The sequence below is a fragment of the Lepus europaeus genome, chromosome 19 (genome assembly GCF_033115175.1).
Source record: "Lepus europaeus isolate LE1 chromosome 19, mLepTim1.pri, whole genome shotgun sequence".
NCBI classification, from domain to species: Eukaryota; Metazoa; Chordata; class Mammalia; order Lagomorpha; family Leporidae; genus Lepus; species Lepus europaeus.
This window is the reverse complement of record NC_084845.1, coordinates 3,912,338-3,981,592: the sequence shown is the minus strand read 5'-3', so window position 1 is coordinate 3,981,592 and position 69,255 is coordinate 3,912,338. Positions and strand designations below refer to the sequence as shown.

Here is a 69,255-nt window from a genome sequence, read left to right as displayed (position 1 = left end):
GCCATACCTGTGTGTCCACCGGCCAATCAGGCTAATTAGCCACTCCCCTCTGGAAGTGGATTAAAGGCCTGGGACATGGAGGGCCCAGCCCTTTTCTTTAGCCTTTTGCCAGTGTGGGCCCCTGCCCCATGCTTCCTGGCCTACATGCTCCTTCATGCAGCTGGCTTCTGGTATGGATCTAGATTTATCTCTCTTTAAATAGGGCCCTCACTCTCCTAAGCATTTCTCTCATGGAATAAAAAGCTTAAAACTTGAAAGAAAAAAAAGGAAGCTAGAATTGGAGACAGAGCTGGGATTCAAACCCAGGCACTCTGATACAGGCATCCCATGCTTTTTAATTTGTAGTAGATGTTGCCATTAGATGATATCACACCTCCCAACTTGGTCTTTTTGTTGTTCAGGATGTCTTTAGACATTTGGGACCTTTTGTAGTTCCTCACAACTTTTATAATTGCTTTTTATTTCTGTGAAAAGTGTTGGAGCTTTGATTAGTATTGCACTGAATCTGCAGATGGCTTTAAGGTCATATGGACGTTGTAACAATATTAATACTTCATTAACATCAGATAACTCTTCATCTATCTGTGTATGTTCAGTTTTTTAGCATGTTTTGTAGTTTTATGTGTCACACTTTGTATCTTGGAGCTTATTTCTTTTAAGATTTGCTTATTATTTGAAAGGCAGAAAACGATAGAGACTAAGATCTTCCATCCATTGCTGGCTCACTCCCTAAACAGCCAAACCTCAGGTCTGGGCCAGGCCAAAGTTGGGGACAAGGAACTCCATCGGGCTCCCACGTGTGGGCCACAGGGTCCCAAGCACTTGGACCACGAGTAGCAGCAGTGCCCTCTTAGACAAGCTGTACCTTGGGTTCCCTCATGGTTTCACCAACTCCTGCCTGCACCCCCGGACACCCACAAAGCACTGATGTCTGGGGACGGCTGGGAGTACTGCTGGACACGATGGTATTTTCTAGGATACTACTACTCGATAATAGTAGTCATAGAGAGTGATGTGCATGACAAACTTAAGTTTTCTAGACTGTCCATTTAATTCACTGTGTAAAGAAGTGGTATGCATTACAAAGTTATATTATCTGGAATGTCCTTTTAATCTGACAGCATATAGGTATACAGTGGTATGCACGACAAAGTTAAACTGTCTAGAACTTCCTTTTAATTCGATACTGCATAAGCAGCCTGCACGGCGGAACGCTGAAATCCTCCGCCCCTGACATGACGCAGAGGAGGGTGCAGGCCGCAGGTCTGAGCAGAGTCTGGTGGAGCACGCTCCTGCCCGCCGTGCCTGTGCTCCCTGCCTGGGGGGCTCCCTGCCTGCAGCGCGGCTGTGCCTCGGTCTGATGGGCCTGCTGAGACACAGTGAAGGTGTTGATCCAGGCGGTGACGTCCGTCTCGGTCACACTGTGCTTTCAGTATCAGAGCTTGTGTCACGTTGTAACCTGTGGCCACAGGAGCACGTGCAGCCACCAGAGACACAGCCCACTCTTGGAGGACAGCGGTCTGAAGCTGCTGTGCCACTTCTCGTCGACCGGGAGGCCGCCAGCGTGGCGTGGCTCCTGACTCCTGGCTCCCCCTGCAGCACAGCAAACACAGGTCTGACTCCCACAGAGAATTCCTGTGCATGCACTGGTGTGTGTGTGTGTCTGTGTCTGTACCCTTGCCCTCGCTCCTTGAAGCACCCAGGGATTACCCTGCTTACCTGCGCCTACGTGTGGAATCAGACACCACACTAGACCTGTGTGCCAGTGATATTTGTCTTGTTTTGAAAAACATCTGCCATAATTACACTTTATAGGATGAAAGGTACAGCACAAAGCTAATCCATCGGCAATAAATTAGTAAAAAAAAAAAACAGCCTTTCAGAATTAGATTTTCTATGATTGTCATACTAGTTTCACTGATACCAGTACCTTAAAATATGCATTCTGCAAGTAACAAATCCAAAACATATGAAAATTGAGATGGCAGTAATTGAAATGACTCCCATAAATGTCCCACATCACAAAGAATGCGCAGCTCAGCCTCTTGCTAATCTTCTCAATGTGGCAGCTCTCAGATTGGGTCTTTGAGCGTGAATTCTGATGCAGAATCATGTCCCTGTGCCCCCTGGGTGCTTGTGGGGAGAGCACATTGCCTGCTGGTGTGTCACAGACTCCTTCGTGCTAATATCGCCAAATCAGAGGCATTTCATTCTTAGCCTGGGGCTCTGCAAGTTGCTTTTACTCAGCACTCGTTATGGAGACAGCTGGCCTGCGATGCAAAAGAAGAGGATGGCAGACTGGAGTTTCTTTTACAAAAGTGAGTAAAGATTGCAATGTCGTAGCTCTCTGTTTCTCTCTCATATAAAGATTTATGTGTTTAATTATTTATTTATGTATGTATTTGAAAGTCAGAATTACAGAGAGACAAGAAGAGGTCTTCCATCTGCTGGGTCACTCCCCAAATGGCCACAATGGCCAGGGCTGGGCCAGGCCAAAGCCAGGAGCCAGGAGCTTTATCCAGGTCTTGGGTGCAGGGGCCCAGGTACTTGGGCCATATTTTGCTGCTTCCCCAGACTCATTAGCAGGGAGCTGGATGTGAAGTGAAGCAGCTGGGACTTGAACCGGCACCCATATGGGATGCCAGAGTTGTAGGCAGCAGCTTTACCTGCTGCCTACACAATGCTGGCCCTAGCCCATGTGTTCCTAATTCCACCAAACCATCTCTGCCCGAATGTATTTACCTTCTCAAACCCAGCTTCCTGGGGCTGGCATTGTAGTGTAGCGGGTAAAGTCACCACCTATGACACTGGCATCCTGTATGGGCACCAGGTCGTATCCCAGCTGCTCCACTTCCAATCCAGCTCTCTGTTAACAGCCTGGGAAAAGCAGAAGTACATGGCCCAAGTGTTTGGGCCCTGGCCCCCATGGGGGAGACCTGAATAAAACTCCTGGCTGTTGGCATTGTGGCCATCTTGGGAGTGAACCAGCAGATGGAAGATCTCCCTGTGTCTCTTCCCCTCTCTCTCTGACTTTCAAATAAATAGATAAATCTTAAAAAAAAAAAAAAAAAAAAAAAAAAAAAACCTTCCTTGGTAATTCATCAAAAATTCCTTCTCAATTAATATGAATAAGTGTCATTTTCAGAATGCATCCTATGCCTTTATACAGCAGAATATAACTGATCTATCCTTAGCTGTGAGATACTTATATTTTTTACTTTTAAATATTAGTCCTTTTTAAAGATTTTATTTAATTATTCATTTGAATGGTAAAGTTGCAGACAGAGAGGAGTGACAGAGAGTAAGGTCTTCCATGTGCTAGTTCACTTCTCTAATGGCCACAATGGCCAGAGCTGGGCCGATCAGGAGCTTCTTCCAGTCTCCCAAGTGGGTAGCAGGGGCCCCAGGACTTGGCCCATCTTCCACTGCTTTCCCAGGCCATAGCAGAGAGCTGAGCCAGAAGAGGGGCAGCCAGAACATGAACTGGTGCTCATATGAGATGCCAGCACTGCAGGTGGAGGCTTAGCCTACTTCTCCACAGCGCCAGCCCCAAGTCTTAATTTTTTTTTTTTAATTTATTTGAGAGTTACACAGAGGAGAAGAGACAGAGAGAGAGAGATCTTCCATCCACTGGTTCACTCCCCAATTGGCCGCAACAGCCAGAGCTGAGCCGATCCAAAGCCAGGAGCCAGGAGCTTCTTCCTGGTCTCCCATGTGGGTGCAGGGGCCCAAGCACTTGGGCCATCTTCCACTGCTTTCCCAGGCCACAGCAGAGAGCTGGACTGGAAGTGGAGCAGCTGGGTCTCAAACCAGTGCCCATATGGGATACTGGCACTGCAGGCAGCAGCTTTACCAGCTATGCCACAGCGCGTCCCCCAATTATATATTTAGTATAAAATTGGGCCTGGGAAAGCAGTAGAAGATGGCCCAAGTCCTTGGGCCCCTGCACCCTTGTGGGAGACCCAGAAGAAGCTCCTGGCTCCTGGCTTCAGATAGGCCCAGCTCCAGCCATTGTCGCCATTTGGGGAGTGAATCAGCGGATGGTAGACCTCTCTCTCTCTCTGCCTTTCCTTCTCTGTGTAACTCTGACTTTCAAATAAACAAAGAAATCTGTAATATATATATATATATTATATATATATATATAATATATATATAAATGGATCATATCAGTGTTAAGTCCTGGATGTGATACTTTACTGTAATACAGTCACCAGTTGGCATAACCTGGTGAACTTACACAGGGTCTCCCAGTGTTTCTTATAGCTACATATATGAACCTACAATTTTAAGACTTGTTCATTTATGCATTTGAAGGGCAGAGTGAGAGAGGTCTTCCACCCGCTGGTTCACTTCCAAATGTCTTCAATAGCCAGGGGTAGGCCAGGCTGAAGCCTAAAGCCAAGAACTCCATGCAGGTCTCTTGTGGGTAGCAGAGGCCCAAGTACTTGGAGCTTCTCCCAGTGCTCTCCGAAATCATTAGCAGGGAGCTGGATCCGAGTGGAGTAGCCAGGACTCCTGTCTAGGCACTCCAACGTGGGGTGCCAGTGCCAGCTCCTGTGATTCTCTTAATTCAAAAAGAAAAAATGTATTCTCTGGATGTGCGTACGCAAACATTTCTAAGCTACTGCAGTCCCTTCCTTGTGAATATTTTCTAGCGACGGACTCTTGAGCGGGAATCCGGCTTGGCAGGTGTGTGTGCGATCACCAGCGGCAGTGGGAGTGCCGGGCGGAGAGGGAGTGGGGGCAGGGCGCTGTGTCTCCGGGTGTCTGTGTTCCAGCAGGGAGATGAAGCTCCAGGCCACCCGGTCTGGGCCTGTGGCGGATTCCCAGTGAGGGCCCTGAGTGCTGGAAGGAGACCTCCTTCGGAGGACGTCAGATCCTGACCAAACCACTCCGGGTGCATGAGCTCTGTGTGTGGTAAACGGAACCGATTTTCTGAAGTTCTTTGATAGAAAGCGAAGACCAGTGGGGCAAGGTGACGGAGCACTCGTGTGGGGGGAAAGTGAAGTTCGCGCTCTGTCAGGACACAGAGGAAAGCTAAGACCGCTGTCGGAGTCGGAGCCATTTCGCTGGTCAGGGCTTCGGCAGCTGGGCCTCAGAGCTGGTTTAGGAATTGCTGAGTGTCAGGGAACGAAGGCAGCTAGTCCGTAAAATCATCCAAAATTAATCCACTTCAAAAAGTTTGTGCAAAGCAATTAAAACATCAGTTTACTTTGGTTCAAAAAACTTTGAAATCCACGCTTAACTGCCAACATAAATCGTCTGTGGAAAATGCACATTATGGAAAAAGTATGCGTGAATTTCAAAATATTTTGCCCGAAAATATACCTTTGGTTTTGTTTTGTTTTGTTTTTTTCCACGAAGTTTTTAAGCCTCCTTCTGTATCTGTCACTTTTTTCCTGCAAGTCTGAGTGGAATCTGGAAACAGGAACAGGAAGGGGCTCTGTCCACGGAGCGCGCACGCACAGGCCCAGCCGGCCCACGGGCGCGCGGGGCTCCGGCCCCTGGGCCGCCTTCACGGGTCGGGCAGCAGGGAGAACATTCTGGAGCCTCGGTCCAGACCCGTTCAGTTGGCTCTGGCGCACAGGGGCTGCTGTAACCTCGCAGATGGCTTTCTGTTCTGGTTTGCCTGTGTCTCAACATCGGCGTCTCTAGCTTCGTCCGGGCTGTCTCTCTGTGTTTCGTGTATTTTGGACACGGCTGTGCACATCTGCGCCCGCGCACACGGCCACGCACTCGAGGCCGAACCTCGGAGGGACTGCCTGGGACGCGCGCTAAACTACATTTCCCAGAGGCCTCTGGGCCGGCCCTGCGGCATGCTGGGACACGCGGGGCTGGCTGGCTCCGGTTTCCATGGACACTGGCCTGCGTGCTCCTCTGCCATGGCGGCCCTCCCCGGGGGAAGTTCATGGCTTCGCAGGAGAACCCGGCGTGGATGCGGCGGGCGTGGCGGTGGGGGTTCACCCAGGACGACCGCGCTGCCCGGCCCCGCGTGGCAGCTCCGGCGGAGTCCAGCACGCGTGTGCGCGCGCACGTGTCCGAGCGTGACCGCGCGCCGTGCTGCCGGATGGGGTCGGGCCCGGCCTCCGGAACTGAGCTCTGTGCGCATGCGCACGGTGGTGGCCCACGGCGTGCCCGCAGGCGTGTGCGGTGGCATGTATGCTCGCTCACATGTGTGTACACACGTGTGGCGCACCTGCGTGGGAGGGCGCGAGTGACGCGCGTGCGTGTGCGGGCGCCGCTGTTGCCAGGGCCGCGCAGAGGACGGCGCGTGTGCGGCCGTGACGCGGGAGAGGCGCCTGCCGGCCGGTGGGCACCCACTCCAGCAGGTGCACGCGCAGGCTCGCGTGGCCGTGGCCGTCTGCTGGGGGAGTAGCCGCGTGCGTGGCCGGAGCGGAGTGCGGTGGAACAAAGACGCGGTCTCGGGGTGACAGCGGCAGGTAGGCGGCGGGCCAGGTGTGCACCCCGCGTCCTGCATGCCCTGGGGACGGGCGGCGCGCGTGGCGGTTTCCGCGGGCTTCGGGCACGGAGCCGGAGCTGTGGTGAGGGTGGCGCCCGTGGACCCCGCACCGGGGGCCGTGCCTCCTGAGCGGGCCACGCCCCGGGCCCTCCCGTGCACCCCGGGTAGGATTTCCCGCGGGGGCGCCTGTCCACGCGTGCGGTTCCGTTCCTGAGGAGCTGCGCTGTGCCCCTCGGAGGTTGTGAACGCGGAGTGCCGTGGCGCGGCGTGCAGTGGCGCCGGCCGGCTTAGGAAGTGCAGTGGCTGCTCACGCCACGCCGATTCCTGGAAAGCCACGGCGCGCGTGTGGTTCGCCCCGGTGCGGTGCGCGTGCGGGAGCCTCCTGAGCAGGACGCGGGCGGGACCCCTCCTATCACCTGCGGCCGCCCGGCCTCGCTGACCTCTCCCCGGCCGTGCCGGGCTCGGCCGCCGCCTTGGCACGGGCTGGCCGACTGACCCTGGCCTCGGCTCTGGCTGCCCCAACAAGGTTTGTCCCGCAGACCCGGCCACCAGCACAGCGGCTCGGGGCGGCAGCACTGCCCCGAGTGTCCCCTTGCTTTGTCCTCACTAGGCGGGAGGAAGACAGAGCTCCCGGGGGTCTTTTTCATAAGGACGGTAATCTCGTTCCTGAAGCCCCTCACGACCCTGCTGGGGACAGGCATTGGGCCAGGACACCACGTTGCATCCCCTGGGAGTCTGCAGCCGGCCCGGCTCCTGTCACGCCCAGGCCTGCTGCTGAGACAGTGGGGGACGCCCCAGGGCAGGGAGGTGTGGTGGCTTCAGACCCAGAGCTCGTGTCACAGCCCCCCAGGTTTGTCAGCGTGCCACAGACTGGCTGGCACGAGGTGCCCCCGCATGGCTGTGTTCTGCCTTGCCCAGCTTCTAGAAGCTTCCAGCATCCACGGCTCCTGACTTCTTTCCGCCGTCTTCACATGGCAAAGTCGAGTCCTTGCCCTTCACGTCGCCCAGACCCTGCTTCCGTGGTCCCCGCTTCCTCTGTGTCCCCCTCCTCTGACTTGAAGGACCGTCACAGTTACACCAGGCCGCTGGGTAGCTGAGAATAACCTTCCCCGTCTCGACATCTCCGTGCCATCTGCAGGCTTGATTCCCCGTCACCAGGAAGCTCAGGGCCACGGTGCGGGGACTCCCCACGGACATCTCAGCGGGACAGGAGTGCTGCCTGCCACAGGGCCCAGGCATCGCCTGCGTGACGACCAGAGCCAGTCGGCTCCCGCACCGCTAAGGCCCTTTGTCCCCGGGAGTGGTGTTTCATTTGGTCCTCTCTTGTTGGGCTTCTAACACGCAGTCTCTGCGGGCCTCGTGAGGGAGAGGTCAGAGTTGCCCGCCCCTGGCTGTGCCACCCCGAGGCGGTCGCTGCCAGCACCGTGGCCTCCGCTCCCCCTCTCAGTGCCTGCAAAATTCAGAGCTGCTGAGACCCTGCAGCCACGGCCCGGTCACCCCCTGGAGCACAGGGGCGGGGGCGGCCGCGGACTCCTGTCCTCCTCTGACGCTGGCGGATTAGAGGGACAGCACTTGACACGGATCCATGGCAACGAACAGTTCCGGGAGGCAGCCTTGCAGAATGAGGTTTGCTAGTTGTGCGCACTGCCTTCCAGATGTGGAGTGCTGATCCCGGGTGCAGGGTGACAGGCGAGAAAGACGAACCACGCAGGTAACGTGTCATAACAGCGAGCAAGCTGGCGGTCGTTTGCCAGTGCACGCCAGCCCCCCTCACACAGAACACACGAAGCAGCCTCCGGGTAGTCCCCTCGGACTGTCTTCTCAGAGCAGGGTCTTTGAGCCACGTTTCCGTCCCCCTTAGTGTCTTAGAATCTGTTTTTGCAGGTGTCATTGAGTGGCAAGAATTCATCCTTAAGGTGTTAGGCTCTTGAGAGCTCTCACCTAGCAGTGATTGTATCCGGGAAGCGTCGGCTTTAGCATGAGAAGAAAGGGGAAAGGCAGGCTTGGGTTTCCTGTGTAGGAAGGGGCTGTGGAGCTGTGGAGCTGCAGTGACAGCGGCTCCTGTGCGCTAGGAGTCGTTACACGTCGCTGCCTGTTTGCACGGATCATCTTCATAGCTGGGACAGGTGCGGACCCAGCTCAGATCCAATCCTGACACAGCCTGTGCGTTGTTGTTGTGTTTGTTTTGAGATGACATTTCAATTGGCATTCTAGTCAAAGGCTTAATGTTCCATTGAACAAAGTTCAACAAGTGGAAAGCAGAGAGGCCACAGTTCAGCAGGAACCGAGAAAAGGAGAGACCATAAGCTAATCAGATGAGGAGGCGCTTTCACTCGTGTGTAGATTTTACAGTATTTACACATCTTTTTTTTTTTTTTTTCCTTTTTGACAGGCAGAGTGGACAATGAGAGAGAGAGACAGAGAGAAAGGTCTTCTTTTGCCGTTGGTTCACCCTCCAATGGCCACTGTGGCCGGCGCATCACGCTGATCGGAAGCCAGGAGCCAGGTGCTTCTCCTGGTCTCCCATGCGGGTGCAGGGCCCAAGGACTTGGACCATCCTCCACTGCCTTCCCGGGCCATAGCAGAGAGCTGGCCTGGAAGAGGGGCAACCGGGACAGAATCCGGCACCCCGACCGGGACTAGAACCCGGTGTGCCGGCACCGCAAGGCGGAGGATTAGCCTGTTAAGCCACGGCGCCAGCCTGTATTTACACATCATTAAAACTGTAGTGGCGTATCTTTCTTTAACATTTTATTGATTGACTGATTTGAAAGGCGGAGTTAAAGAGCGGTATTCCATCCACTGTTCACTCCCCAAATGGCCACATCTGCCAGAGCTGGGCTGATCCAAAGCCAAGAGCTGCTTCTGGGTCTCCCACGTGGGTGCAGGGGCCCAAACACTCGAGCCATCCTCCGGTTTTCCCAGGTGCATTAGCAGGGAGCTGGATAAGAGATAGAGCAGCCAGGACTCAAACCAGCACCCATTTAGGATGCTGGCATTGCAAGCAGCGGCTTAACCTGCTATGCCACAGCACCGGCCCCAGCATATCATTCTTAACGATTTGTTTGACAAACATTTAAAACAGCGTTTGAGAAAACACTGTATTTGCAGCAAAGACGACACCCACAGGCACATCTGTATTTTTGTGTTTTTATTAGAGATCTTTTTTCCTGTAGCTCCTACACATGAGGGAGAACAGGCAGGCTCTGTCTTTCTGTGCCCGTCTTATTTCACTCAGTATGATGTCCTCAGAGCTTGTGTTCTCAATTTCACCAAAACACCTCTGCCCAAATTACCTGTCATTCCATAGACCTACCTTCTTCACTTGGTAATTCACTTTTTAACGTCAACACTCTTTGCTACTTTTTTTTTTTTTTGAAGATTTATTTTATTTATTAGAAAGTCAGAGAAAAAGAGACAGAGAGAGAGGTCTTCCATCTACTGGTTCACTGCCCAAATGGCCAAAACGGCTGGAGCTGAGCTGATCCAAAGCCAGGAGCTTCCTCCAGGTCTCCCATGTGGGTGCAGGGGCCCAAGCACTTAGGCCATCTTCTGCTTTCCCAGGTGCATTAGCAGGGAGCTGGATCGGAAGTGGAGCAGCCGGGACTCAAACCAGTGCTCATGTGGGATGCCGGCGCCGCAGGCCGGGACTTTAACTTGCTGTGCCGCAGTGCCGGCCCCCGTTATCAGTGTCCGTGTCATGATTAGTGAATCTGTCTTACACCATTACATGACTGTCATATATCTGTACACCGAGAAATGTCTGTCCCGGATGTCCTCACTTCTGTCGAGGCACTGGGTGAGATCGGGGGTTGTGGCAATCGGCGTCCGGGCAGTGGCAGGTGCCCTGGCACACATTTCTAAGCTACTGCAGACGCTTCCTTCTGACTGTTTTTCCGGAAGTGGACGCTGAGTGGGTCTCGGGCTTAAGTGCCTGCGGTTCACCAGCCCCTGCGCGGTGGTGGGCTGGGAGGGAGAGAGTGAGCAGCACCACACTGTGTTCCAGCAGGGGGTCGCTCACAGCAGAAGCAGTTAGCACCCCAGGGGTGCCGGGAGGGGCATCCTTCTGGGACACCCGCTGATGAGCAGTTCTGAGTGCACAGGTGTGTGTGACAGAGCGGATCGTAGTCCTCCCCTGCCCCGCCAGAGTCAGCCGACCCCGGTGGTCCGGGGCACAGCCTCCACACAGACCACCTCACCCCCAATGCCAGCTGCGGTGTGGGTGCAGCACTCTCGGGAAGTACTCCCAGCCGGGGGCCGTCAGACTCGGGGCCTACAAGGGGAAGGCGCCCAGTGGCCTTAGCCACACGAGAGGCACACATGTGAGCCCTGCCCGGGGGACTCGGCAGGTTACCTGCCGGCGTGCTTGTGTGACAGCAGGCGCTGCCTGTGGCCACCTGGGGACGCAAGCCTCGGGGCCCAGGCTCCTTACAGGGCCTCAGTGTGTAGACATGGCTGACTGTGTCATTCTCAGTCTGCAGGTGGGCTGGCACCGTGCGACCCGAAGCCCCCGCCCTGAGTCACCGGATTGGTCTTCCCAGCGAGGTCGTTCCCACCAGAACAGAAGCATTCCTGTCAGGTACGACACAGGTGGCCCCTCAGAACCCGAGGCAGAGACCAGCCGTCTCTCTTGGGTCAAAGGCAGATTCTTTCCTACACCCTGTCCCCTCCCTACCAGTAAAGAACCTTCCTGCTTCAGCGCCTGGGTTTGTCTCCCAGGCAAAAAAAAAAAAAAAAAAAAAAAAATAGAAATGCCGCTCTGCTTGGCTCTGCGCAGCTGGTGTCCTGGGGTTTCATCCAGAACCTTCTTCCTCTTTGCCAGGTTGCGTTCGTGTGTGGTTTGGAAGCACAGATGGAGGGGAGGGGCTGGGAGGTCACCTCGGGGACCCGGAGCGCACCCGGTCCGAATGGCTCTCTCCCCACTCCCAGGTCTGACCCTCGGAGCCCTCGTGTCTGTGGAAGGAACTGCGAGATGGCCAGCCACACCTCGACCTCAGAGAGCGCGGCTCAGGTAAGTGCGCCCTTCTTCCTTCTCGGCTCGCGGATGTTGCAGGCCCCCTCTGATCGCGGACCCACAGGTGCCCCTGTCCAGTGAGCAGTGACCCCACCCGTCCTGGCCGACGCCCGCTTCGTCGTTGAGTGCTTGATTCAGGAGTGACGTGGAAGCAGTGGAGGAGCCCAGCTCCTTGGGGGAGGGGCTGGCCACGTGTGCTCCCCGGCTAGTTGTCGGGGTGGAGGGGGAGTGACCCGAGCGCTGGTCTCTGCGGGGCTGTAGGAGCTAGAAGGCTCTAGAACCAGACAGCGCTATCGTCAGGGCCAGGCAGAGCTGCTGAGGGGTACATGTTGTCCTCATCGACTGGGCACTGCCCTGATTCTCAGTCTTTTCCTTTTTCCAAGATTGATCTATGTGAGGGTCAGAGCTTCCACCCACAGGTCCACCCCTAGACGGCCAGCATGGCCAGGGCGGGACCAGGCTGAAGCCAGGAACCTCGTCTGGGCCTCCCACGCTGGTGCAAGACCCCATCTTATGCTGCTTTCCCAGGCCATTAACGGAAGTGGAGACTCGGGACACAAACCAGCGCCCATACGGGATGCTGGCGTGGCAGGCGGGGCTTTACCCCACGTGATCCCGAATCATTTCCCGCTGTCCTCTAACTCGAGAGCCAGGGTGCGGTGGGAGTGGAGGAGGCGGCGGGCACAGACTGGTCCTGGGGAGAAGCGGCCAATGACCCAGAAAATGCTCTCAGGAGGCCCAGAAAAGTGGCCTGAGGGGGAAGCCAGGCGTGGATCCCAGAATCGCTTTGCACCAAAATCAAGTTAGCTTTGAATTCTATTCCGCGTGAACCTTTATCCGTACCATCTTTACCCCAAGAAGCAGAGAAACCTTAGGGGTCCCCAGTTGCAATCTCAGGATCGCTTTCTTTTCCCTTTAAGAAAAAAATACTCAGAGGCTGCGCTAGAAGCCCCGCCTTCTGGGGAGGCAGGAGGCAGGCAGGGCTCGCAGACCGGCGCCTGCAGGGGGAGGCAGCTGGCAGGTCTGCGTGATGGCGAGCCCCGCGGCGCACAGGTGAGGGCCCGCCGGTGCTGCGCTCTGGGGGCCGTGCCGCAGACCCAGCCGGGAGCTCCCTGCCCTCCGTCCCCTCCCCCTCCTGACGCTGTCGCCTTTGCAGGGCTCCGTGACGTTCTCGGACGTGGCCATCGACTTCTCGCAGGAGGAGTGGGCCTGCCTGACGTCCGCCCAGAGGGACCTGTACTGGGATGTGATGCTGGAGAACTACAGCAGCCTGGTGGCCCTGAGTGAGTCCTGCCCCCGGGACCCCTTCGCTGTGCTGCGCGCCTCTGCAAACAGGCTGTTGGCTTCCCAGCCGCTGGGGCTTCTGGGGCGGGGCGAGCCTTGGTGACTGGGGGACAGGCAGGAAGATCGGGGCGGGGGCGGCAGGCTCCCTGCAGAGGCTCGGGCCCCCCGGCGTCGCCGTGCCGTGGGCTGTGCCCCGTTGGTCTCGCACTGTGTTCTGTCTCCCGAGCCAGCGCTGCTGACGCTGCCGTCGGGCCAGGCTGGAGCGGTGGAGGCAGAGATGACCAAGCCCCTGCCCTCTGTGGCTCCTGGAGGCGGCAGCAGCCCTCGCTGTCAGGGCTTTTTCCCTGCTCTGTGGTCTGCGGCGTTCTGCGTTCGGCTGCCTGGGAGTGTGCGTGCTTCCCTCCGAAGGCACCGTGCCCGGCTGGGGCTCTTCTGTGCTGTCCACACATCCTGTCCGGGGCTCTGCCATGGCAGGGTTCTGTTGCTTCCTCATGTACCTGCCATGTTCCTTGGTAGATTTCTATTTATTTATTTATTTTTGGGAGACACAGATCTCCCAGATGCCCGTGACAACCAGGGCTGGACTGCGCCAAAGCGCACATTTGAAGAGTGAACTAGTGAGTGAGAGTCTCTCATTCTCCCTCTCTTTCTCTTTCTGCGTGTCTCTCTGCCTTTCAAATAAATGAAAATAAATAAACCCATACTCTTTTTTTTTTAAGATTTTTTTTTTTGAAAGGCAGAGTTAGGAGAGACTCAGGGGCACTCCCCAAATGGCCATAATGGCCAGGGCTGGGCCAAGCCAAAACCAGGAGCCTGGAGCTCCATCCGGGTCTCCCATGTTGGGGGCAGGGGCCAGCATTGTAACATAGTGGGTAAGGCTGCCACCTGCCACACCATCCCACATGGGCACCAGTTCAAGTCCAGCTGCTCCACTTCCCAGTCCAGGTCTCTGTTCATGTGGTGGGAAAGCAGTAGACGATGGCTCAAGTCCTTGGGCCCTCGCACCTGCGTGGGAGACCCGGAAGAAGCTCCTGGTTCCTGGCTTCAGACCAGCCAAGCTCCAGCCATTGCAGCCATCTGGGGAGTTAACCAGCGGATGGAAGACCTCTCTCTGTCTGTCCTTCTCACTCTCTGTAACTCTGCCTTTCAAATAAATCCTTTAAAAAATATTAAAGAGGTGGAGCAGCCAGAACTCAAACCGGAACCCATACGGGATGCCATTAGAGGCAGCAGCTTAACCTGCTGTGCCACAGCGCCAGCCCTCACCCCAGCTTTTCCAAGTACTCTCATGTCAATTTCAGAATAGTGTCGTCTTTGCTAATCTCATTTATAAGGACACACTGTAATGCTACATATTATGGGGTGCAGTACAATATTGGATGCATGTATGTGTGTGATGATTAAATTGGGTTGTCCTCTTTGTGCTGTGGACACTGAACAGCCTCTCTTGCAGCTGTTTGGAATGCAGCCATGACTTGTGAGCCCTGGTCGTCCTGTTGTGCTCTACACACTAAAGCTGCCTCTCCTCCCGTGCATCTTCAACATGGACTCCATTAGCCAGCCTCACTCTGCCCCTCGCCCACCACCACCCTTTTTTTTTTTTTAATATTTTACTTATTTATTTGTGAGGTAGAGTTACAGACAGTGAGCGGAAGAGACAGAGAGAGGTCTTCTGTCCACTGGTTCACTCCCCAAATGGCCACAACAGCCAGAGCCGTGCCAGTCCAAAGCCAGGAGCTTCTTCCGGGTCTCCCACATGGGTGCAGGGCCCCAAGGACTTGGGCCATCTTCTACTGCTTTCCCAGGCCATAGCAGAGAGCTGGATTGGAAGAGGAGCAGCCGGGACTAGAACCGGTGCCCATATGGGATGCCGGTGCCACAGGCGGAGGATTAACCTACTGTATCGTGGCGCTGCCCCCCCCTCCCCGATAAGATTTATTTATTTGAAAAGCAGAGTTAGAGAGAGAGGGAGAGGCAGAAAGAGAGAGATGTCCAGTTAGCCGGGGTCTCCCGTATCTGTACAGGAGCCCAAAGACTTGGGCCATCTTTCACTGTTTTCCCCGGTGCATTAGCAGGGAGCTGGATGGGAAGAGAGCAGCTAGGACTCAAACCAGCACCCATATGGGATGCCTGCAGCAGTTTAACCCACGGTGCCACAGCAGCAGCCACCACCCTTGTCTGGTAACCACCGCTCTACCGTCTGCTTCCGTGAAATCGGCTCTGGCCTCCCACAGAAGCACGAGAACATGCAGTGCTGGCTGATTGCTGCCAACACGGTGTCTCCCGGCCACCCATGCTACTGCAGACAGCAGGGGTTCATGCTTCCTGGTGACTGAGTAAGAAGTTTATCCGGTTAGCCACCTGTGCACTCTCACTGTTTGCCGTAGTTTGTATGTGACGTGCTGCGGTTTCCCAGCATGTGACATCTCCAGAACGCACAGGTCTCAGGCCTGCCCAGTGGACAGTGGCGGGACGAGGCATGCGCTTCCCTGGTGCCTCGGCAGGACTGCCTCCGGCGGTCTTCATTCACCGTGTGGGGCCGTGAGTGGAGTCCACAGGTTTACCACAAGCCCCGGGGGCTCCTGGCTCACTGTGGCAGAGGCTTTGTGTCGCTACTAGAGAAGCATTCGGCGTGTGGTTACATTTGTTTTTCTTTTTCTTTTAAAGGAAACAAAATGTTTGTTTATTTTTCAGATCTAGAGTCAACGTACGAGACTAAGAGTTTAACCATTGACAATACTGTTTACGAAATAAATTTTCCCAAAGTGAATTCAGGCATAAAAACGAAATCCTTCGGCCCTAAGGCGGTACCTAAATTACCGCGGGTCTCTCGAGAGCGAGACATCCACCCGGGGAGCATGGGCCACAAGAAGCGGCCGGCCAGCACGGAGGGCACGGAGCCTCAGGCGCGCCAGAGGCCGCGCCAGAGGGAGAGCTCCTACGCGTGCGAGGAGTGTGGGAAGGCCTTCAGCCGCAGCTACCAGCTCAGCCAGCATCACAAGATCCACACGGGCGAGAAGCCCTACGAGTGCAAGGACTGCAAGAAGGCCTTCCGCTGGGGCAACCAGCTCACTCAGCACCAGAAGATCCACACGGGCGAGAAGCCCTACGAGTGCAAGGAGTGCGGCAAGGCCTTCCGCTGGGGCTCCAGCCTCGTCATTCACAAGAGGATCCACACGGGCGAGAAGCCCTACGCGTGCAAGGACTGCGGCAAGGCCTTCCGGCGTGGGGATGAGCTCACTCAGCACCAGAGGTTCCACACGGGGGAGAAGGACTACGAGTGCAAAGACTGCGGGAAGACCTTCAGCCGCGTGTACAAGCTCATCCAGCACAAGCGGATCCACAGCGGCGAGAAGCCCTATGAGTGCCAAGACTGCGGCAAGGCCTTCATCTGTGGCTCCAGCCTCATCCAGCACAAGCGGATCCACACCGGTGAGAAGCCCTACGAGTGCCAGGAATGCGGCAAGGCCTTCACGCGAGTTAATTACCTCACTCAGCACCAGAAGATCCACACGGGGGAGAAGCCTCACGAGTGCAAGGAGTGCGGGAAGGCCTTCCGCTGGGGCTCCAGCCTCGTGAAGCACGAGCGGATCCACACGGGCGAGAAGCCGTACAGGTGTGCCGAGTGCGGGAAGGGCTTTAACTGTGGCTACCACCTCACGCAGCACGAGAGAATTCACACGGGGGAAACGCCCTACAAGTGTAAGGAGTGTGGGAAGGCCTTCATTTATGGGTCGAGCCTGGTTAAACATGAGAGAATTCACACAGGGGAGAAACCCTATGAATGTAAAGAATGTGGAAAGGCCTTTAGTCATGGCCATCAGCTCACACAGCACCAGAAAACTCACGCTGCGAAATCTTACACTTGTAAGGCGTGTGGGGAGGCATTTGATCACATAAGCCTTCTTAGAGAACACCAGAGAACTCACAGCAGTTGAAAACCCTTTGAATACACAGAGCGTCCAGACGCCTCGATAGCACATTCACTCCTTCCTCGGCACGAGGAGAACTCACGATGTCATCCCATTATGTCATCATTTGCCTCCACTGGTCATTGTCATGTCTGCTTATAAAACATCAGGAGTCGGACTAGAGGCAGATTGGGAGAGGAGAGGTCACTTTTTCTTAATACTCACAGCATAGTGTAGATGTTACACTGGATAGTTGGTTTACTGAACACACAAGCCTACCGCTACCATTCCATCTTCATCACACCTCGGGCTCGCTCTGGGGAGTAACCCTGCGGCCATTCTCACCAGCAAAGCCTTCGGTCATGGCACATACCCTGCCAGTCATCACCCCTGGCCCGCCTCTGCCCCCATGAGACACGCAGCAGACTGCTTGTCACCCTGTGCGTTACAGGTGTTCCTCAGCACATGATGATGGGTTTTGTCCTGAAAAACCCATCGTTAGATAACAATATCAAAATCCAGAAATAACGTCTCATACACCTAGCCTACCAAACAACACAGCTCAGCCTGGCCTGACCTAACCGTTCTCAGAACACTTAGCACCAGCCTACGTTGGGCCGAATCATCGGATACAAAGTCTATTCGATGAAAAGCTTTGAGTATCTTGTGTAATTTATTGAATACTGCACTACAAGTGCAATTCAGTGGTTGTACAGGTACGCTTTCGCAGCATCGTAAAGTTGAGAACCAGTGGTTGTGTAGGTAAGCTTTTGCAGCTCGTACAATTGAAAACTCAGTGGTTGTAGGATCCGCTTTCGCAGCATCGTGAAGTAAGCTCAGTGGTGATAGGGCCGCCTTCGCAGCATCGTGAAGTAAGCTCAGTGGCGATAGGGCCCGCTTTCGCAGCATCGTGACGTTGAAAAAGCAGAGGTTGTACAGATACACTTCTGCACTGTCATGAAGTTGAAAACTCAGTGGTGTAGGATCCGCTTTTGCAGCTTCGTAAAGTCAGCTCAGTGGTGATAGGACCTGCTGTCGCAGCATCGTGACGTTGAAATATCAGTGGCTTTACAGGTACGCTTCTGCACTGTCGTAAAGTTGAAAACGCAGTGGCTATGTGGGTAGACCTTGTACCATCGTAAAGCTGAACAATCGTTAAGTTGAACCATCGTAATTCAGAGCCATCTGTATTTGTGAAATGTACGTTATGTGCATTGTTTGTGCATAGGGATGATCCCATCTGCTTAAGACTGCCCTCGTGGAAATTAAATGTTTGGTACATGTAGAAATTACACGCTAAACTAAATGTTCGGTACACTTCTCGAAAGTCCATCCGGAGTATTGTAGCTCCGTTCACGTTACCTGTGCTCTTACCACCATTAGTGTTGATACTAGTGAGGTATTACCAGACACCGTAGCCCCCCGTGGGTGCAGCGAGTCTAGGAAAGGTCAGACCTCTAGAAGAAAAGGTAGATTCCTGTATCACAACCTTGGGTTAGGCAGTTTCTTAGTACACAAAAGAACCCAAACAGGATGAAAACCTGGGTTCATCTGGTGACACCATTAAGACAGGGAAAAGGCAGGAAGCGGACTGGGAGAAGATATTCTACATGTACCTGACGAAGGACTCACCTAGAAAATAAACGTTAATGACTCCGTGAATGGAAGATCAGGCACTTGGCAGAGATCACCAAGTGACCAGCGAGCAAGCGAGGGAACAAAGCAGAACCAGTGTGACGTCGCTAGGCAGTCACTAGAATGGCCAAAGGTAAAGTCACAGTGGCTTAGGAAGGGAAGTCGAATGTCTCAACAGCACAGAAAGCGAGCGAGGTGACGGGTATGTTCATTGACTTCACTCGAGCGTCCCACGTTGTATGCGTGTGTTAAAATACCTCCTTGTACTTGATAAATGTAATACATTTATATTTGTCTATTAAAGATATTAATAAAGAAGCTTTTAAAATCACAAGTGAGCAGGGGTCTGAGTAGACTTTGCATGGAATTGGGGGTCGGGGCCCAGGCCCTGTGTAGTCTCCTGAGGGAGAGCTGGGGCGGGCGCTGAAGCAGTGGCCAGAGCGCCTTTCCATGGGGACTGTCCTGGGAGGTCAGCAAAGGGCCGCGAGGGACCTCGGGGTGTGGTCATGTCGGGTGGGTCCTCAGCCTTCATGTCTGGCTGAGGATGTGGATCCAATAGGGAGCATTTTTGGGTGGGGCGGGGGTAGTGCCAGATGCAACCTTCAGAGCTGAGCATCTTTCTGCCCTGGGCTTCAGGACCCTTTAACAGTCATCCTCACAGGCATGGTGACCCATTCTGTGGGAACAGTGCCAATGTTCTCCAGGGGAGCCCCGGAGCCACCACCCCCATCTTGGTTTGTTTTACCAAGATGATACCCAGGCTGGGTACTACAGCTCTGGTGGTCCAAGGGCACCACCCCATGCTGGTGAGGCCTCAATGCAGATGGCATGGGGGGGGGGGTGCATGTGGCGGAGAGGGCCCTCTTAGAGGCCCGAGAGCTACGTGGATCCCAGGGCAGTGACCCAGCACCAGGTCCGGCCACCTCATCTCCACAGTGGGGACCAGGCTTCCAACACAGACCTCAGGGGACACATGGGAACCACAGCAGGTAGGCACTGCCCTTCCAGGCTTTGTGCACGAACCTGGAAGACGGGTGGGGCGGGCAGGGATGGAGGGTGAGGTGGGAAATGGGTGACGGGAGGGAGCAAGGGCCCTGAGAAGCAGGCCTTGTCCAGAGGCCTCCCTCGGGTGAACACAGCCCAGCCGGGGTGGACAGCGCCCACTGCCTGGAGGAAATGTGAGGAGTTCAAACAGCAAAACCTTAATCCAGCCTAAGGGGTTACTGTGGATGGTGACCGCAAAATGCCCCGAGGCCTCACTGGCTTCGGCCTCTGCTTTTGTGAGGGGCTTGGGTGCTGAGACCAGAGAGCCTGACCTCAACAGGACGCCCTCAGAGCATGCAGTGCAGCGGCGGGGAGAAAAGCGGGTGTCCCAGGCACCCGCACAGATCTCACCAACGACCGCCTCCCAAGCCAGAACCAGCCCCGAAAACCAAAGCACGGAGCTGGGGGTTGTGTTCTTCCATCTGCTGACTCCCCAAATGACAACGGCTGAGGCTGGTCCAGACCACGAGCCGGGGGCCCGGCACTCCATCGAAGCCTCCAGCATGGGTGGAGGGGGTCCAAGCACGTGGGCCATCTCCCACTGCTTTCTCTCCCAGGCGCATCAGCAGGGTCAGAAGTGGAGAAGCTGAGACGCTCCAGTATGGGACGCTGGCTTTGCAAGTGGCAGCCTAACCCTATTTGATGCCACATACGCAGTTATCCCTGGATATCTACAGGGACCGGGGGGAGGGGGGTGTCCAGAGCCCTCTGCGGATACCAAAATGCACGGCCACTTAAGGCCACCTGCAAACGAGCGTGTCTGCACACAGCCTGGGCACATCCTGTTCCGCACTTGGCATCGCCTCCGCGTGCTGGGACACTGGCTGTGGCACTGCTGTCACCACAGAAGCAGGAAGCAGTGCCCTTTTTTTTTTTTTTTTTTTTTTTGGGACAGGCAGAGTTAGAGACAGACAGAAAGATCTTCCTTCTGTTGGTTCACCCCCCAAATGGCCGCTACAGCCAGCGTGCTGCACCAATCTGAAGCCAGGAGCCAGGCGCTTCTCCCGGTCTCCCATGCAGGTGCGGGGCCCAAGCACTTGGGCCATCCTCCACTGCCTTCCCGGGCCACAGCAGAGAGCTGGCCTGGAAGAGGGGCAACCGGGACAGAATCCGGTGCCCTAACCGGGACTAGAACCCGGGGTGCCGGCGCCACAGGCAGAGATTAGCCTAGTGAGCCGCGCTGGCCAGCAGTGCCCTCTCTCCACACCTCTCCTGCCTGCAGTGGCTGGGTCTGTGGAGGCAGAGCCCACTGCAGGCTGAGCCGCTGACCCTCGGGCTGGATGACGTCTGAGAAACTGCGTGGAAGGACTCTTCGCTGGGCACCTCATCGAGGTCAGCAGAGCCGCAGTCGGCTTCCTGTGTTCTCCGCACCTGTGCCGTCCACGGCGCATGCACACGTCGAAATATCACGCTGGACAGCACAAGTATAGATTTTTATTTGTCAACTTAAAAAAATAAGTTAGTCTCTGAAAAATAAAAAAAAGTAAACACACTGTGCTCACAGACCGCCAAGAGCCCCCGGCCCGGGGACGACCTCAGCATCAGGAGAGCTTTCGCCCGGAGCCTGGGGGCTGGAGTTCGGCGGCTGCCGATCCTTCTTCTCCTCCAAGCTGTGTCGGATCCCATATCCAAAATAGATGGCAAATCCTAGCGGGGAAGTGAGTTGGTGAGGTGGGGGCGAGGCAGGGGTCTCTCCTCCCCCGACGAGGCCCAAGGGGACCTGACTCTCATCTCAGCCTGTCACGGAGAGGTGGCGGGAAGAGGCACCCAAGAGGCCTCTTTTCCCCGGACAGCCACTCACCAATCGCCATCCAGACTGCAAACTGGGCCCAGGTCCTGCCGGCCATCTGCATCATCAGGTAGAGGTTCACAAAGATGCTCACCAGCGGAAGGACAGGCAGGGCAGGTGCCTGCGGGCAGACGGGAGCCCGTGTAAAACGTTAATTATGTAAATAATCCCCTCGACCGGTTCTGTCATGTGGACTAAACGCTAATCTGGTGGATGTACTTGGTTTAATTACCAGAGGGGGTGGCACTGTGGCACAGCAGGTGAAGCTGCCGCCCACATCGCCAACAGCCCATTCAGGTGCTGGTTTGAGTCCCAGCTGCCCCACTTCCTATCCAGCTCTCTGCTGAGGCACCTGGGAAAGCAGCAGCAGTTGGCCCAAGTACTTGGGCTTCTGACGCCCCGGTGGGTGAGCTGGATGGAGTTCCAGGCTACCGGCTTTAGCCCGGCCCATCCCTAACTGTTGTGACCGTTTGGGAATAAACTAGCAGATGGAAGGTATCTCTCTCCCCAACTCTGCCTTTCACAATGCATGAATCTTTATATTATTAAAATTTATTCTCAGTAGCTGTTTTCCATTTTTAATTTGTATTCACTGGGGTAAAAGGCACAGCGACAGACAGTGAGAGACAGAGATAGATGTCCCATGTGCCCCAGATGCCTGCAGCACCCGAGGCTGGAGTGAACCCAGGCCACAGGACATCCCGGAGGGATGGGCAACAGGCTTAGCCACGGGGCATCGCATGGGATGGGGGATTCAGGAAATGGGCCCTGATCTTAGCAGCCCCCCACACACACTCCGCCTTCCTGGGCCAGGTGAGTTTTGGACCAAGGTAGGCAGAGTTCGGTGACTCAGGCTGGGTTGTGGGTCACTCACCTTGAAGTAGAGAGGGGTGGCGTTCTGGGGCTGTCTCCAGACAACGAGAGTGAGCCCCAAAACCAGCAGCAGCAGCAGCACAGCCACGGAGGTGGAAACAGGGTCTCCAGAGAACAGGTGCCCAGGCCACTGGGCCAGCATCAGGCTGAAAGCAGCCAGCAGGAGAACTGCAAGGGCCACACGGGGGGCTCGGGCCAACTCCACTCCCAGAACGGCCCGCACCAAGAAGGGCCCCTCTCCCCAGCCCTGACCGCGTCCGGCGCGGGGCACCCCGGAGACACACACACACACACACACACACACCCTCCCCAGCGCTCACCAAGCAGCGAGGCACAGCCATAGACGGCCTGGCCAGACTTCAGGCTGGGGCCTGGGTCTCCGGGGCTACACGGACTACTGAGAGTCTTCGAGGAGCCTGAGTCAGAGGTGCCCGCCGGGGCCAGTGCTTCCGGCTGGCCAGGCTTCATCTCAAGCTCTTCCCCGCCTGTCTTCTCACTCTGGCGTATATTCTGGTCTGGTTGGTACCTGAATGGGAGGTGTTCTGATACCGAGGGGCCAGCGTCGTGGTGCACCTGCATCCCTCGAGAACCAGTCCGAGTCCTGGCTGCTCTGCCTCCCATGCCGCTCCCTGCTAATGCGCCTGGGAAGGCAGCAGTCGATGGCCCAGGGGGGAGACCCACCGGGCCAGTGTTGTGGCATAAAAGGCTAAGCCTGCGCCTGTAGTGTGGGCATGCCTGGTTCGAGTTCCGGCTGCTCCACTTCCGGTCCCGCTCCCTGCTAATGTACTTGGGAAAGCCACAGAGGATGGCCCAAGTGCTTGAGCCCCTGCTGCCCACGTGGGAGACCCGGAAGAAGCTCCTGGTGCCTGGCTTTGGCCTGGTCCAGCCAAGTGGTTGCAGCCATCTGGGGAGTGAACCAGTGGATGGAAGATCTCTCTATCTCTCTCCTCCCTCTCTCCCGGCCCCCTGGTGGAGTCTCACCTGAGCACAAGAACAGAGAAGGCCACCAAGGAGTAGGACAGCAGGGTCCCAGTGGACGTGAGGTCCACAAGATCGCCAAGCTCGAACAGGAACGCCATGGCCGCTGGCGTGGGGACAAAACCACAAGAGCATGAGGGTGGGTGGGGAGGAGCCGGGAGAAGGCGCGCCGGCCAGGCTTGCGGGCCCTCACCTGCGACCACTCCGGACACGGCCGTGGCCAGCGCGGGCGTGCGCGTGCGCGCGTGGATCCTGGCCAGACTGCGGAAGAGCAGCCCGTCCTCCGCCATGGCGTAGATGACCCGCGGCATGGGGAACATGGCGCCCAGGAGGCTGGGGGGGAGGAGACGGACGTGAGGGGCCGCCGGGGGCCGCGGCGCAGCGCCCGGGGCCGGAGAGGGGCTCCGCACCCACCTGGAGGTCAGGGCGCACAGGGTGCCCACGGCCACGGCGTATCTGACCGGGGCCCACCCGACGTGCACGAAGGCCTCGGGCAGGGGGCTCTCGGCGTGGATCTGGTAGTAGGGCACCATGAGGGTGAGCGCCGCGGACACGCCGAAGTAGGCCAAGAAGCAGATGAAGAGCGAGAGGGCGATGCCCAGAGGCGTCGAGCGCTGCGGGTTGCGCGCTTCCTCCCCTGCGGGGCCAGGGCCGGGTCAGCGCGGGCGGCGGGGCCACGTGACGCCTCTGCGCGCCAGGCCCGCGGGTCCAGCGGCGGCACCGGGGCTCGAGCCCGCGCGTCCCTGAGGTGGCCGCTCCTGGGGCCCCTTCCGCCTTACCCGTGGTGGCGATGCAGTCAAAGCCGATGAAGGCAAAGAAGCACGTGGCCGCCCCCCGCAGAATCCCGTGGAAGCCGAAAGGCACGAAGCCCCCGGTGCCCAGGGGGCCCAGGCTGTGGAGAGAGGGGGCGGGGAGGGGCGTTCTTCAGCCGGAGCCACAGGGACCCGGCCACAGCCGCAGGTCCTGGCTCCCTGCGGCCCAGAAGGCCGCTGCTAATGACCCGGAGCTGTGGTCGGCTGCACCCGCCCCTGCCCCGCTGCCGAGCCTGGGAGGGCGCCTGACCCGGAGCTGTGGCCGGCTGCACCCGCCCCTGCCCCGCTGCCGGGCCTGGGAGGGCACCTGACCAGGAGCTGTGGTCGGCTGCCCCGCTGCCGGGCCTGGGAGGGCGCCTGACCCGGAGCTGTGGCCGGCTGCACCTGCCCCTGCCCCACTGCCGGGCCTGGGAGGGCGCCTGACCCGGAGCTGTGGCCGGCTGCACCTGCCCCTGCCCCGCTGCCGGGCCTGGGAGGGCAGCTGACCCGGAGCTGTGGTCGGCTGCCCCGCTGCCGGGCCTGGGAGGGCGCCTGACCCGGAGCTGTGGCCGGCTGCACCTGCCCCTGCCCTGCTGCCGGGCCTGGGAGGGCACCTGACCCGGAGCTGTGGTCGGCTGCCCCGCTGCCGGGCCTGGGAGGGCAGCTGACCCGGAGCTGTGGTCGGCTGCACCTGCCCCTGTCCCGCTGCCGGGCCTGGGAGGGCGCCTGACCCGGAGCTGTGGTCGGCTGCCCCGCTGCCGGGCCTGGGAGGGCACCTGACCCGGAGCTGTGGCCGGCTGCACCTGCCCCTGCCCCGCTGCTGGGCCTGGGAGGGCGCCTAACCCGGAGCTGTGGCCGGCTGCACCTGCCCCTGCCCCACTGCCGGGCCTGGGAGGGCGCCTGACCCGGAGCTGTGGCCGGCTGCACCTGCCCCTGCCCCGCTGCCGGGCCTGGGAGGGCAGCTGACCCGGAGCTGTGGTCGGCTGCCCCGCTGCCGGGCCTGGGAGGGCGCCTGACCCGGAGCTGTGGTCGGCTCCGCCCGCCCCTGCCCGGCTAACCTGGAGCTGTTGTGGCCGGAGCTGTTGTGGGCTCCGGCCACGGCGCGGCTGTAGTCCAGCTCCGTGAGCTTCCAGTTGTGCAGCTCCCCCTTGATGAAGCCAGAGACGGTGACGCCACCCAGCACCAGGAGGTTCACGCCGGTGAACGTCTTGGTGACCAGGGCCGACTCGCGGGCGCCCAGAGCCAGCAGTCCTGCAGGGGACGCCAGAAAACAGTGACCCCAGGGACAAGGCGGCACGCGGGCTGGCGGGGACTGCTTCGCCAGTGGATGGAAAGGGCCCCGACCCAGGCGGGGGCAGTGGGGGACACAGCACCCTGAAGGCACTGAATGCCGGTGGATCGTATACGTGGAAAGGGTTAAACCTCTCTCTAGGGTATGGTTCGACACTCCAAGAAATGTGCACAACATATAATGATCAGATCGGGGGAACATTTCCCTCTCCCTGTCAGAAGTATTCAAGTGTTAAGTATTTTTGTTAACATTTAATAAAAGGGGGGGAGGTATGGCCGTTGGGTGCAGTGGCTAAGATGCCATGTGGGCCGCCTGCACCCCACGTCAGAGGGTTCAGCTCCCAGGTGCTCTCCCTCCACTCCAGTTTCCCGTTAATGCACCCCTGGGGAGGCGGTGGTGGGCATCTGCCACCCACGCTGGAGATGGATACTGAGTGCCAGGCTCTTGCCTTCATCATAGCCCAACGCTCGCTGTTTCGGGTGTTTGGGGAGCGAAACAGCAGACGGGGAGTCTGTCGTACAGAGTGAGAATAAGTTCTTAAATCTTTTAAAAACCAACTTTGGTCTCAGTAGGAAGGAAGCTGTGAGTGTTTCTCAGCAGAGGCGTGATTTGACTCCCAGGAGACCTCCTCGTTGGCAGTGTCTGGGCGGGTGTCCCTGGCACCCTAAGGCTGGGACACCACTCGGCATCCTGTGATGCCCAGGCTGCCCCGGGAGCAGAACCAGTCCTGGAGCCTGGCCTTCCTGCATCCCTGCCTCCCCTCTCCAGGCCCCACTGCTCCCAGCTCATCCCTGCCTTACCTGTGAGGAGCAGCACCAGCCCCAGCGCAAAGAAGTCTGGGTACGAGGCCAGGACGTGGGGCACGTGCAGGGGGAAAGTGCCCTGCAGGGCCCTGGCCACGTGGCCCCCGATGAGGTTATCGAAGGAGGTGCTCCAGGCCCGGGCCACGCTGGCTGCGCCTGTGGGAGGATGGACATTCTTTGTGAACAGAAGAGACAGAGAGAAACCTTGTTTCTCAAAGAGACTTTTATGGACTTTTATGGAAAGAAGACGAAATAGCCAATCTCCAAGTTTCTTTACATGGCGTGGGGACAAGCAGAGACAAACATTAGAAAAATCTTTGGTGCTGCCATCAGTGGTACAGCAGATTAAGCCACTGGCTTCTTTGCTGGCATCCCCTGAGCCTCAGGTTCAAGTCCTGGCTGCTGCACTTAAGATCCAGTTCACGCAACTGGGAAAGCAGTAGAAGATGGCCCAAGTACTTGGGTCCCTGCCCCCATGTGGGATACTGGAATGGAGTTCCTGATTGCTGGCATCACCCTGGCCCAGCCCCCGCCCCAGTCATGGCCCTTTAGGAAGTGAACCAAAGGATGGAAGATCAATCTCAATCTCTCTCTCTCTCTCTCTCTCTCCCCCCCCCCCACCTCTCTGACTTTCAAATAAACTTTAAGATAAAGAGGGGGCTGGCATTGTGGCCTAGCAGGTAAAGCTGCCGCCTACAATGCCAGCTGTATCCCTGCTGTTGGCCTAAGAAAGCAGCAGAAGATGGCCCAAGTGTCTGGCCCCCTGCCAGGTGGGGAGACCCATGGGAGACCCTGGCTTGAGCCTGGCTCTGCACTGGCCATTGCAGCCATTTAGGGAGTAAACCAGCAGATGGAAGACCTGTCTCTCCCTCTCTCTGACTTTCAAATAAACAAATCTTAGAAAAAGAAAAATAAACAAACAGATGTTAGGTGATACACACTACACAAGAAAAGAAGCTGGCCAGGCAGGGTGGGGCCGGCCAGGAGATGAGAGTGGCAGTTTTCTTAAATGAGCACCAGGGAGAATCTCCAGCGGTGACAGCTGAGCAGAGACATCAAAATGACGAGCAATGAGCCTTGTGGAACACGGCCCCTCATCGACAAGTGCCCCTCCCTGCCTCCTCCTGCAGGCTCACCCCGCAGGTAGATGACAGGAAGGCATCCCACCGTCTGTGTCCCTAACCTCCCATCCTAAGTCCTGTGTCCCCACACCATCCACCCGTCCCATCCTCTCACCAATGACATAGGAGAGTATGAGGTTCCAGCCGGTGACGAACGCCAAGAACTGGCCCACTGTGACATAGCTGTAGAGATACGCAGAACCGGAACAGGGAACCCGGGCCCCAAACTCGGCGTAGCACAGTCCAGACAACACAGACGTCAGGGCTGCCACCAAGAAGCAGATGACGATGGCCGGTCCAGCTTTATCTCTGGCCACCTCCCCGGCAAGGACATACACACCGGCCCCCAGGGTGCTGCCCACACCCAGTGCCACCAGATCCAGGGTACTCAAACACCGAGACAGGCGGCTCTCGGCCTGCTCGCTGGGCTCCAGGGGCCGCCTGCGTACCAGCTTCTGACCAAACCGCCAAAGGTGCTGGCGCAGCATCCTGCACGGAGTTGAAGGGCTGAGACCTGCTGTGAAAACAAGGCAGGAAGACATCAGCAACATCCAGTCCGGGCCTCTCTCAGCACAAGACCACCTCCACAGGGACCTGCGGGGGCCTCATTCATCTCCAGTCCTTGGCTTCAGGCATCAGTTAGACTTTCAATTCTTGGGGTTAGGCACTGTGGCACAGTGGGTAAAGCCACTGCAAAGCCACTCCATCCCATCCAGGTGCCAGTTTAAGTCCAGGCTGCTCCACTGCAGATCCAACTCCCTGCTAATGTGCCTAGGAAGGCAGCAGAGGATGGCCCAAGTGCTTAGGTTCCTGCCACCCACATAGGCAACCTGGATGGAGTACCAGACTCCGGGCTTTGGCCTGGCCCAGCCCTGGCCATTGCAGTAACTTGGAGAGAGAACCAGGGCATGGAAGATCTGTCACTATGCCTTTCAAATAAATAAATATGTTTTTAAAAAGATCAAAATCCTTTTCAAAGTTCTTGGAAGGTCTACTTTTGAGGAGACAGAAGCTTCCAGAACAATGCCTGGCACACAGTGACTTCTGGATAAGAATGGGTAAGAATGGGTATTTTTTGGCCGGCGCCATGGCTTAACAGGCTAATCCTCTGCCTTGCGGCGCCGGCACACCGGGTTCTAGTCCCGGTTGTGGCACCGGATTCTATCCCGGTTGCCCCTCTTCCAGGCCAGCTCTCTGCTATGGCCCGGGAAGGCAGTGGAGGATGGCCCAAGTGCTTGGGCCCTGCACCCACATGGGAGACCAGGAGAAGCACCCGGCTCCTGGCTTCAGATCAGTGCGATGCACCGGCCGCAGCGGCCATTGGAGGGTGAACCAACGGCAAAAGGAAGACCTTTCTCTCTGTCTCTCTCTCTCACTATCCACTCTGGCTGTCAAAAAAATAAAAATAAAAAATAAAAATAAAAAAAAAGAATGGGTATTTTTTGCAGGCCCCTGACACTCCTCAGCTGGCTGGTTTTGCACCAGCTCCTTACTTGATCTTCCTTCCCTATAAAGCAGGGGACACCATTGTCATCATGCCCTCTCTGTGACATGTGTGCAGTGATAGTCACTCTGCCTCTCTCTGTGACCCTGCATTTCCAATAAATAAATTTCCTTAAGAATTGGATTTTTGTGGGGGCTGGTATCGTGGTGTAGTAGGCACCTATGGTGCCGGCATTCCATATAGGCACCAGTTCCTACCCCAGCTGCTCCTCTTCCGATCCAGCTCTCTGCTATGGCCTGAGAAAGCACTGGAAGGTGGCCCAGGTGCTTGGGCCCACCACCTGCATGGGCACTGGGAAGAAGCTCCTGGCTCCTGGCTTCAGATCGGCCCAGCTCCAGCTGTTGTGGCCATCTGGGGAGTGAACCAGCAGATGGGATTCTTTTCTCTGTCTCTCCCTCTCTCTGTAACTCAACCTCTCAAATAAATAAATAAAATCTTTTAAAAAAAATTGCGTTTTTGAACAGGGAAGAAAGGCTATGGTGTTTGTTGGGTGGAAGAGTCCAGCACAGCCCCGTCCAGAGCCATTGTTTTCAGCCCCAGGGCATAAAAACACAGGACCTGGCTTCTGCAGAGAGGAAGGGAGAGCTGACTTTCACTAGGGAGCAAATCTCTCCCTGATCCTTTGTGCTGTGCAACTCAGGCCGAGTATCCCGCATCCAAGACTTGGGGCCAGGGTGTTTCCAATTTGGAGGAGGCGGATTTAGGGTAGTTGGATAACATTATCTATTTGCATATACGTGAGATTATCTGGGGTAAGGAATCCAAGCCCAAATACAAAACCTACTGTCTTGTATACTCCTCCTACACAGACCCTGGAGGTAAATTAACACGATATTTTTACTGCTCCTGCTTTGTTTATTTACTCATTTTTACTTATTTGAAAGGCAGAAAGATCATTCTGCTGGTTCAATCCCCAAATTCTTGCAAAATCTGAGGCTGAGCCAAGCTGAAGCCGGGAGCCAGGAACTCCATCCATGTTTCCCGTATCAGAGAGTAACTTACAATACCTTATACAACATAAGTGCTATATAAACAGTCATGCTGCCCTGTTTAGGGAATAAAGACAAGGAAATGTAGATGTTCGGGTCAGGCACAACCTTTTTTTCAAATAGTTTTGATCCAGGGTTGGTCGAACCCAGGGGTCCAGAGCGCTGACTGTAGACTGAGATGGGTGACGCACAGGCTGTACGTTCTGTGCAGGGCTTGACCCCGGTAACACTGCCTACCCCTGAGTCTGAAAGGGAGTCGCAGCCTCCAGACACCCCTGCAGCCCCACCAGCTCAGACAGTCCCTCTGGCTGTGTACTCAGCACACAGGTCACAAGTGTGTCCCCACCCTGCTTCCAGAGCTTCTGACCCACTGGACAGAAGCTGAGAGTCCTACAACCCCCTCGCCATAGCCCCAGGTTCAAAGAGTCGACAGGAGCTCACAGGCCTGGGCAGGGGAGTGGGGGGCACTGCCCATACATCCACCAGTTTATGATAGAGGGCATGTCAGCTCAAGTAAGCAGCCCAGTGAGAGACACTGGGGGAGGTCTGGAGGGGCGCAGAGCACAGGAGCGGCTTTTATTCCCGGGGACCTGAGATGCACATCTCCACCTGGAGGGCTCCCCAGACCCTGCCCCAGTGAGTTTTTATGGAATGTTCATTACACAGGCATGATTAACACGTGGACAACCACATAGGGAGATGATTGTACGAGAATAGTGTGAGCCGATCACACAGACCAGTGGGGAAACCCAGCCTGGCCTGTCTGTCCAGATTCTTCCTGGCCTCTCCCAGACGCATTCCTGATTCCCAGGTGTGGAGCAGGACCCCTTCTCAAATGGGCGGCTTGGGACCAACTACCAGACCAGGCACGTGAGAATTGCTTCATGGCCAGCTCCAGGGCAGAAAGGCAAGGGAAGGCTGCTCTGCCTGTGGCCTACGTGGGGGAACAGCAACCCCGGTTCCTAAGACCTGTCTTGAAGGGGACAGTTACAAGCAGGAACACTGGCCAGAAACATCCATTACACCAGCGTCAACCCTTTCTCCCAGACCCAGCCCACACTCCCCTAGCTTCCATCCAGAAACAGGTCCTTCCGCCCGAGCACGGGGCCATGCTGATGTAAGCAGCGTGCCGCATTGCAGTCGTCAGAGGGCCTGAGCCCACGTGCCCCATGTCCTGCTGCGAGCTTGCCCAGGACTTACCGAACTCCTGGAGCCCCTGAAGCAGTCCCTGGAGTGCTGGGGAGGCCGACGGGGGTGTCTGTGCACTGAGACAGTCTGGAGCTGATGGATCAGCAACAAAGGCTCCCACCTGAGGCTCAAATTAACTCCTGGGAGGTGCCTGGTGGAGAAGGTGGGGAAGGGCGGGGCAGGGCGTGTAGGTGATGCCATCAGACCTCGACACTCTGTGATTCCAGCAGAGGGATGGTTCTACAGTTTTTTTAAAAAATAAATAAATAAATAAATGATTATTTTATTTGATAGGCAAAGGGATGGGGAGAAAGGGAAAGGAAGAGAAAGAGCTTCCACCTGCTGGTTCACTCTCCAAACGGCTGCAACAGTCAGGACTGATCCAGGCTGAACCCAGGAGCCAGGAACTTTATCTGGGTCTCCCATGTGGGTGGCAGGGGCCCAAGTACTTGCGTCATCTTCTGCTGCCTTCCCAGACACCTTAGCCAGGAGCTGGATTAGAAGTGCAGCAGCTGGGACTCAAACCAACGCTTATACGGGATACTGGAACCACTGTGAATGCTGTAGCTTTTCAGGAGGAAAAGGCTTCACTCCATCCAGAAAATATGCAGGTTATCACAATTCACAATATCACAATATGCAGATGTCCGCAATCCGAAATATTTGAAGATGCCCGGAAGGTCCTTATAGCGTGGTTGCGTCCCATGCCCCATCGTCAAGATTTCTGGGATGTTGTTAGGAAGAAAATGAGCAATGGTCCCCTCCTCTCGTATCACAGAGATTTCCATCTCCTGTGTCTTTGTTACATGGTGAATGTCCAGCCGTGATGGGTCATCTCGTGGGGGCAGTTTGGAACGTGTCCTATGGAGTCAGGTGGCGCCCCTACTGGCCATCATGACTGCCTCACGTGCGTATTCGCCCTAGGAATCTACCACCTGTTTCCACTATTCACATTCAAAAATCCCATCACAGCATTGTACTGCGATAGAACTCTCAAACTTCTCATCGATTGATCTTTTCTGTTCCATAAGAAGTCTGCATGATGACTTTAATCAGAGGCCTGATTAGTATAATGATCCATTTATAGGGTGCTTCTCAAGCTTCTGTAGCTCTTAAAAAATATTTATTTATCTGAAAGGCAGAGTTACAGAGAGAGAGAGAGAGAGAGATCCATCTGCTAGTTCACTTTCCAAATTGCCACAAGGGATTGAACCGGGCTGGTCCAAAGCCAGGCACCAGGAGCTTCTTCGGCTCTCCCACATGGATGCAGGGGCTCAACCATTTGGGCCATCTTCTACTGCTCTCCCAGGCCATAGCAGGGAGCTGGATCAAAAGTGGAGCAGGACCCACATGTGATGCCAGCACTGCAGGCGGCATCTTTACCTGCAGTGCCACAGTGCCAGCCGCCATCTTTGTATTTATTTACTCATTTATTTTCGAGAGAGACTAAAGGAACTCTCATCCATTGATTCATGCCCCAAATGCCCACAACAGCCAGGGGTAGGCTAGGCTGAAGCCAGCTGCAAACTCAGAAAGAGTTAACCTGCTACACTACAACACTGGCCTCTATCTGCCATTAAAAAAAAAAAAAAAAACCTTGAGATGCTGTATCAAAAACCAGAAGTTCAACACCTGAGCTGATATTGGCTAATCACCATAAGTCATCAGTAGACGGTGCTGTCAGATTTGATATGGGAAGATCCAGAAGATGTGCTATACAAACCACAGCAACAGGATTACGGGACACTCACTGGATCAGGACAACGAAGTCAGCTGAGAGCATCGCAGCTGTGGACTGAAAAACAGGGAGGGAAAGATCAAGATGTCGTGGTTAAGCACCTAGCAGGAAAAACGTTTCCAGAAATCAAAAGAGACTGATGTAGGGTCAGGCGTGTGTGGCTCGGGGTGAAGCCACTGTGTGTGACGCCCCTATCCCATACAGGCATGCTAATCTCAATCCCGGCCACTCTGCTGCTGATCCAGATGCAGCTTCCTACTGATGTGTCTGGGAAGGAGCACTGGATGGCTCAAATGCTTGAGCCCCTGCCACCCACGTGGGAGATACAGACTGAATTCCACGCTCCTGGCTCTGACCTGGCCCAGCCCTGGCTGTCGTGGGCATTTGGGGAGTGAACCAGCAAAAGGAAGCTCTCCCTCTCTCTCCTTTCCTGTCCTCTCTGTGTCTGTCTCCTTTTGTCACTCTTTCAAGCAGATGAAAATAAATAGACATTATAAATGAAAACCGGCCGGCGCCGTGGCTTAACAGGCTAATCCTCTGCCTTGCGGCACCGGCACACCGGGTTCTAGTCCCGGTCGGGGCACCGGATTCTGTCCCAGTTGCCCCTCTTCCAGGCCAGCTTTCTGCTGTGGCCTGGGAGTGCAGTGCTTGGGCCCTGCACCCCATGGGAGACCAGGAGAAGCACCTGGCTCCTGCCTTCGGATCAGCGCGGTGCGCCGGCCGCAGCGGCCATTGGAGGGTGAACCAACAGCAAAGGAAGACCTTTCTCTCTGTCTCTCTCTCTCATTGTCCACTCTGCCTGTCAAAAAATAAAATAAATTAATTAATTAAATTAAAAAATAAATAAGTGGCAAGACAGAAAACAAACACAAAGCCCTTGTACTGCAGGCCTCAGCGTGAAGGTTGCTCAAGAAAAAGCACCTGCGTGGTTGAGTTGTTTGCTGAACCCTGTGGATTTCAAGGAAAAGCATGTTGACTCACAGGAATAACGGGTAGACTAATCACTGTGACTCAGACTGGACATTTGGCAAACACTCTTGAAAATGAAAGCGGCTTTTCAAAAAAGTGCCAGTGTGTGTTGCTAACAATAACATGTGAGCTTTCACATGGAAATCAGAATGTTGGAAAAACCTTTAACCCTTTTCAAGAGCATGACCGCTTCCCAATATTTAAAGACCATAGTGATGTTTATGGGACAATTAATGAATGCACTGTTCATGTTTCCTCATGAAATGCATCAGTGCTTAGAATCTATAACTCAGAATGCAATAGTTCCCAAAGGACAAAATAAGCAGTGGGTAAAAGATTTATTCAAACCACAAACAAACCAGTGGATTTTTTTAAAAGATTATTTATTTGAAAGGCAGAGTTACAGAGAGGTTGAGACAGAGAGAGATTTTCCATCTGCTGGTTCACTCTCAGATGGCCACACAGCCGGAGCTGAGCCAGGTTAAGCCAGGAGCCAGGAGCTTCTTCCAGGTCTCCCACGCGGGTGCAGGGGCCCAAGCACTTGGGCCATTTTCCACTGCTTTTCCAAGCCATAGCAGAGCTGCATTGGAACAGGGGCAGCTGGGACTTGAACCCACGCCCATATGGAATGACAGCGCCACAGGCAGAGGGTTAACCTGCGCCACAGTGCTGGCCCCAGCAGGAAGCTTTAATAGGAAGAGGAGCCAGGACTGTACCCAGGCAATCTTATGTAGGACCCAGGTGTGGTAAACAGTGTCTTAATTCCCAGGCCAACTGCCAGCCCCACTTATTTTCTGTTAGAACCTGAATCATCAAGGAGGGTGGGAGGGAGAGAGGGGGAGGGAGGACTGGAAAATTATTGTATTAGAATTGTCTCCACAATCACCTTGACTCTGTTACAAACTAAAATAATACATAAAAAAGAAATGTCCCCTCCTGGATTGACCTGCGGATGGATGTGGAGACTTAGGGCTGCTGGATACCTTTTGCTGTCGAGGTCTCATCTTCACATACACATTGATCGACAGACTTTTAAGGTCTGTTATTTATTTATTTATTATTTGTTTGAAAGGCAGAACAAGAGAGTGAGAAATATCTTCCATCGCTGGTTCACTCCCCAAATGCCTACAACAGCTGTGACTGGGCCAGGCCAAAGCCATAGCTTGGAACCCCATCCAGATTCCCCACATGGGTGGCAGGGGCTCAGGTACCTAGGCCATCTTCCCCTGCTTCCTCAGGCCCATCAGCAAGGAGCTGGATCAGAAGTGGAGCAGCCAAGACTCATATGGGATGTCAACGTCATAATGTGGCTCCTTAGCCCACTGTACCACAGTGCCGGCCCCCGGAGCCCAGAACTTAATCCAGCTGTCCCACCTGGGTAGCAGGGGTCCAACCACTTGAGCCATCACATGCTACCTCTCAGAGTTTGCATTAGCAGGAAGCTGGAATGGAGAGTGGAGCTGAGATTCGAACCCAGGCAATCCCAGTGTCTGCAGGCATCCCAAGGAACATCTTAACCTTACAATCTTTTTTTTTTTTTTTAAAGATTTGTTTGTTTATTTGAAAGTCAAAGTTACACAGAGAAGGAGAGGCAGAGAGAGAGGTCTTCCATCCACTGATTCACTGCCCAGATGGCCGCAACGCCTCAAGCTGTGCCAGGAGCCAGAAGCTTCCTCCAGGTTTTCCCATGCAGGGGCCCAAGGACTTGGGCCATATTCCACTGCTTTCCCAGGCCACGGCAGGGAGCTGGATCGGAAGTGGAGCAGCTAGGTCTCGAATCGGCGCCCATATGGGATGCCGCCACTGTAGGTGGAGGCTTTACCCCCTATGCCACAGTGCCGGCCCCACCTTACAATCTTTTTACCAGTTTCTGCATGTACAAAATGAAAATATTGTTGAATATTAGGGAGATAAATAATTAGGATATTGCAGTCATCCCACCTAAAATACTATCTCCAGGGCCGGTGTTGTGGCATAGCAGGTTAAGCTGCTGCCTGAAATGCCAGCCTCCCATATGAGTGCTGGTTCAAGTCCTGGCTGCTGCACTTCCAATCCAGCTCCCTGCTGATGCACCTAGGAAAGCAGAAGAAGATGACCAAGTACTTGGGCCCCTACACCTTCATGCAAGACCCGGAAGCTCCTGGTTTCAGCCTGGGCCAGCTCAGGTTGTTGCTGCTATTTGGAGAGTGAACCAGCAGTTAGAAGATTCTCTGTGTCACTCCCTCTCTCTGTAATTCTTTCAAACAAATGGATATATCTTTAAAAAAAAAAAAATAGGTATAGTTTCAGACACACAGGTACAAGAGAAATCCGGAAGGTGCACACACCTCTCCAGACACTGCCCCCGCACAGTCAACACCGATTGTGAGATTGGGTGCCTGGGTCTTGGAGCTCTGTCACTAAAACAGCCACAGCTACTTTTTTTTTTATTATTATTAAAGATTTATTTATTTATTTATTTATTTGAAAGAGTTACGGCCAGCGCCACGGCTCACTAGGCTAATCCTCCGCCTGTGGCACCAGCACCCCAGGTTCTAGTCCCGGTTGGGCTGCCGGATTCTGTCCCGGCACCCACATGGGCACCCATATGGGAGACCAGGAGAAGCACCTGGCTCCTGGTTTTGGATTGGTGCAGCGTGCCAGCCGTAGCAGCCACTTGGGGGGGTTAACCAACAGAAGGAAGACCTTTCTCTCTGTCTCTCTCTCTCTCTCTCACTGTCTAACTCTGCCTGTCAATAAATAAATAAATAAATAAAGAGTTATACAGAGAGGAGAGGCAGAGAGAGGTCTTCCATCCGATGGTTCACTCCCCAATTGGCCACAACTGCTGGAGCTGTGCCGATCTGAAGCCAGGAGCCAGGAGCTTCCTCCAGGTCTTCCATGCAGGTGCAGGGGCCCAAGGACTTGGGCCATCTTCTACTGCTTTCCCAGGCCATACAGCGCTGGATAGGAGGTAGAGCAGCCGGGTCTCGAACTGGTGCCCGTATGGGATGCCGGCACTTCAGGCCAGGGTGTTAACCCATTGCGCCACAGTGCCGGCACACAGCTACTTAAAAAAAAAAATTTTTTTTTTTTATTTGTTTGAAAGAGGTACAGAGAAAGAGAGGGAAAAAGGTCTTCCATCTGTCGGTTCACTCCTCAAATGGCCACAATGCCTGGGGCTGGGCCAGACCGAATGCAGGAGCCAGGAGCTTCTTCCAGTTCTCCTGAGTGGGCGTGGGGGCCCATGGACTTGGGCCATCCTCGACTGCCTTCTTGGGCACAGCAGCAGGGGGCATGCAGGTCTCGAATGGTGCCCATAGGGCATTCCGGCATCTCATGTGGAGGCTCCACGTGCTACACCACAACACCAGCCCCTCTGCTGCTGTCCTCCACTCGGCTGGAAGCCATTTATGCTTTTGAGTTGTGGCTGCCACGGGAGAACTTGCTGGGTCTCCATCAGACAAGAATAGGTCATCAGGATGGAGAACCTCAATACGTAAGGGCAGGCACCTACCCAGCTTCCGCCCACAAGGCGTCAGCAGCACCCCACCCCATTGAGATAAACAAAACCATCTCCAGACCAAAACTATTGAGGGGCAAAATGTCCCAGGCTAGGAGCCACTGGGCTGGGTCTGAAGCGGCACGTACTGTCATCTAGTGGGGAGAGCTCTCAAATGTTCTGGATTTGCTTCAGGACAAGGAGTCAGACATTCAGGCTTCAGCAGGGAAGTACAAGGTAGACCCACATCCCACCCACCAGGGGGGCGTGGTCAGATGCAGAGGGGAAACCCTAGCCTAAGGCATAGACTTGGAGACGTCACAGCACACCAACCATTCCTTCCAGCAGGAATGGGCAAATGGATTATAGGCGAGGATCTGAGCTATCATGACCAGGCCCTGAGACAGTTAATCCAGTGACATCCTGGGAGCAGTGGTCAATCTCCTTCTCCAGATGGCCCCTCTAGGTCCACCGGGAGCACTGCTGTCACAGCTTCCAAGGTCAAGAACACCCTGGGACACCATCTTAATCCTCTCAAAGGTGATTATCTAGGAGACTAACCCTGCCCAAGCACCGGAACAATGGGAGCATGGCTTACAAATCCTTATCCTTGGGTCCCACCCACAGAGATTCAAGTTGATGGGCCCTGGGGTGAGCCCCAGGCATCTTGTTTTAACTTCCCAGGCAATAAGAATATACTCCCATGATTGAAATCCCCACCGAGAGTTGTAAATACCATTCATTGAGTCTTCTGCCCCTTAAGATGCAGGTTCACCTTTGAGACATAATTTTCCAGACTCAGGTGAGCATTTCTGAGAACATCTCATTGCAATACTGAAGAATCCCAGTATTTTATCTCAAAAGGGAAAGGAATGAACTACTTGGAATAGGATTTGGAATACAGAGATTTTTTTTTTTAACAAAGTTTTCAATGCACATGGGACAATCTAAGGTCAACCTATAGTCACTGGTCATATCTTCAACCCCAGGAAAAAGGGGAAATTTCTACCTGTGGCTTCAACAGTCAATGGTAGTAGCTTGAGGGAAAGCAAATCTTTGGACCTCTAATAACTGAACTTCATTTGAGACCTCTTAGTGACTTTAATTGAAATTCACATAACCTACTCAAATCATTTATTTTATTTATTTGAAAGGCAGAGTTACAGAGACAGAGATCTTCCATGGGCTGATTCACTCCCCAAACAGCTGCAATGGCCGGGGCTGGGCCAGGCCAAAGCCAGGAGACTAGTGCGACATCCGGGTCTCCTACATGGATGGTAGGGGCCCAAGGACATGGACCATCTTCCACTTCTCTCCCAGGCACATTAGCAGGGAGCTGGGCAGGAAGTGGAGCAGCCAGGACTGCTGCAGCACCCAAACACACCACATCAGCTCCCAGAGAGAACTTAATGGCATTTAGTATGTTCACAACATCCTATAACTACCTCTATATAATTACAGCATAAATCCTCATTCACCTGTTACCCTCACTCTGTCCATCAACAATGAATGAATAAGCAAACCTTGTCCATCCATTCCCCAGGATTCGTCCAACCACGGAAAGGCATGAAGTGCAGGAGCTACATGAAGCCATGATGAATAAACGTAAAGCAGCGTGCTCAGGACCCCAGAGGCCACATGTGCAGTAGGGATTCCATTCACGTGAAGTGGTCGGTCAGCAGGAAGCAAATTTCACGCTGGTTTCCCCCACTATCAGAGGACAAAAATACAGCTTCTAGACTGTTGCCTGGTGTCTGATTTGCCTCTGATCGAGTACCTGAGGAACATATCCCCTAGGGTGCTTGGAAAGGAAGCTCAGGACTGTCGCAGAATGAATGCGGCGGTGGGATGGAAAGAGAGCCAAGGGCAAGGATGGCAAGCAAAGCTGGTGGGGGGCCGGTGCCGTGGGGTAAGCCGCCACCTGTGACGCTGCATCCCCTATCAGAGCACTGGCTCTGATCAGGCTCCCTGCTAATGCACCTGGCAGAACAGCAGTGAGTATGCGGGCCCCTGCCACCTGGAGACCCAGATGGAGCTCCAAGCTGCTGGCTTCAGCCTGGCCCAGCCACAGCCGTTGCAGCCATTTGGGGAGTGAGGCAGCAGATGGAAGATCTCTCTCTCTCTCTCTCTCTCTCTCTCTCTCTCTCTCTCTCTCTTTCTCTGTCACTCTGCCTATCCAATAAAGCATTTATGTCTGATAAAGATTTTTTTTCCTCAGAAACCTTTTTTTAAAAGATTTGTTTATTTGAAAGGCAGAGTTACAAAGAGGCAGAGGCAGAGAGAGAGAGAGAGGGAGGTCTTCCATCTGCTGGTTCACTCCCCTGATGGCAGCAATGGCGAGAGCTGCACCAATCTGAAGCCAGGAGCTTCTTCCAGGTCTCCCACATGGGAGCAGGGGCTCAAGCACTTGGGCCATCTTCTACTGCTTTCCCAGGCCATAGCAGAGCTGGGTCGGAAGTGGAGCAGTTGGGAATTGAACCAGTGCTCATATGGATTGCCAGCGCTGCAGGCAGAGGCTTTACCAGCTATGCCATGGTGCCACTCCCCCTCCGCCAAACCTTTCGTTTAAGGAATACAAACTTAGAAATATAGTGATTCTTCTCACTGTACCCACCCTCCCACCCACATGCTCACCCCTTTTCCTCCTCCCTCTCCTATTACCATTCTTATTTTTTACTAAGATCTACTTCCAGTTGATTTTATACATGTTATCACAGATCAAGGAGAACATAATGGCATTTGTCCTTTTGGGACTGGCTTATTTCACTAAGTATGATGTTTTCCAGTTTCATCCATTTTATTGCAAATGACATGATTCATTTTTTTTCCACTGTATAATATTCCATGGTATATATATCCTATTTCTTTATCCAGTCTTCAGTTGATGGGCATTTAGGTTGATTCCATATATTACATATATTCTATGTATTACCTATTATAATTTGAGCTGGAAAGTGTTTTTTTTTTTTTTAATAAACTTAAAAAAAAAAAAAAAAAAGCTGGCTACCTCCATGCACCTGCAGAGGCCACTGGCCTCTGTGCCCAGGATCAGAGGTGTGAGTGGTGTGAATTCACTGGGGTTGCCAGTTTACCACCAACACCAGGTCTTTAGTGGAACCTGCAGTAAACTCAACAAGGCTGCAGATCCCATGCTGGGTTCCATGGGTCCACATCTCACATGGGTACCCCCGCCTGAATCAGTATATAAACTGACAGGTGACACTTTGCTTCTATCTCTGCTGGAGGAGATGCACTATTCCAGCAACCAATGACTTCCTTCAGCCTAGACAAGATCTGCTCCACCAGAAGGAACGAAGAAAAGGACCACCCACTGCAGAAATGCTGGCAGCCAGGATGGACTGAGGGGTCCACTGTAGTCATTCCTGTAGCATGGACTAAGGTATCTTCCATAAGTATCCTTTAAATGTGGGTTAAAGAGTCTACTGTTTTTTGTTTTTTAATTTGACAGATAAACAGAGAGAGTGAAAGGTCTTCCTTTCCATTGATTCACCTCCCAAATGGCCGCTACGGCCGGCGCTGCGCCAATCTGAAGCCAGGAGCCAGGTGCTTCCTCCTGGCCTCCCATGCGGGTGCAGGGGCCCAAGCACTGGGCCATCCTCCACTGCCTTCCCGGGCCACAGCAAAGAGCTGGACTGGAAGAGGAGCAACTGGATTAGAACCCAGCGCCCATAAGGGATGCCGGCGCCGCAGGCGGAGGATTAACCAAGTGAGCCATGGTGCCGGCCCCTACCGTATTATTCTTGTAATCTGGCCAGATAAGAAATAGGATCTGCTCTCCAAACTAAACTATGAACGAGTACTGAAAGTCACACCACTCTCCATTAATATGTTCATCTGCCATGTGCTGATCAAACATACATTAAGTTCTGTCGGCTTTCTCTTCCTTAAAACGAGATCACGCGGAGTGGATTAAATAAATTGAAATGTGCTGGTGTTGAGGATCATGCCAGGCTCACTGGGGCCATGAAAGAAAATAGGAATTTCCTGAAGTCCTGATGGTTAGCACGCCCAGGCCTCCTCACTGAGGGCCAGCACCTGGGAGCCTTGGGTATAAAATCTTCAAGCCTCACCTGCTGTCAGAGGCACTGCAGGAGGGAGGTGTTCCTGCCATGTGATTTTAAAATCAACTGCTCCAGGTGAGTCTGCAGGCCCCTACCTTGGAGACCCGCTCCACTCAGCTGGGTGTCAGACCCCGACACTGCATTCCACAAGGACCCAGGAGATGCCAGCAGGGCCAGGTTTGTGGGCTACACTTGGAGAGTCTGTGCTCAGTGAACACAGACTGAACCCAGCCTACCTGGGAACTTCAAAAAAATGTGTGTGGGGGCGGGGGAGGAATTAAATCTCTTTCGGAGTCAAATACTTTGAAAGCCATTCATAATCTTTTCAAAGTATGTCTTCTCCGAAACCTTCTGGGAGCCTCCTTCCTTCTGGAAGGTTCCAAGTAGGGTAGTTCCTCTTCGTGACTGTGCCAGAAAGCGATCTGAGCACGAACCATAGCTTAACTTCTAAATTTTGATTTTTTTCCCTCCAAAGCTTGCAACAGTGGTGGGAGACGGGGGATTGTACTATCACCATGTATAAAATGGGCTTTGTGTGAGGTGACCGTGGCCAGCTGTAGGCAAGGGTTCCAGAAGCAGGAGAGGCAGCTGAGCTGAGTGTTGGCCATCTTGGGTGCGTCAGATACATCTTCCACGGGTGGTGTTTTCAAGCGAGCAAAGGTTTAATCCAGATGTGATCTCACTGGAAATGAAAAAATCTGCACTGCAGACAGAACTGGGTGAAATCCAGGGGGGCTTTGTGGAGGATTCAGTGACCAGACTGGCAGATGGGGAAGACAGAGGTGGAGGAGGTGGGACTAAGGGCGGGGCTGACAGGGATCTATTTAAATGCGGGTGTGATGTTTGCCAGTCCTCATCTCTGGAGCCGAACACGGGAACAGGTCGAAGTACAAAGATGTCCAGCTCAGGGGACTTCCTTCAAGGTGAGTCTCGGGGCTGAGGTGAGGGCTGGGGAAAGACGCTGCATCGCCCGCGTCCTCCCTGCCTCTGTAAGCCACATGGATGTTCGCTGGCCCTGTAACTGTGTCCTCAGTGTCACCACTGATGTTCTCCGGGCAGCCACGGGGGCTGCTCTCCACCAGGAGGATCAGGTCACAGAACACTAGGTCCCCAGCAGTCTGGAAATGGAACGAAAAGATCAGTTTAATTCAGGAAACAATCGTTGAATTCCACATCTATACCAGGGCTTCATCCAGACTCATGTTGGAAAATGCGAATTGCAAAACAGCCATGTGGATTTCAAGTCATTTTTTGCACCAAAATGGACTTTTCCATGTTTCCACAAACTACTTAAAGTCCTCCAACTCCAAGATCTCATCCTTTTTTTTTTTTTTTTTTTTTTTTTTTAGAATCATTTATTTTTTGAAAGGCTGAGTTAGAGACAGGGAGGCACAGAGTTCTTTCATTCGCTGGTTCATTCCCCAGATGGCCCTATTGGCCAGGCTGGGCCAAGCCAAAGCCCGGAGGGATCATGTCTGTCTTATTTTGTGTCCTGTCCTTTTGGATATTTTCACAAAGATGTCCCAAGATTTCCCTTAACTCAACCCAATATCTGTCATTTGCATCATCTACTTTGTATAACTTTTTAGGTGTTCACTCTAATGGGGTCAGAAGCTGAACTCCCCCATGCATGTCTAACAGCCTTACAGTGGACGTAAACTACACATGCGGTCCGGGACCGGCCTAAGTCGCTGCCCATGTTCCATAGCGGAGTGCCTGGCTGCAGCCACACCACTGCTCCGCTTCCAGTCCACCTTCCTGCTCATGCACAGCTGGGAGGCAGCAGACAATGGCCCAAGTGCTTGAGATACCCAGATGGAGTTCCTGGCTCCTGTTTGTAGTACTCAAAAAGCTGGTTTCTGAGCCAGGATTTGAGAGCCTCTGTCCCCCATCACACTGTCTACCATAGGTCATTGCTGTCCCCAGAACTATGTGCTTGGGAGAAACCAGCAGTGCCTGACGCCCAGCTGACTGCATGAGGACAGTGCTGCTCTACCTCCCAAGGGGGCCTCGCCTGACCTGCCGTCCCCCCACAACACCCACCTGCTGTCCTAAACTTCCCACTTGCTTTCTCTACTCCAACCATACTCACCCCTAGGTTGTCCCTTGGGGATTTGGTCCTTGTGGTTCAGCATCAGGAATTCCTTTCCTGCAAATATGCACCTGGCTTACTCCCTCACCTCTTCCAGGCTGGCCCGAGCCGACCTCCCAGGGCCAGCTCTGTGGTGATGTGGCATAGTGGGTTCGCTTCCAGCCCTGGCTGCTCCACTTCCCATCCAGCTCCCTGCTACTGCACCTGGCGAAACAGCAAGAGATGGCCCAAGTGCTTGGACCCTTGCACCCATGTGGGAGACCCGGCCCAGAGGAAGCTCCTGGTTCCTGTCTCTGGCCTGGCTCAGCCCTGACCATTGCAGCCATTTTTTAAGATTTATTTATTAATTTGAAAGTCAGAATTACACAGAGAGAGGAGAGAGAGAAAGAGTCTTCCATCAACGGGTTCACTCCCCAATTGGCTGCAGAGGCTGGAGCTGTGCCGATCCGAAGCCAAGAGTTTGCTCCAGGTCTCCCACGTAGGTGTTGAGGCCCAAGGACTTCAGCCATCTTCCACTGCTTTCCCAGGCCATAGCAGATTGCTGGATGGGAAATGGAGCAGCCGGGTCTCAAATCAGTGCCCATTTGGGATGCCGGCACTACAGGCGGCAGCTTTACCCACTATGCCACAGTGCCAGCCCCCAAATAAAAAAAGTCAAAATCTTTCATCTTTCCCACATTTTTTTCCTCTATACAGCTACTTAATGTTATCTGCTTCGTGTGTCTTCTGACATCTTAGTTTCTGTGTGTGCCTTCACTAAAATGTGATATGACATTTATCATATTTTATATAATATATATATGTATGATAGCAGTGGCTTTATTTTCATTTCCTTGTTATATTCCTTAAAAAAAAACAAAAACAAACTTGTATTCCATAGAAACTGATTGAATGATAAAGTTAAAGCCGTGTCTAGTTCAACTTGGGTTGAGTTGCCTATTTTCTATGAAAAAGAAAAAACAGAAGAGGCGATGGCACTGTGGCCAGCGGGTTAAGCTGCTGCCTGCAGTACTGGCATCCCACGTATATGACCCAGATGGAATTCTTGGCTTCTGGTTTTGGCCTGGCCCAGCCCTGGCCATTGTGTATGTGTGGTGTACGTGTCTCTCTGTTTCTCTGTAACTCTTGCCTTTCAAATAAACATAGCATCCAAGCATTGAGGCACAGGAACCAAGGGGAACCCGAACTCAGCTTTCCTACGGTGGGTGCTCCCAGTAGTGACAGAAAGACAAAGCGCTGGAGAAGGAGAACAGGCAGTGAGTCGGCAGCCGAGAGCCTCCGGCCAGGCCTGAACCTCTGAGCGGGATGGGGAGCCCAGGGCAGCTTCCCGATGACACGGATACCACTTCCCACCCGTGTTTTTCTCTCTTTGCCAGGCAAATATAAAAAGACATCACAGCGGAAAAGAACCATATTCACTGATGAACAGCTTGAAGACCTGAACATCTTGTTCAGTAAGAACCCGTACCCAGACCGTGACCTTCAGGAAGAAGTAGCCTCCAAAATGAACGTAGACCCCATGGTGGTGCAGGTAGGAAAGTGACCCCCACCATGCCAAGCTCCCTCCCTGGGCCCAGAGACCTGAGGGTTGTCCCCAAGGCCCAGCCTGCGGCCCCACACCCTGTAATGCCCTCCAACAGCCCCTGGAGCAAGGACAGGGAAGCTTTGGAAAGGATCAGCAGAAGGAAAAGATAAGTTGACTGGAACTGGCATTGCAGCGCAGGTCAAGCCACTGCCTGCCACATCACCATCCCATGAGCACCAGTTCAAGTCCTGGCTGCTCCATTTCCACTCCAGCTCCCTGCTAATGTCCCTCTCTAATCCTGCCTTTCAAATCAAAATTTTTTAAAAAAAATCATGGATATTATAAACATTTTAAAAGGTAGGCCGGCGCCGTGGCTCAGTAGGCTAATCCTCCACCTTGCGGCGCCGGCATACCGGGTTCTAGTCCCGGTCGGGGCACCAATCCTATCCCGGTTGCCCCTCTTCCAGGCCAGCTCTCTGCTGTGGCCAGGGAGTGCAGTGGAGGATGGCCCAAGTGCTTGGGCCCTGCACCCCATGGGAGACCAGGAGAAGCACCTGGCTCCTGCCTTCGGATCAGCGCAGTGCGCCGGCCGCGGCGGCCATTGGAGGGTGAACCAACGGCAAAAGGCAGACCTTTCTCTCTGTCTCTGTCTCTGTCTCTCTCTCACTGTCCACTCTGCCTGTCCAAAAAAAAAAAAAAAAGGTAAATTTATTTTGGAATCCATGAATTTTTTTTTTTTTTGAAGACTAATTTATTTGAAAGTCAGAGAGAGAGGAGAGATTTTCCATCCACTGGTCACTCAAATGGTTGCAATGGCCATGGCTAGGCCAGGCGAAACCCAGAGCCAGGAGTTTCATCCAGGTCTCCCCCATGTGTGGCAGGGGCCCAAGCACTTGGGCCATCTTCCACTGGTTTTCCTAGGCCATTAACAGGGAGTTGGATCAGAAGTGAAGCAGCTGGGACAGGAACGGGCACCCATATGGGATGCTAGCATCACAGGTGGCAGCTTCTGCCTGCTCTGTCTTGCTGCTCCCTGAAGTCTTTTTTTTCTTTTTAAGATTTATTTTACTGGGGCCGGCGCTGTGGAGTAGTGGGTAAAGCTGCTGCCTACAGTGCCGGCATCCCATATGGACGCTGGTTCAAGTGCCGGCTGCTCCACTTCTAATCCAGCTCTCTGCTGTGGCCTGGGAAAGCAGTGGAAGATGGCCCAAGTCATTAGGCCCCTGCCATCCATGTAGGAGACTTGGAAGAAGCTCCTGGCTTCAGATCGGCACAGCTCCGGCCATTAGCAGCCAACCAAGGAGTGAATCAGCGGATGGAAGACCTCTCTCTCTCCCTCTCTCTCTCTCTCTTTCTCTCTCTCTGCCTCTCCTTCTCTCTATGTAACTCCTGACTTTCAAGTAAATAAATCTTTTTTAAAAAAGATAAATAAATCTTATAAATAAATAAACATAGATAAGATAGATACTAAATAGATAAATAAATCTTTTTTAAAAAAGATTTATTTATTTGAGAGACAGAAAAGGAGAGAAAGAGGAGAGAGTCTTCCATCTGCTTGTCTACTTCCCAAATGGCCCAGTCCCAGTCATTGTGTCCAGGCCAAAAGCAGGAGCCAGGAGCCTCCTCCAGGTCTCCCACATGGATGGCAGGGGCCTAACGACTTGGGCCATCTTCCACTGCTTTCCCAGACACATTAGCAGGGAGCTGAATTGAATGAAAGTAGAACAGCTGGGACTCGAACCAGCGCCCACGTGGGATACTAATATTGGCAGGCAGCAGCTGCCACAGCGCTGGCTCCTGAAATTTTGTTCGATTAGCTGTCTCCCGTGATCCTTTTGAAGACCCCACACCCTTTAAGCTTTGTGGCTTGTGCTGTCTGCCATGGCTATGTCTAGCACGGGGCAGCCATGATAACGTAAGATGAGGGGCACATTTGGATGCACATTTGAAGCTGACGCAGTTTCCAGTCGCACAGTATGCTGCGTTTTGTTCTGAACCATTTACGAAGGTGAAATCCATTCTTAGTTCATGCCTGCCTCTGGCCCCACAAAACCAGGTGGATCAGCCGAGCTGGCGCAGGAGGACACGACTGCTGACGTGCTCATTCCTGCTCCTTCCTGGGAGGGCGCTGGGAGGGGTCCACGCCTGGATGGAGGTGGCAGAGAGGCCGGGTTAGCCATCCTCACCTGGACGTTCCCACCTCACTATGGCTGTTCTCCTCTCCCCTCAGGTCTGGTTCAAGAACCACAGAGCAAGACTCAAGAGAGCAAAATGCACTCAAGTTTCCCCCCCGCAGGAAGCTCAGCCCCAGAGACCCCTGAAGGACCCAGTCACACACGACTCCTTCCAGGCTCCAGCGGAAGCACCAGCCAGATACCTTGAAGACGCCTACCCCCGGGGCCTCGCTTACCCGCAACATGCGGCGCCCTCACTGCACCCCAGCATCTACCCCAGGTTTAAAGTCCCCAGGGACCCCTCTGGAGGACACCAAATCATCCACTTCGGCTGCTGTGGAGACACCACCATATACAACCTCTACCCGCTCTGGGACCCCACGGTGCAGCCGGGACCCAGCTCTGCCGCTGCCTCTTTGTTTGCACAAAGCAGACAGAACCGGGACGATTTGCAGACACGGAAATAACTTCCAGCCATAAAGAACAAACAACGATGTGGTGGCTGGGTTTCAAAAACATCCCGGGGCCGGTGCTGGGGCTCAGTGTGTTAAAGCCCTGGCTTGCTCCAGTTCGAGTCCCGGCTGCTCCACTTCCATCCAACTCCCTGCTAATACACCTGGGAAGGCAGCAGAGGACGGCCCAAGTCTTGAGGCCCCACATCCATGTGGAGACCTGGAGGTGCCTGATTCCTGGCTTCAGCCTGGCCCAGTCCCAGTCACTGTGTCCAATTTGGAAGTGGACCAGCAGATGGAAGACTCTCTCTCTCTCCTTCTCTCTTTCAAATAAATAAAATGAATCTTAAAAAAAAAAAAAAGGGCAGCTGCGCAGGCCTGCCACAGCAGTGTCCTTGATCCTGCCCCCATCCCAGAGTCTTTTAGATCTGTACGCCCCAGGTCACTGGTCTTCAAACGCCCTGAGCCATCCCTAGGGATCACCCACCCTCCCACCCGGACAGGCAAAGAGCTCTGTGCTGAGCTAGTTGGATTCACACACACTGCGCATAAACAGATCTGTCTGCTAGCCCACTCTTCCCTGGAATCCAGTAAGAAGGGACTTCAGAAAGAGAGGATTAGGAGAAACTCGGAGCTGGGAGTTTGGCTTGGTGGTGCGGCCAGGATTAGAAGGCCTGTGACTCCGGGTTCCAGTCCCAGCTCCACTGCTGACTCTGCTCGTGCACACCGTGGGAGGCAGCAGGGGGTGGCTCGGTGCTGGGGTCCCTGTCACCTTGTGGGAGACATGGATGGAGCTCCTGGCTCCTGCCCAGGGGCTGTGGTGGGCAGGGTCCAGAGCACTCACTCGCTCTCTGCCTTTCAAATTAAAAAAACTGAGGGGCTGCGGCACAGCAGGTTCAGCCACCACCTGCGACACCAGCATCCCATGTGAATGCTGGTTCACGTCCCCGCTGCCCCACTTCCAGTCCAGCTCCTGAGGAAGATGGCCCAAGTGCAAGCTCCTGCCACCCACCTGGGAGACCCAGATGAATCTCTGGGCTCCTGGCTTCAAGCTCGCCCACTGTGGCCATCTCGGGAGTGAGATCTGTCTCTGTCTCCCCTTTTCTGTAACTGCTTTAAAAAAAAAAGAGGGTCCAGCTCTGTGGCATAGCAGATTAAGACGCCACCTGCAGTGCCCACATCCCATATAGGCGCCGGTTCTAGTCCCGGCTGCTCTACTTCCGATCCAGCTCTCTGCTGTGGCCTGGGATAGCAGCAGAAGATGGCCCAAGTCCTTGGGTTCCTGTACCCGTGTGGGAGACCTGGAGGAAGTTCCTGGCTCTTGGCTTCTTATCGGCACAGCTCTGGCCATTGCAGCCAATTGGGGAGTGAGCCAGTGGATGGAAGACCTCTCTCTCTCTCTCTCTCTCTCTCTCTACCTCTCTCTATGTGTAACTCTGACCTTCAAATAAATAAATCTTTAAAAAATAAGAAAATAGTATAATAAAGCTCTACCTACCTGTCATTGTTATTGTGTGATTATCAGAACTGTAGGAAGTCAATTTTGTCATCTTCACTTTTTTTTGAAGTATCTCTGAAGTCAATCACCAGGCACAGCATTTCAATTCTACATATTCCAGTATGTTTCTCTAAAATGAATCATTTTTTAATACCAGCAAGGTCATTAACACGAAGGTGGCTCAGTCGCTGGTGACCCCTCTGCGTCCTGTAGATCCAGACCACGTGCAGGTTTCCCTGATGGCTCCCCAAGTTCTGCGTCAGTCCTTCAGCCGCCATGCTCTGCAGCTGGCTGGCAGGGCCTGGGTTTCCCACCCCACTTTCTCAGCTGTGTTCCGTGTCTGGAACAGCCCACTTTCAGGCCTTACCTCGCCGCCCCCCCCTCCCCAGAGCTAGCATGTCACATCTTCCCCACCATGTTTCTTCTGCAAGGCTGAGCTGTTGTGCAGTGAACCTGCTCCCCCGAATCACAAGGGGGCCCCTACTCTCTGAGACCCACCGCTAGGAGCTCTGATTTAACCGGCTGTGGACGTGGCCTGGCATGGGCACACTTGAAACATCACCAGGTGAGTACAACACACACTGGACAGGAGAGCTGTGGAGCCTCCAGCCACCAGTAACCATAAATGAGTTAACCCCACACAAATTCTAATTAAAAATAATAAAACAATGCTGGGCTTGTGGATCACAATGCACATATGTGACCAGGTGTTGCTGCACTGGACAGCACAGGTGTGGAATTTTTCCATCATGCCAGAAGTTTCTATTGGGCTAAGGGTCCATCAGATTGGAAGCCAAATTTCATAGTGTGCTAAGGTCAGCCTTCTGTATCCCACCCCCCTCCCCATCTACAGATTCAAACACCCACAAGTTAAAAATATGAAAAAGGGGCCAGCATTGTGGCAAAGCAGCTAAAGCCACCACCCAGGACACGGGCATCCCATATGGGCTGAGCACTTGGGTCATCTGCTGCTGCTTTTCCCAGGCCATCAGCAGGGAGCCGGACTGGAAGCAGAGCAGCCAGGACACAAACCAGTGCCCATATGGGATGCCGGTGTCGCAGGCAGTGGCTTTACCCACACAGCGCCAGCCCCCCACCCCCAACCCAAGTTGCAGATTAGAAAGTGCCCAGGAAGACGAAGACCATGAGAGGGGGCGCTGTCCCCAACAGGGTTCTTCAATGCACAGGCTGAGAGGATGGGAACTGGGAGAGAATTCCGGCCAGGGCAGGACCAGGGCCAGGGTGGGACAAGTCTCGCCCTCGGTGAAACAAGGTGGCATGGCCACAATCCCCCGAATGCCTTCCTGCTCACCTGCTCCTTCTTGCAGCGAAGCTGTGCAGTGGGCTTTGTGAAGAATGAGACTCACGATGAGCAGACTGGGGAGTCGGGGCGGGGGGCGGGTGCCGGACCCAGTGCTGCAAAGAATGCCCGGCCCTCCATGCAGTGGGGCTGTTCGGGGAGCCGCAGATGGAGCTGACAGCGAGGCAAACAGCGGCCGCTGAGGTCTGAGGTGACAAACGGGGTAAGTGCCTTTGATACGCTGTCGGCACACAAATCCAGGAATTTCAAAGGGTTTTTGAGTTTGTGTTTTTAAAGATTTATGTATTCACTTGGAAAGCAGAGAAGAGAGAGGGACATCACTGGCTGGGACGCTCCCCAAAAGACTACAATGGCCAGGGCTGAAGCCAAGGAGCCTGGAACTCCATGGGACTCTCACAGGGGCGGCAGGGGCCCAGCCCTGGGCCCTCTTCTGCTGATTTCTCGGGTGCTTAGCACTAGCAGGGGGCTTGTGTAGAAACGCTGGGACCTGCACTGATAGGATGCTGGCCCTGGCTCAGCCTGCTGTCAGGGGAGTTGAAAGGAAGATAAACTCCCCTGTTGGCGGCAGAGTGAAGGAGGGCGCTAACTACTTTCTAATCGGGTGCTGTCAACAATGGGACAATTACTTGATGACCATTCGAATGGAAGGAACCACAGCCCCACTGGCACTCAGCATCTGAGCCAGAGGGCCTGGGCCTCGGGCAGCAGCGTGGGGCCGACCAGTGTTCAGGAGTCGCCCCCCCCCCATCCTCACAGGCAGCACAACTCACACCCCCACACCCCCCCGCCGCAGTATTGTACACAACTTGCACACGGGGCAGTGGGTTCAGCCCCCCCTGCACTAGCCGCATCTCATACAGGTTCCAGTCCCGGTTGCTCCACTTCCGATCCAGCTCTCTGCTATGGCCTGGGAAAGCAGAAGATACCCCAAGTGCTTGGGCCCCTGCACCCACGTGGGAGACCTGGAAGAAGCTCCTGGCTCCTGGCTTCAGCCTGGCCCAGCCCCTGCCTTTATAGTCATTTGGAAGACCTTTCTCTGTATCTCTCGTTCTCTTTCAGATAAATAAATGAATCTTTAAAAAAAAAAAAAATCTGCAACTTGGCACCGACAAGAGGCTGAAAGTATTTTAAGAGCTTTCCAATAACGAGTCCTGTGTACCACACCAGACTGAGTCGGAGGCTCGGGGACACCTAGATGAGGAAGGCAAAGAAGAGTGGGGGCGGGGGGGAGGCAGAGGGACTGTCTGGGCCTGGGAGTTTATCTGCACACAGAACCGAGGTCAAGGCTAAAGCAGCCAGAAAGGCACTCAGTCTAGTAGGTGAGCAGGAAGAGGGAGGGGTATGGTGAGGACCGTGAGCCTGAGGCTGGGGAACTCTGCCGACCCCCGGCCCAAGGGGGTGGGATCACTGGAGACTGCGAAGCCAGACTGGCCTCGTGCCTCCTCCCAAACTGTGGACTGCAGCCCCCTCCCTCTCCTCCCAGCATGAATGGGGATCGATCGTGAATTCCAGCAGCCAGTGTTGCCATAATCCCCGCCCACAGAAGAGGGAGGAGACCTTCACAAACTCCCCCAGCCCTGCCTTCCTCAATCTTGCAGCCCCAGGGGTGGCTCAGTGCACCTGCCACAGCCCCACTGCCTGGAGACAATTCAGCTAAGGACACGCCTCCTGCCCTCCCTCCCCAACCCCAGAGACGCCCTGCCCTCCCCAACCTGGCTCTGCCCCTCACGCTCCCCTCCCAGGGGCTGTTAACACCACAATGCCTGAAGCTTGTTATCTAGGAGAAGGGAGCCTTGCTTGTTAAGGCTTCCAAGAAGCTCTTTTCCTACCTTTGGACCTGACCCACAAACAGCAGTTAGCAGCAGAGGGCCTTGGGCCCCAAGCTTTCTGGGCACACAGGTCCCGGCCTCCGGCCTTCTGCCTTCAGAGCCAGCTCACGTCTGCTCTCAAGGCCTCCAGCTCAGCCACCAGAAACATACCCTCCCCTCCAACGGGGTCCCACTCCCCAGTCCCAAATCCCTCCACGTTCCAGAGCAGGCTGTGTAGACGCCCCAGCGACAGAGCGACAAGCCTGCCTCACGACGTGGCGTGAGGGGTTAGGAGAGTGGATGGGCAGTTGGAAAAGGCTCCTGCGGGAACGAGGAACCTGACACCAGCTGATTGGTCGCTGCCCCAAGAAAACAGACAGGCTCAGAGTTAGGGCGCACAGGAGGGAAACAGACAGGCTCAGAGTTAGGGCGCACAGGAGCAAAACAGACAGGCTCAGAGTTAGGGCGCACAGGAAGAACTAGGCGCTAGCCCAGGTGCTTAGAGAGGGGTCAGCTCGGCGCCACCTGCCCTCACTGGTCAGGCCCCTGACCCCTCTGCTGTCCACTGTCACAGCCCATCTCCCAGGTGGCCCACATAGTGATGCTGGTTACCCGGTCAGGACCACGACACTGCACAAGAGACGGTGGGGGGTGGGGGGCAGACCGCAGACGTATGGAAATGATTGATGGGCACGTCCTGCATTAGCTCCCCATACCCAGACCCGCACGGACCCCTCCCGTGGGGACCCCTCCTGGGAAGCAGGAGTCTCTGGTTCTCAATAAAATCCACGACCCGTCATAGCAGGGTGGGGTACTGCCCCCGCCGCGGGGAATTGTGGGGCGTCTCAGTTGCACAAGAACCCAGGCACATTTCAGACAGGGCCTAAGGAACAGCACGGGAAAAGCGGGGGCAGCTCTGATGACAGGGAACCCCACTGCCTCTTATCTACCGGGTCACGAGCGTGGGGACAATGCTGGAATGAGTGAAGACCCTGGCAGCCGTCACCATTCAGCCAAGGGGGCGTGTTTGGGGTGCAGGGGTTCCCCCCAGGATGAGACCTTAGGGGACGGGAAGATGTCACCTCTCAGCACGCTCTGGCTGAACTGGAGCAGGTTCACAGGAGGAGCTGGGGTCCAGGAGTGGCTCAGAGCATTTACATCCATAAGGGAAATCGAGGCACCGACACTGCAGGGCAGCAGGCGGGGCCACCACTCGGGCGCCCACACCCCTCATCACAGGGCCCAGCTATGGCCTGGGAGAGCCATGGAGGACAGCCCAAGTGCTTGGGCCCCTGCACCCGCGTGGCAGACCCAGATGGAGCTCCAGGCTCCTGGCTTCAGCCTGGCCCAGTCCTGGCCGTTGCAGCCACTTGGGGAGTGAACCAGGGGATGGAAGCTCACTCTCTCTCTCTAACCTCTCAAATAAATAAAACCAAATCTTTGAGAAGACTAAACTCTTTCCTTCCTGACCCGGGTGAAGAACCAGGCCTGGCCAATGCTGCCATGGCACCGAGGTGGGAAGCTCTGGGGTGCTTTAGGGGGAAGCCCCAGATGTCGTGGAGTTTTCCGTGGATCCCCGGATTGCCTGGAACCTCACTCCCACCTGCTGGCCCCACAGTTCCCAGACTGACAAGGATGAAAATCACCTGTTAGTGCCCAGGGGAAGCCACTGGAGTGAGGGAGGCTGGCTCTCAGCGCGGGGCCTGCCTCTAACCCGGATGTACTCAACAGAGGTCAACAGTTCTCGGCCTTCAGATCCTAGGAGAGCAGGGGGAGCCTAGGAGACGCAGAGGCAGAGGTGACTCGGCCGCACGGAAGAGGGCGCAGGGTGAGCCAGGGGCAGGCGGAGGGCGGGGCGAGGCTCTATGAGCCAGAGGCCGCATCCAGGGGTGCTGGGGACCCCAGCCCCTCACCTTGGTCTGGACTAGGAAGGGGGTCACTGTGCCGAGGAGAAGTGGAATTGAACCTGTGAGCTTATCTTGGGGCGCTTTTGCTCTAGGGGATAAAAACAATCCGGCAGCAAAACAAGCTCCTCTACCTCTAATTGCACTTTCCCACCGGCCTCACAGGAAGCACCTGCTCGCTGGCTTCGTCCGCGCCTCCCCCTCCCCCCGCCCAGGGCTCCCCCAATGAGTTCTGCCTGCTGGGGAACTTCAGGGAATCCCGTCTCTGCCTGTGACCGATGGGAGTCGCTGAGTTAAAGTGAGTACAACACCCAAACTCGTTTAAAGTCCCCGGGATAACCCAGTGCCACACGCTTCTCTGATTTCTCTGCCAGCCCCCACAACACCGGCTTCAAGTTAGTTGCTCAAGTCAAATCCACGCAGTGGCATCACACGGGGGGCCAGGTCCCCAGCCCAGCTGTGAGAACCTACCCTCGCCTGCCACCTTGACCACGTGCACATCTCAGAAGGCCTGGGCAAGTGGGAAAAGCACGAGCTGATCTGGGTGCAAGAATTTCCAAAATCCATGCAGTCGGTTTCATAATACGCATTCTGCATGGATGTTCTGGAAAACCCTCGTGCAAGAAATACAAAAGAGAGGGCCGGCGCCATGGCTCAACAGGCTAATCCTCCACCTTGCGGCGCCAGCACACCGAGTTCTAGTCCCGGTCGGGGCACCGGATTCTATCCCGGTTGCCCCTCTTCCAGGACAGCTCTCTGCTATGGCCCAGGAAGGCAGTGGAGGATGGCCCAAGTGCTTGGGCCCTGCACCCGCATGGGAGACCAGGAGAAGCACCTGGCTCCTGGCTTCCGATCAGCGTGATGCGCCGGCCACAGTGGCCATTGGAGGGTGAACCAAAGGCAAAGGAAGACCTTTCTCTCTGTCTCTCTCTCTCTCACTGTCCACTCTGCCTGTCAAAAAAAAAAAAAAATACAAAAGAGAACGGAAAAAGATAGAAAGCAACTTTATAAAAGGGCTGGCAATGTGGTACAGTGGGTGCAGGCGCTGCTTACAGCGCTGGCACCCCAGAGCAGGAGCACGGGTGCCATCCTGGCTGCTCCGATTCCCAGTCAGCTCCCGGCTGATGGATGTGGGAAGGCAGCACATGCTGATGGCCAAGTTCTTGGGCCACTGCCATGAACACAGTAGACCAAGATGCAAGTTCTGGGATCCTGGCTTCAGCCTGGCCCAGCATGGGCTACAGCAGCCACTCAGTGAGTGACCCAGCAGACAGAAGGTCTCTCTCTGTGTCACCCTGCCTTTCAAATAAATCTATCTTTTTTTAAAAAAGAAGACAGAAGGGTCGGTATTACAGCGTGGCAGGTCAAGCCGTGGTCTGGGATGCCAGCATCCAAAAAGCAACAGTAGGAGTCCTAGCTACTTCTGATGCAGCTCCCTGGGAAACCACGTGGACGATGGCCCAAGCACTAAGGCCCCGCCACCCAAGCAGGAGATCCGGTTGGAGCTCCACATTCCAGGCTTGGGTCTGGCCCAGCCCAGCCCAGGTTGCAGCCGTGTGCGGAACTGAACCAGGGAACAGAGGATCTCTGTCTCTCCTCTCCCACCCTGCCTTTCAAATAAATAAACAGGTCTCTTAAAAAATAATAATAATCACATTTAGAAGGAGGAGAGGGAGGAAAGACAGCAGGAAGGGCTTTTTAATGCCCTCCCACGGACAGCCAATCCTGCTCTGCGGCTCTGCCTTTCAAATACATAAGCAACAAAATCCTGCCCGCACCTCCCACCACCTCCTAATCACCGTGAGTCAGCTGGCTTCACACCAGACCCTCAGCCTGTTCCCCGCAGGGGGATCCCCAGCCTGGGGGTGCGCGGTGCGCATGCGCACCACAGCTGCACCTGCCCCAGCTGGGCCCCCCACCTCTCCCCTCTCAGCCCCCTCCCATCCTTCCCTTCTGGGGCCACCGTGGCCCTCGGGAGCCGCCGGCCCTGAGTTCTGTCTGGTCGGAGGACATAAGTGTGGCGTCCGTGAGGGAAGAGCTTGTGGCCTGGGGACGTGCTGCAGGCGGTATTAAAACAAGGGTCTCAGCCGAGGGCCTCCGGATGGGTTTCTTGGAGCAGGCGCTAGGGCCACAGCCCTGGACGAAAGTCCTGGGGTGAGCAGGAGGGAGGACCTGCCTCCTGCCCTTACTGTCCCGCCAACTAAATGGGCATGATGACCCCTGCTGGGGAGACTTGGTCACTGCCGGCTTCCTCAGGCCCCTCTCTCAGAGCCTGGAAACTTCCAGCGCCTTCGCTCTGCAGCCTTTTAGGGGTGGGGCGACCCTGGGCTAGCCCGCGGCCACAGATGGCCCTGGCCGATGACCTTCGCCCTTCCCGCCCACGCGGGGACCCAGGCCCACCGCCACTCCTGTTTGAGACCCGGATGCAGCTCCTGGCTTCGCTGGGGACATTTGGTTGTGCACCAGTGGATGGAAAATCTGTCCCTCTGTGTAACTGCTTTTCAAATGAATACACCTTTTTTTAAAGATTTATTTTATTCATTTGAAAGGTGGAGATATGGAGGCAGATCTTCCATCCGCTGGTTCACTCCCCAAATGGCCACAACGGCCAGAACTGAGCTGATCTGAAGCCAGGAGCTTCTGCTAGGTCTCCCACGTGGGAGACTTGTGCCACCCTCCACTGCCCTCCCTGGCACACCAGCAAGGAGCTGGATCGGAAGTAGAGCAGCGGGGACTCAAACCGGTGCCCATTTGGGATGCCAGCATTGCAGGTGATGACGTTTTAACCATTATGCCACAGCGCCGGCCCCCAAATGAACAAATGGAAGGTGTGTATCATCCATGGGCATTAGGATATTTTGTACCATAATTTCATCATCTAAGAAAAATCGAGGGGCCAATTATGTGGCATAGTGGGTAACACTGCTGCCTGTGGTGCCGGCATCCTACATGAGCACCGGTTTGAGTCCTGGCTGCTCCACTTCCAGTCCAGCTCCCTGCTATGGCCTGGGAAAGCAGTAAAAGATGGCCCAAGTGCTTGGGTCCCTGCACCCATGTGGGAGACCCGGAAGAAGCTCCTGGCTTCGGACTGGCACAGCTACAGCTGAACCAGCAGATGGAAGACCTCTCTCTCTGTACCTCTCTGTCTGTGACTCTGCCTTTCAAATAAATAAGTAAATTGTTAAAAAGCCAGGGGCCAACAACTCCAGTCTTGTCTCCCACGTGGGAGGCTGGGGCCCTGGTACTTGGGTCTTCTTGCACTGCCTTCCCAGGTGTGTTGGCAGGAACTGGATCGGAAACTGAGTATCTAGGACGAGAATCCGCAATCCCATATGGGCCACAAGTGGCAGCTTAACTAGCTGGGACAATACCAGCCCTCATTTTTTCTTTGTTTTTTTTTTTTTTTTTAAGGTTTATTTGAAGGTTATTTTATTTTAAGATTATTTGAACAGCAGAGTGGTGAAGAGATTTTCCATTTGTTGGTTCACTCCCCAAACAGCAGCCTCAACCAGGCTTGGGCCAGGACAAAGCCAAGAACCAGGAACTCCCCATCTCCCACATGGGTGCAGGGCCCCAAGCACTTGGACTTCCACAGCTCTCCCAGGTACGTTAGCAGGAACCTGGACTGGAAGTGGAGCCGCCAGGACTTGGGCTGGCACTCCAAGATGGCAGGTGCAAGCAGCAACTTCACCCAGGTCGCCAACACCGGCCCCACCCCCATGTTTTAGCTCCATTTTCCAGGCAGAGAGAGAGGAGTGTATACTGAAATATAGCAAAATAACCCCCATCACCCCTTGTTCTACACTCCAGCGCCCACCATGCTTGGGGCTGGGCCTGGCCTGTGCCAGAAGCCAGAACTCCATCCATGTCTCCCATGTGGTTGGCTGAGCCGAGCACTGAGCCACCTCCCACAGTCCACCGCTGCCCCCCACGGTCCACACGAGCCGGAAGCTGGAATCAGGACCTGGCAGTCAGACCGGTAACCCATGCTAAGAACCTGGGAACGTCCCCGCTTGGAACAGGCTCGCTGTTAGATGGTTCTGCCCAACTGTATGCCGAGGCAGGCTTCCTGAGCTATGCTGGGTGAGCTGGCGACAGTCAATGAACCTTGTTTGCCGCCTTGGCCATTTACATGGAGTTTATCCAGACCGAGCCCGACCGCAGGCCGCCCAGCAACCCGTACACTCCGGGTGGAAGGGCCTCCTCCTCCACCACCACTCCCCGGTCACCACCCACCGACCCCCACATCTCCCCCAAGGCTCCAGGAGCGAGATGGGGCCCACGGGCCCTAAGCTGCCAGCCTTCGGTTTAGGACGTGGGCTGCTGCCCCCGTCCCTGGAGGCCGGGATGGGGTGGTCTTGCCAACAAGCGGAGATGGGGCGCGCTTCTGGGCCCCCGCGCCCAGCCCCTGCACGGCGGGTCCCCTCTCCTGGATGCTCAGCATCCAGTCTTGGCCCCCCACACACACCCGGACTCCCCGGGGCCGCGGAGGGCTCCCGGCAGGAGACTCACAGCGGGGCGTTCCCTGCGCTCGGGCTTGGGCACAACCCACAGGGCGCGTCTTCCGCGCACCTGCGTCAGTTTCCACGCCCCCGCAACGCCTCTTGGACCATCCCTCCGCCCTGATATAATGCCTCCCCTCATTCCAGCCCCAGAAGCTGTCCAGCGTCTGCCCAGCGCCCACGCACCTCCGCGCACCCTTGCGCCCGCCGCCCATGTGGCTGGACCCGGGCCCCGCTCTTGGGCTGCAAGGCCGGTCTCGCAACGAGACCCCAGCGGAACCTTTTCCTGGCCCTGGGTCCCGATTCCAATCTGGAATCCGCTTCTGCTGCGCGGCAGGGTTTGCGGCAGGGTGGCTCGGCTCGGCCCCGCGCCAGGCCGCAGGTGCAGGGGTTCGCGCCCCGCAGCCTTCGGCCCGGGGTTCCAAGCCCATCAGGCGCTCTAGGCCCCCACAGTGATGGGAGCAAGTCCCCAGGAGGAGAATCCAGAGGTCTTCCCCGCACCCCCCAGACGGTGAGTACCTGAAGGCAGCCTGGCGGGGTGCCTGGCTCCCTGGGGTGTTGGGTGGGGCACTGCCACGAGGTCTGTAGCGGGGCGCTAAGTGCATACTAGTCCAGGTATCCCTGGTAACGAAGGTAACGGCCAGGAGCCGAGGCGTGTGGCATAGTGGCCTAAGCCTCTGTCGGCAGTGTGGGCATGCCGCGTGGGCGCAGGTTCGAGTCCCGGCTGCTCCACTTGTGATTGGGCCCCCTGTGAATGCACCGGGGACGGCAGCACAAGATGGCCAATGCCCTTGGGGCCCTGCGCCCACGTGGGGGACCAGAAGAAGCTCCTTGCTTCCCCCCCACCCCCCCACCCCCGGCTCTGGTGGCCATTTACAAGGTTTATTGCTGGGGGCTGTGACTGAGTCATAGTAGGCTAAGCCTCTGCCTGCAGTGCCAGCTTCACTTATGGACGCAGGTTCGAGTCCCGGCCGCCCCACTTGTGATCGGGCTCCCGGTGAATGCACGGGGGACAGCAGCACAAGGTGGCCGATGCCCTTGGGCCCTGCGCCCACGTGGGGGACCAGAAGGAGCTCCTGGCTACTGATCAACCCAGACCTGGCCATGCCGCCCTGTGCAGAGTGAGCCAGTGGATGGAAGGTCTCTCTCTCTCTCTCTCTCTCTCTACCTCTCAACTAAAACGACAGAAGACCTCTCGCTCTCCCGCTTCCCTCTTTCCTCTCTAACTCTGAATAATCCAGATCTTCCATCCGGCCAGAAGCCAGGAGCCCCGTCTCCCTGCGCGCCCTAGCCCGCTGCACCCCAGGAGCAGCCCCGGGCTCTGCCTCCGGAGGCTCAGCCACGACCTGAGCGGATCGGAGCTGGGCTTCTGCTCAGCCGACCCGGGGCGCCGCGAAACGCGGGAAACAGCCTTCTTTAAAGAGTTGTTCCTGGGGCAGGGGCTGTGGCCGAGTCACGGTAGGCCAGGCCTCTGCCTGTAGGCCCGGCTCTCCCGCTTGAGAGCGGCGCTCTGCCGGTGCACCTGCTGCAGCCGCAGAGATGGCCGATGTCCTTGGGCCCTGCGTCCACACCGGACCCAGAAATGGCGCCGGGCTTCTTCCTGGCTTTCGCCGCCATTTTGAGAACCGGTGGCGGGAAAACCTACCCCTCCCCCTCTATCTGCCTTCCAAATGAATAATTTAAAAAATAATTTATTGTTGGGGGCTCTGGCTCTGGCTGTGGCATAGTAGGCTAAGCCTGTGTCTGCAATGTGGGCATCCCAAGTGGGCACAGGTTCGAGTCCCGGCTCTTCCACTTGAGATCCGGCGCTCTGCCAACGCACCTGCTGCAGCAGCACAAGATGGCCGATGTCCTTGGGCCCCTGTGTCCACACCGGACCCAGAAATGGCGCCGGACTTCTTCCTGGCTTTCGCCGCCATTTTGAGAACTGGTGGCGGGAAAACCTACCCCTCCCCCTCTAGCACTCTGCCTTCCAAGTAAATAATTTTTTTAAATAATTTATTGTTGGAGGCTCTGGCTCTTGCTGTGGCATAGTAGCTAAGCCTGTGTCTGCAGTGTGGGCATCCCGAGTGGGCACAGGTTCGAGTCCCGGCTCTTCCACTTGAGATCGGCTCTCTGCCAGTGCACCTGCTGCAGCAGCAAAGATGGCCGATGTCCTTGGGCCTCTGTGTCCACACAGGAGCCCAGAAATGGCGCCGGGCTTCTTCCTGGCTTTCGCCGCCATTTTGAGAACTGGTGGCGGGAAAATCTACCCCTCCCCCTCTATCTGCCTTCCAAATAAATAATTTTTTTTTTTTTAAATTGTTGGGGGCTCTGGCTCTGGCTGTGGCATAGTAGGCTAAGCCTGTGTCTGCAATGTGGGCATCCTGAGTGGGCACAGGTTCGAGTCCCGGCTCTTCCACTTGAGATCCGGCGCTCTGCCAACGCACCTGCTGCAGCATCACAAGATGGCCGATGTCCTTGGGCCTCTGCGTCCACGTGGGAGCCCAGAAATGGCGCCGGGCTTCTTCCTCGCTTTCGCCGCCATTTTGAGAACTGGTGGCGGGAAAATCTACCCCTCCCCCTCTAGCACTCTGCCTTCCAAATGAATAATTTCTTTAAAAAATAATTTATTGTTGGGGGCTCTGCTCTGGCTGTGGCATAGTAGGCTAAGCCTGTGTCTGCAGTGTGGGCATCCCGAGTGGGCACAGGTTCGAGTCCCGGCTCTTCCACTTGATCAGCTGTCTGCCAACGCACCTGCTGCAGCAGCAAAGATGGCCGATGTCCTTGGGCCCCTGTGTCCACACCGGAGCCCAGAAATGGCGCCGGGCTTCTTCCTGGCTTTCGCCGCCATTTTGAGAACTGGTGGCGGGAAAATCTACCCCTCCCCCTCTATCACTCTGCCTTCCAAATGAATAATTTTTTTAAAAAATAATTTATTGTTAGGGGCTCTGGCTCTGGCTGTGGCATAGTAGGCTAAGCCTGTGTCTGCAGTGTGGGCATGCTGAGTGGGCACAGGTTCGAGTCCCAGCCACTCCACTTGTGATCCAGCTCCCTGCTAATGCACCTGGGACAGCAGCACAAAATGGCCGATGTCCTTGGGGCCCTGCGCCCACGAAGGAGACCTGGTTTCCGCCTTGCTTAAAAGATTTATTTATTTATTTACTTGAAAGTCTGAGTTATGCGCAGAGAGAGAAGTCTTCCATCCGAGGTTCACTCCCCTATTGCTGCAACAGCTGGAGCTACGCCAACCTGAAGCCAGGAGCCAGGAGTTTCTTCCCAGTCTCCAGTGTGGGTGCAGGGGCCCAAACACTTGGGCCATCTTCCACCGCTTTTCCAGGCCATAGCATAGAGCTGGATCAGAGATGGATCAGCCAGGACTTGAACCAGCACCCGTGTGGAATGCCGGCACCCCAGGCTGTGGCTTTACCCACTGGGCCATCTACTGTTTTTCCAGTCCATAGCAGAGAGCAGGATCAGAAGTGCAGCAGCCAGAAATTGAACTGACGCCCATAAAGATTGATTTTGAGGGCTGTGCCTATGGATGTGACACAGTAGGCTAAGCCTCTGCCTGCAATGCCGGCCTCCCATATGGGTGCCTTTTCGAGTCCCAGCTGCTCCGCTTCCAATCCAGCTCTCTGCTAATGCACCCGGGACAGCAGCACAAGATGGCCGATGTCTTTGGGCCCCTGCGCCCACATGGGAGACTGGAAGAAGCACCTGGCTCCTGATTGTCCAATTCTGGCCATTGCCACCATTTGCAGAGTGAGGCAGCAGATGGAAGATCTCTCTCTCTCTCTCTCTTTCTCTCTCTCTGTTTTTCCCTCTCCATCTGTAACTGCTTCACAAATAAGAAGATGGAAGATCTCTCCCCCCCCCCCCTCTCTCTCTGTAACTCTGCCTCTCAATAACACTGGGACAGCAGCACAAGATGGCCGATGTCTTGGGCCCCTGCACTCACGTGATCTTCCATCTGGCGGGAAGCCAGGAGCCTGGTTTGCTTCCGCCTGGCTCTAGCGGCCATTTTGAGAACTTGCAGCGGGAAAATCTGCCCCTCCCCCTCTAGCACTCTGCCTTTCAAGTAAATAATTTTTTCTAAAGATATGTTGTTGGGGGCTGTTGCTGAGTCATAGTTGGCTAAGCCTCTGCCTGCAGTGTGGGCATCCCGAGTGGGCACAGCTGCTCCACTTATGATCCAGCTCCCTGCTATTGCACTGGGGACGGCAGCACAAGATGGCCGATGTCCTTGGGGCCCTGCGCCCACGTGGGAGACCGGAAGCAGCTTTTGGCTCTAGCGGCCATTTTGAGAACTCATGGCAGAAAAGATCTGTCGATCTCTCTTCATTCTGTCTTTCAAATAAATAATTTTTTTAAAAGATTTATTATTTGAAAGTCTGAGTTACACACAGGAGAGTCAGAGAGAGAGAGAGAAGTCTTCCATCTCCTGGTTCACTCCCTGAATGGCTGTAATGTTCGGTTCTGTGTCAACCCGAAGCCAGGAGCTGCTTCTGGGTCTCCTGCACGGGTGCATGGGCCCAAGAACTTTGGCCATCTTCTACTGCCTTCCCAGGCCGTAGCAGAGAGCTGGATCAGAAGTGGAGCAGCCAGGACTTGAACCGGCGCCAGTGTGGGATGCCTGCACCGCAGGCGGTGGCTTTACCCCTTATGCCACAGTGCCGGCCCCATAAATAAATTTTATTTAAAAGATATATTTTGGGGGCCTGTGGATGTGACACAGTAGGCTAAGCCTCTGCCTGCAATGCTGGCTTACCATATGGGTGCCTGTTCAAGTCCCAGCCACTCCACTTCCAATCCAGCTCTCTGCTAATGCACCCGGGACAGCAGCACAAGATGGCTGATGTCCTTGGGCCCCTGCGCCCATGTGGGGGACCAGAAGAAGCACCTGGCTCCTGGCTTCTGATTGTCCAATTCTGGCCATTGCCGCCATTTGCAAAGTGAGCCAGCAGATGGAAGATTCTCGCTCACTCTCTCTCTCTCTCTCACCCTCTGTCTCTCCCTCTTCTCTCTCTGACTCTGCCTTTCAATAACGCAGATCTTCCATTGGCCGGAAGCCAGGAGCCTGGTTTGCTTCCGCCTGGCTCTAGCGGCCATTTTGAGAACTTGCGGCGGGAAAATCTGTCCCTCCCCCTCTAGCACTCTGCCTTCCAAATAATTTTTTCTAAAGATATATTGTTTGGGGCTGTTGATGAGTTATAGTGGGCTAAGCCTCTGCCTGCAGTGCCGGCCACCCACGTGGGCGCAGGTTCGAGTCCCAGCCACTCCACTTGTGATCCAGCTCCCTGCTAATGCACCCGGGACAGCATCACAAGATGGCCGATGTCCTTGGGGCCCTGCGCCCACGAGGGAGACCTGGCTTCCGCCTTGCTCCAGTGGCCATTTTGAGAACTGGTGGCGGGAAAATCTGTCTCTCCCTCTATCACTCTGCCATTTAAATAAATAAATTTTTTTAAAGATTTATTCGGGGGCTGTGGCTGTGGTGTAGTAGACTAAGCCTCTGCCTGCAGTGCCGGCCACCCACGTGGGCACAGGTTCGAGTCCCGGCTGCTCCACTTGTGATCCAGCTCCCTAATGTACCTGGGACAGCAGCACAAGATGGCCGATGTCCTTGGGCCCCTGCACCCACGGGGGAGACCGGAAGAAGTCCCCAGCTCCTCGCTTCTGATCAGCCCAGCTCTGGCCATTGCCGCCATTTGCAAAGTGAGCCAGTAGATGGAAGATCTCTCTCTCCCTCTCTCGCTCTCGCTCTCTCACTGGTTGTGATCAATTAGTTGTAAACACCACTGCACTTGGACCAGCCTCTCCCTCTCTCTCTGTAACTCTACCTCTCAAATAAAAAGACGAGGATCTCTCTCACTCTCACTCTCTCTCTTCCCACCTCTCTTTAACTGAATAACACAGATCTTCCATCCAGCCAGAAGCCAGTGGCCCCTCTCACTCCGCACCCTAAATTGCAGGTGGCACCTTAACCCACTGTACCCCAAGAGCAGCCCCAGGCTTTGCTTTCAGAGGCTCAGCCACAACCTGAGCAGATCAGAGCTGGGCTTCTGCTCAGGGCGAAAGCACCGCCGACTCAGGACGCCACGAAACGTGGAAAACAAACTTCTTGCAAGTAGGCACCTCATAGGCCTCTGGGCGAGGGGCCGGCATTGTGGCCTGGTGAGCTAAGCCGCCACCTGCAGGGCTGGCAGCCCACACTAGAGCTCTGGGGCCACACCAGTGCGAGTCCTGGCCATTCTGGTTCCATCCGGCTCCCCGGTGGCGGAAGATGGCCGAGTGCCTGGGCCCATGCGTCCATGTGGGAGATCAGAAAGGGCTCCTGGCTTCCTGCTGGCTCTAGCGGCCATTTTGATAACTCGTGGCGGAAAAAATCAGTCCCTCCCCCTCTATCACTTTGCCTTCTAAATAAATAATTTTTATAAAGATTTGTTGTTGGTGGCTGTGGCATAGTAGGCTGAGCCTCTGTGGTGCCTGCCTCCCATTTTGGAGTTGGTTTGAGTCCCGGCTGCTCCTCTTCCAATCCAGCTCTCTGCTAATGTACTTGGGACGGCGGCACAAGATGGCGGCACAAGATGGCCGAGTCCTTGAGCCACTGTGCTCACGTGGGAAACCAGAAAAGGCGCCAGATCCAGCGGCCATTTTGAGAACGCGTTGGGGGGAAATCTGTCTCTCCCTCTATCACTCTAGCTTTCAAATAAATTTTAAGAATTTATTTACTTATTTGAAAGTCTACACATAGAGGAGAGGAAAGAGAATTTTTTTAAAGATTTATCTTTGAGGGCTGTGCTTGCGGCTGTGGCATAGTAGGCTGAGCCTCTGCCTGCAGTGCCGGCCTCGCATGGGTGCTGGTTCGAGTTCAGCCGCTCCACTTGTGATCCAGAACTCTGCTAATGCACCTAGGACAGCAACACGAGATGGCCAATGTCCTTGGGGCCCTGCGCCCACGTGGCAGACCAGAAAAAGCTCCTGGCTTCTGCCATTTGCATAGTGAGCCCGCAGATGGAAACTATCTCTCGGTCTCTCCCGCTATAACTCTGCTTCTCAAATAAGAAGATGGAAGATCTCTCTCTCTCTCTCTCTTGCTCTCTCGCTCTCTCGCTCTCTCACCCTCTGTCTCTCACTCTCACTTCCCTCTTCTCTCTCCGACTCTGCCTTTCAATAACACAGATCTTCCATCGGCCGGAAGCCAGGAGCCTGGTTTGCTTCCGCCTGGCTCTAGCAGCCATTTTGAGAACTTGTGGCGGGAAAATCTGCCCCTCCCCCTCTAGCACTCCGCCTCTCAAGTAAATAATTTTTTCTAAGGATTTAATGTTTGTGGCTGTTGCTGAGTCATAGTTGGCTAAGCCTCTGCCTGCAGTGTGGGTATCCCGAGTGGGCACAGCTGTTCCACTTAGGATCCAGCTCCCTGCTATTGCACTGGGGACAGCAGCACAAGATGGCCAATGTCCTCAGGGCCCTGCACCCACGTGGGAGACCGGAAAGGGCTCCTGGCTTCCGCCTGGCTCTAGCGGCCATTTTGAGAGCTGGTGGATGGAAAGTCTGTCTCTCTATCACTCTGCCTTTCAATGAATTTTTTTAAAAGATTTATTTATTTGAAAGTCTGAATTACACACAGAAGGAGAGGCGGGGCCGGGGGGCGGGGGGCTTCCATCTGCTAGTGCAGAAAGCCAAGAGAAGTTCCAGAACTCTGGCCGGCTGGGCTGGAAGCCTGGGCCTTCTGGGAGGCAGGGGCTTGCATTGCTCAGGGACTCCACCCCACAGGGCAGACGGCACCGGGGCAGGTCGGCTTCCAAACCCATGGAGGTGGGCATTGCCGGCCGCATGGCCAGCACCAGAATCGGGTGTTTTGTGGCTGAGGCCCAGATGGCGGATTGCCGCAGGGTATTTCCAGCGGCTGGTGGCTCCCAGATGTGTGCACAGCCACCTGCACCTGTGTTTCAGAGAAATCTCAACCCCTGGCAGGTTCTCTCTCCCAGTCAGAGTGGCTGCTTAGCACTGGCTTCAGGGTAGATCAGGGAATCCAGGAAGCTTGGAGGTCAGACACTGGCACGCTGCAGGCGCCAGTCTCTCTACTTCTGGTCTTTTAGTTTTTATTCGTGTGAAAGGCAGAGTGACAGGGAGGGAGGAGAGATGGATATTTCATTTGCTCACCCCAACTATATCCCCCAACTCAACCCCACCACCACCACCCCAAAAAAAAAGGTCCAGTTACCTGCATTTGATCAGAACTGTTCAGAGTGGGCACATGAATTAGAAGAATTAGCTACCTGTGTGAAACTTTTATATATTTATATATTATGTATATATTAATTTTATATGTATTTTAATTTATAGCTCCCCGAACATTCAGATTGCTCCCAAGTAAATGGTTATGTTTTTTAAAAGATTTATTTACCCATCTGAAAAGCAGAGTTGCAGAGAGCGAGGTCCTCCACCTGCTGGTTCACTACCTGGGGCTGGGCCAGGCCAAAGCCAGAGCCAAAAGTTTCCTCTGGGCCTCCCACCCGAGTGCAGGGGCCCAAGGATTTGGGCCATCTTCTACTGCTTTCCCAGGCCACAGCAGACAGCTGGATTGGAAGTGGAGCCGCCGGGACTAGAACCAGCACCCATTGGGATGTCAGCACTGCACATTGGTGCTTTACCCACTACGGCACAGCGCCGGCCCCCGCTTCAGTTCTGATCCACCCTCTGCTGATGCCCGTCGGAGGCAGCGGGGAATGGCCCAAGTACCTGGGCCCTGCCGCCGTGTGTGGGAGACTCGGGAGGAGTTCCAGACTCCTGGCCTGGCCCAGCCCTGGCTGTGGTGGCCATTTGGGGAGTGAACCAGCAGGTGGAAGATTCTCTCCATCTCTCCCGCTCTAACTCCGCCTTTCAAATAAATCTTAAAGTTTTTTTTCCTTTCATTAAAAAGCCCCGTGTATCATGATATCCATCAGTGTGCCGGGAACAGTGAAGTTCCCTCCCTCACGGGCTGAAGACCAGGTGTTCAAGCACGCACTCCTCACCCAGCATCGTCATCATTATTAAAGTGTCGCCTGTTTCATTTCTCATGATTGCTTCATCCTCCGTTCCAGCATCTTCTGCGTGTGACACGGGCCCCCGCCCGGAGCCGTGTCTCAGGCTTGAACTCCCCTAATAAAAATTCTAGCCATTGTCATGGCAACCTGTGCTGCGGTTCAGGAAGTAGGGGCTGGGGTGGGGCTGGTGGGGGAAAGACAGGTTGAGAAGGAAATGAAAGTGGAAGGGCCCAGTGAAGAAGCAGGGGAGGACCAGGGTTCAATACCCGGCTCCGGCTCCTGACCCCAGCGTGCTGCTGATGCCGGCTCCGGGAGGCAGAGTGACAGCTCAGGTGGTGGGGTGAACCAGTGAGTGGGAGCCCCCTCTGTTCCTCTGCAATAAATATTTTAAAGCATATTTTTATTCCTGACACACCTTGCCTCTGACCCCCACAACATCCGTGCTAGAGGTGTGTGGCTTGCCGGTAGGGACTAAGAATGAGGGAGATGGTCACTGGTCATGTGACCGGATTCTGTGAGGGGAAACTGGCTGCCGCCTCCTCGGAAGCTGGCTCCTCCTACGGACTTGTGCCTTGTACGTGGATGGCATGCAGGGAGCTGTGGCAGCCGTCTTGCACCCATGAGGTGTGAGTATGACAATGAAAGAATCTGCCCATCTGCCTCTCCTGGACCCACCACGGGGAAGCTGACCCGGTGAGTCTGTGCCTAGAGAGGCTGCCCACGGTGTAGGTGGATGTTAGACCTGCAAGATCGTCACAAATGCAGGCGTTTCTGTGTATCCAAAGCTACACGCCATAAAGGCCGGGTACATGGATAAGGGGACAATGGACCTTTCGCACACTGGTAGAACATGTCCTGAGCCTGGTCCCTCTCCTGCCTGCACCACCTCTTTCTCTGCCTGGTCGCCCCCTGCTGGTGAGCCCTGGCATTGCGGCCAGTGACCTGGAGGCCCCCCCACCCCATTCTAAAGCACAGCACCCCAGGCCCTGCTGGGCAAGCTCCTTGGTTTGGGTGACTTTTTTTGAAAGTCAGAGTTACGCAGAGAGAGAGAGAGGTCTTCCATCAACTGATTCACTCCCCAGATGGCCGCGACGGCCGGAGCTGCGCCGATCCGAAGCCAGGAGCTTCTTTGGGTGTCTTTATTTTTCTTACTTAAATAAAATTTCCCTTATGTCACCGTTGTGTCCATGGACACAAAGACACCGAACACCAGAGCACGGGAAAGGGTTTATTGGTGGGGAACCCGACAGACCGGAGGGAAGAGGCGAAGGAGCCAGCCACGTGCTCGGGAACAGGTCCTCTTAAACCTTCGGGGTGGGGGGCAGGCGGGAAGTAGGAGCAGCGAATCCCATTAAGGATGGCAGTGGTCGGGCCATGTGGTCACAGGAACCCGGCTTTCCTGCCACCGTGGCGAGCGCAGGCACACCACGGCGCAGCCACCAGCACCGCCCAACAGTGTCAGCTTCCTTCCCTCCACGCTCGTCTCCACCGCTCGCACTCAGCCACTGCACAGGCAGCCACATCGAAACACCACCATCCCAGTAGGTCCCAGCAGCTCCACTTCCACTCCGGCTCCCTGCTGGTAGCACCTGGGGAAGCAGCCCGGTGCTTGGGCCCCTGCCACCCACGTGGGAGACCTGGAAGGAGCTCCTGGCTTCTGGCTGTGGTCTGGCCCAGCCCTGGCTGTTGGGGAGTGAACCAGCAGATGGAAGACCTCTCTGTCTTACAAATAAATGAGAAAATAAATCTTAAAAAAAAAAAAAAGATAAAAAGGAAGGTGGCTTTGAGAAAACACAGTAAGAGTCTTTGTGCACATGTCGGTTGTGGCATCTTAAACACACAGGACGTGGTCAGGACGCGACGCCCCTCAGGAGCGGAATTCTTGGTGTGGAACGCAAATCTCCAAACCATAACATTCTACACCTCCCCTCCTGGCCAGAGATTTTTCAGTTCTGTAGCTGGAACGGAACTGCCCGCAGACCCGGAAGAGCCTGCCTAAGAGACCCTGGAGAGAATG

General features: G+C 54.9%; 3 protein-coding genes across 3 annotated transcripts; 2 read left to right on the top strand and 1 right to left on the bottom strand.

Annotated features, from left to right (window-relative positions):
- Positions 1–10,868: 10,868 nt before the first annotated feature.
- ZNF331 (zinc finger protein 331) lies at positions 10,869–18,620 on the top strand. Its single transcript, XM_062177681.1, has 4 exons — positions 10,869–11,042; positions 11,393–11,474; positions 12,634–12,760; positions 15,456–18,620. Exons 1-4 carry the CDS (start codon positions 10,915–10,917, stop codon positions 16,697–16,699), a joined length of 1,581 nt encoding a protein of 526 aa, XP_062033665.1. The 5' UTR covers positions 10,869–10,914; the 3' UTR covers positions 16,700–18,620.
- Positions 18,621–20,849: 2,229 nt separating this feature from the next.
- Positions 20,850–27,485, bottom strand: LOC133748692 (cationic amino acid transporter 3-like). The gene is made up of 11 exons (XM_062177624.1): positions 27,113–27,485; positions 25,874–26,032; positions 24,841–25,033; positions 23,771–23,883; positions 23,406–23,628; positions 23,185–23,324; positions 22,995–23,097; positions 22,334–22,539; positions 22,015–22,181; positions 21,153–21,261; positions 20,850–20,998 (listed from the first exon to the last, which is right to left on the bottom strand). The coding sequence occupies exons 1-11, from the start codon at positions 27,483–27,485 to the stop codon at positions 20,850–20,852; spliced, it is 1,935 nt and encodes a 644-aa protein (XP_062033608.1).
- Positions 27,486–41,843: 14,358 nt separating this feature from the next.
- On the top strand, positions 41,844–47,206 carry DPRX (divergent-paired related homeobox). The gene is made up of 3 exons (XM_062177623.1): positions 41,844–41,871; positions 44,417–44,571; positions 46,796–47,206. Exons 1-3 carry the CDS (start codon positions 41,844–41,846, stop codon positions 47,204–47,206), a joined length of 594 nt encoding a protein of 197 aa, XP_062033607.1.
- Positions 47,207–69,255: the final 22,049 nt, after the last annotated feature.

Coding starts and splice junctions, on each gene's coding strand:
- ZNF331 (XM_062177681.1), top strand. CDS start 10,915: ATGGCTGACTGTGTCATTCTCAGTCTGCAGGTGGGCTGGCACCGTGCG. Junction 11,475..12,633: donor CCTCAGAGAGCGCGGCTCAG/GTAAGTGCGCCC, acceptor TCGCCTTTGCAG/GGCTCCGTGACGTTCTCGGA. Junction 12,761..15,455: donor CAGCAGCCTGGTGGCCCTGA/GTGAGTCCTGCC, acceptor TTTATTTTTCAG/ATCTAGAGTCAACGTACGAG.
- LOC133748692 (XM_062177624.1), bottom strand. CDS start 27,485: ATGCTGCGCCAGCACCTTTGGCGGTTTGGTCAGAAGCTGGTACGCAGG. Junction 23,629..23,770: donor TGACTGCATCGCCACCACGG/GTAAGGCGGAAG, acceptor CTGGCCCCGCAG/GGGAGGAAGCGCGCAACCCG. Junction 21,262..22,014: donor CCACCCCTCTCTACTTCAAG/GTGAGTGACCCA, acceptor GTCTGCCCGCAG/GCACCTGCCCTGCCTGTCCT.
- DPRX (XM_062177623.1), top strand. CDS start 41,844: ATGTCCAGCTCAGGGGACTTCCTTCAAG. Junction 41,872..44,416: donor CTCAGGGGACTTCCTTCAAG/GTGAGTCTCGGG, acceptor TCTCTTTGCCAG/GCAAATATAAAAAGACATCA. Junction 44,572..46,795: donor TAGACCCCATGGTGGTGCAG/GTAGGAAAGTGA, acceptor CTCTCCCCTCAG/GTCTGGTTCAAGAACCACAG.